This window comes from Biomphalaria glabrata, chromosome 1 (genome assembly GCF_947242115.1).
Source record: "Biomphalaria glabrata chromosome 1, xgBioGlab47.1, whole genome shotgun sequence".
Classification (NCBI taxonomy): Eukaryota; Metazoa; Mollusca; class Gastropoda; family Planorbidae; genus Biomphalaria; species Biomphalaria glabrata.
The window spans coordinates 80,167,022-80,239,110 of record NC_074711.1 but is presented as its reverse complement, the minus strand read 5'-3'; the positions used below and the strand labels follow the sequence as shown (position 1 = coordinate 80,239,110).

General features: G+C 34.1%; 2 protein-coding genes and 1 long non-coding RNA gene across 9 annotated transcripts in view; 1 reads left to right on the top strand and 2 right to left on the bottom strand.

Moving 5' to 3' along the window:
* The window catches only part of LOC106079749 (uncharacterized), a 24,039-nt gene extending 2,520 nt beyond the window's left edge, over window positions 1-21,519 (bottom strand). The window contains exons 1-22 of the mRNA XM_056017871.1: window positions 21,474-21,519; window positions 19,407-19,519; window positions 17,594-17,654; window positions 17,108-17,362; window positions 15,608-15,778; window positions 15,315-15,440; window positions 14,532-14,646; window positions 13,955-14,122; window positions 13,165-13,353; window positions 7,729-7,987; window positions 7,433-7,498; window positions 7,257-7,333; window positions 6,759-6,833; window positions 6,105-6,257; window positions 5,338-5,378; window positions 4,803-4,977; window positions 4,336-4,407; window positions 4,057-4,138; window positions 3,866-3,927; window positions 3,298-3,369; window positions 1,586-1,625; window positions 164-255 (exon numbers count right to left, since the gene is read on the bottom strand). Coding sequence (XP_055873846.1) covers window positions 164-255; window positions 1,586-1,625; window positions 3,298-3,369; window positions 3,866-3,927; window positions 4,057-4,138; window positions 4,336-4,407; window positions 4,803-4,977; window positions 5,338-5,378; window positions 6,105-6,257; window positions 6,759-6,833; window positions 7,257-7,333; window positions 7,433-7,498; window positions 7,729-7,987; window positions 13,165-13,353; window positions 13,955-14,122; window positions 14,532-14,646; window positions 15,315-15,440; window positions 15,608-15,778; window positions 17,108-17,362; window positions 17,594-17,654; window positions 19,407-19,519; window positions 21,474-21,485 — 2,476 coding nt within the window. The 5' untranslated portion in view covers window positions 21,486-21,519. The remainder of the gene's footprint in view (window positions 1-163; window positions 256-1,585; window positions 1,626-3,297; window positions 3,370-3,865; window positions 3,928-4,056; window positions 4,139-4,335; window positions 4,408-4,802; window positions 4,978-5,337; window positions 5,379-6,104; window positions 6,258-6,758; window positions 6,834-7,256; window positions 7,334-7,432; window positions 7,499-7,728; window positions 7,988-13,164; window positions 13,354-13,954; window positions 14,123-14,531; window positions 14,647-15,314; window positions 15,441-15,607; window positions 15,779-17,107; window positions 17,363-17,593; window positions 17,655-19,406; window positions 19,520-21,473) is intronic.
* On the bottom strand, window positions 10,881-12,693 carry LOC129924076 (uncharacterized). Its single transcript, XR_008775991.1, has 2 exons — window positions 12,369-12,693; window positions 10,881-11,033 (listed from the first exon to the last, which is right to left on the bottom strand). It is a non-coding gene; the product is annotated as an uncharacterized LOC129924076 (long non-coding RNA).
* Window positions 21,520-24,618: 3,099 nt separating the features above from the next.
* Window positions 24,619-70,856, top strand: LOC106053441 (glycoprotein-N-acetylgalactosamine 3-beta-galactosyltransferase 1-B-like). Of its 7 annotated transcripts, none has more exons than XM_056017815.1 (9): window positions 24,619-24,867; window positions 46,440-46,681; window positions 58,204-58,332; window positions 59,974-60,100; window positions 61,623-61,764; window positions 62,285-62,420; window positions 62,535-62,656; window positions 65,648-65,906; window positions 67,599-70,856. In XM_056017815.1, exons 3-9 carry the CDS (start codon window positions 58,225-58,227, stop codon window positions 67,734-67,736), a joined length of 1,032 nt encoding a protein of 343 aa, XP_055873790.1. In that variant the 5' UTR covers window positions 24,619-24,867; window positions 46,440-46,681; window positions 58,204-58,224; the 3' UTR covers window positions 67,737-70,856. The 7 variants fall into 7 exon arrangements, with proteins under 7 accessions (XP_055873790.1, XP_055873802.1, XP_055873809.1 ...); XM_056017809.1 differs by lacking the exon at window positions 24,619-24,867 and adding an exon at window positions 37,219-37,338; XM_056017819.1 differs by lacking the exon at window positions 24,619-24,867 and adding an exon at window positions 57,172-57,260 and having other exon boundaries at window positions 46,386-46,681.
* Window positions 70,857-72,089: the final 1,233 nt, after the last annotated feature.

The following is a 72,089-nucleotide window of genomic DNA, read 5'->3' as shown; positions in this document are numbered from 1 at the left end:
AAACTTCCCCCAGGACTGCCGGGGATGATAGCGAGCAGGGTTCGAAACCTGGGCGATCAATATGACATAACGGAGAGCATACCACATGACCAGGCTAGAAAATAGAGTTATATTATTAATGAAATGACTAATATTTTACAAATGTGTAAACTACACTGCTAACCTTTATCACCAATGATAGTCCTACTTAGATTGAGTTTGGTCAGGTAGATGCACTGGTTTAAAGCTCCTTGTTTCACAAAATCACTTGTAATACTACAAATAAAAATGAGATGAACAATGCAAACCTATAAATGAAAGTTGCTAGTCCGAAAATGTGACCTTAAGAGCCATGAACTAAACAATCATTCAGTAAGTGAATACTACAGTCAAGTCTCTTTACACTTAACATCAACAGTCAAAACTCTTTACACCTACCATTAACACAGTCAAGTCTCTTTACACTTAACATCAAGTCAAATCTCTTTAGACCTACCATTAACACAGTGAAGTCTCTTTAAACATAACATCAACATAGTCGTATTTTGTATTTGTATGTTGGGTTTTTGGACACAGTCAAGTCTCTTTACACATAACATTAACAGTCAAGTCTCTCTACAACTAACATCAACACAGTCAAGTCTCCTTACACCTAACATCAACACAGTCAAGTCTCTTTAACACCTAACATCAACACAGTCAAGTCTCTTAACACCTAACATCAACACAATCAAGTCTCTTAACACCTAACATCAACACAGTTAAGTCTCTTTACACTTAACATCAACACAGTCAAGTCTCTTTACATGTAACATCAACAGTCAAGTCTCTTTACACCTAACATCAACAGACTGTTAATTAGAAAAAAAAAAGTTTTTTTAAAACAAAAAAAAGCACATTTATAAAAAAAGAAGCCTGGTCAGCTTTATAAATCTTGTTAATATCACTAGAAGTTTTTTGAACTAAAAAAAAAGAAGGTATATATCAATTCTCACAACACTATGAAAAAAAAGCTAACCACTCATGCGGTCTGCAGTTCTACTAATTGTACTATTCATTTTTCACTTCTATCAAATCTGTAATTTTTTTTTAACTCCTAAGGTTTAAAAGTTTCACCTCTAACAGTACCAAAGTCAATATTTGTCTGTTCAGTAAATACTAATAAAAGCTATGTCTTCAATTCCAAAGATGAAGGATGAGTGCAGTGTTTCATATGACTACCCTAAATTTGCTGCGACCAGCATTTTTTCCACATCTGATGCAGTTAAAACCACTGTCAACCAGGGGTCTATTTTAATTTTCTTTACGTCTTCTGCATCTGCCTTCTACAAGGGATTTTCTATGGACTCCAAATGTGCGTCACAACGCCTTTTTGAGAACTCTTCAACTGTCTCAGAGGCCATCTGCTGCAAGCTACTTTCCTCTATGCCAGTGAGGGCAAAACGACGCATGAGTTGATCTCTATAGCTCTTACGGGGGCATTTCTGTTACACCATACTTTAAGCTCTCAAAAAAAAAAAAAAAAAGATCGCTTTTGGCATGGGAGATAAGTGTCTGACCCAGCCCAGCTAAGGAATGGTAATTACAAACAATGAAAAAAATTTACCTTGTAGCTGAAAGACTGAGTTCATTTAAATGTTTGAAATCTGAAGAGAAACAAAAATGTGAGAACATGAATTGATCAATATGAAGATTATTTCTACAGCTGAAGGTCATGGGTTCAATTAATTGTACAACGTTTAAATCTATGTGTATTAACTACTTCTGGTATTAACTCTTTGGCTCCGCAACAACGCTCAGGACGTTGATTTTAAAAAAGGGGAAAAAAGTCTGACCAATGCTGGGGGCATCGGCTATTTCAAATTTATTTTTTTCGTTTCCATTTCTCCAATTCTTGTTTTTTATTGCTTAATTTTTTATCTAGAATAGTTTCCCTTTGCTAAACATCCGGAATTTCCTTCATTTAACGTGTTTTTATTTTGTACGAAGTTTGTAAAGAGATGACATTTATTTTTTCTGTGTGCGTGTTTTTTAACATGGAGCTTCAACCAAGGCCATATAAACTTTGTAGATCTAAATATTTCTTTAATAAAGAAGTATAAGAATTCAGATGACAGTGGTTTTGTTTCATCTGATGGTGATATTGATAAATCTAATTATATAGATCTAGATCTAGTAAATTAATTTATAGGTCTAGACCTAGGCCTAGGTCTAGTAATGATGAAGTTTATCAGCTGATGAAGCAGCTCCACCCCCAGCTAATGTTCAATGTAGATCTAGAACTAGTTTAGCTGTCTCTACATTATCTAGATCTAAATCTAATCAGATAGATGTAGATCTCTAGACTCTAGATCTATCATCTAGGCACCTAACAGAACAATTTCAGATTTGTTCCACCAAGAAATTGGGTTGTCAACCTAGACTTAGTCAGCATTGCATCTATTGAGATGGAATGTTTTTTTCATTGACAATCACATTGCTGATAGTCTTGTTAGCAAAATAAATAGCTATGCTGACCATAGGATTAAATGGAACACCCCTGCTAGAATAAGATCCATTTTCAGAGAATGGAGACCTATAACTATAAAGAAAGACAGAGTATGTAAACACTTTGGGTCAGGGAGAATGGTTTATGTTTGCGCTGGATGGGAGTCGAACCCACACATTCATATTGACTGTTTCCATGAATATCACAACTAGAAGGAATATTTATATACTAAGTACATGAAGAACTTTAGAAGAAAATACTATAAATATATATATGCTGTACAGTTGGACTAGTTTTAGGGTAAAAGTGTTTTGTTCCAAGAGTGTTGCTTTTTTTTATTGGCTTTTTCATAAAGTAGTGACATTGGATTATTAGTTCCAGTTTATTATTTTTTGCATCTATTGCTGTTTCTTCTGTGGTGTTCTGTAAACAAATGAATAAAAATGAGAAAAAAAGCTATTTCAATTCAATTTGAACAATAAATTTCTTTAAACATGCACTTGGATGGGTATTTTCAATGTCAGTTGGTGAGTTTTTCATTTTTTATTTTTATATTCAAAACCCAAAATTACAAAAACAACATAATTTGCAAACTAGAAAACATAAGAAATGGAAAGAGCATCCATTTCTCTTTAATTCTATATCAAGTGCTTATAAAAAAAAAAAAGTTATACAAGTTATATCGAAGCAAAGTAGCGCACTCTGAAATGGCGGAAAAATTAATTCCGTCCAAAAGTGGCAAATAATTCCGAATTAATTCCGGAGTTAAAGAAAGTCAATAGAATTTATATGTTCCAACTTTAAAAAAAAAACAACACATAGGGACTTACTAACAATAATAGCAGCTCCTGCATTGGAGACAAGAGTTCGATCAAGATATAACACTTCTAAGTTGACCAACTCTGCAAATTTTTTTTTCAAGAAATATTTGAAACAAAGAAATACATGTAATATAGTAAATATTTTAAAATAGTTAAAAATAAATTTAATTTAAAAATTGGACTAAAAAGCACAATTCTATTCAAAGTGAATAAGGTATCTGTCCATTGATGTTAAGGGCTCAACAAATTATGCAATGTTCTTGTGAGATGAGGCTTGCATTCACTTAATTCTCACTAATTGTAACTAATATCTGTAACATTCTTAGCTATAAATATACAGTCTATGTCCACAAAAAGCAACAAATAAACTTTACTAAATCTACTTTTAAAGGCCTTTATTGTAGTCTCCAAAAATTTACTTAAGGCAGGAAGTCCAAGTTTTTAAAAACTTTTTTATATTAGTTTAGCTTTATAACATTTATATATTTCGTCGTTAATTATACAAATACTTAAAATTACAATACTGTTTCATTTAAAGAATATATATTTCTACTAGTGACATTACAAAAGCACCCACTTGTTAGATTCTGCATTCCTTCATCAGAAATTTTTGTATTGGTCAGTAGAAGTTTCTTCAAACTGTAAAAAGTGAAAAGAGATTTTTCTATTCACTACAAAGTGGGACAAATGTAAGTTTAATTTACACACATCTGTAGTGCAAGTTCTATTGTGAAAGTTTCAAACAATCATCTACAAAATGTTCCTTACCTGGTCATTTGACCGATATAGAGCATACTGGGATCCCCAATATTGATGTAGTTGGTCAGGTCCAATGACGTGAGTTGAAAGCCTAAAAATGTAAACAAGTTGTGAGCGTTTGGCAATGGCCTACTTTTTAAACATTTAACCAGAAGTAAACTTTCTTTAATATGTACAAATTTTTATTAATTTTATGTAAAATAGAATTCAAACGAATGAACAAATGTTTTTATTGCATGCAGTATTCAGAGATTAACAAAAGCTCTGAAAGAATGCTCCAATACTTGCCTGAGATATATGAAATACCAGCATCACTTGTGGTACTTCTGCATGGCAAATACAAAGCTGTCAACTTCATATCTGATCAAGATAACAAAACGTAGCGTTAAACATACAATATCTTTTTAAAATGAATGTTTGAAGAGATTAGTAAATAGGATTGCAAAAAAAAAAAAAAAAAAAAAAAAAAAAAAAGAAAGAATTTCTTTGCTAAAAGCTTTGTAACTATTAAATTTTATTGAAAAACTGATTTGATATTAACATTAAAAAAATAATTCTCAAAAATTAGGAAAATATTAAAACTCAACTCACTAAAATGGTTTTAATCTTTAACAAAAAAAAAAAAAAAGATTTTGTCATGTAGAAAATGAGATTAAAAGCAACTTCCTCGTACACTTTTGGATAGAAGTAATGAAGAGGAGAAAGAAATGTGATGTTTATATTTGTTCCTATACTTCTTTAGTAACTAAGTTTACCTTTCAAGTAAGCCAAAGCTCTATCACCATTTACATCCTGGGTTCCAGTCAGGCTAAGGTGGCTGAGGCGCGGCAACCGTGTGAGGCACAAGATACAATCTGTCACAATGTTGGTCTCTGATATGTCCAGGTTTTCAAGGCTGGTCACAGCTTCAAGCCCTGCCAGACTGGAAATCTAAGGCCAAGATATCCAGAGAACAATTTTAAAAGAAATGATTCAATGTTTAGAATTGAAACAAAGAAAAATATAAAAATTCTTTTTCTAAAAACACAGACAATCTGTTAATTTATTCATTGTGTAAAGCAAGCATAATTTTGCATGAGTGACCCCAAAAAATGTCTTTACTTCATATTAATTATAAATAGATACCAGTAATTTTTTTTTTAATTGATGTTTGCAGTGGTCAATTATGGTACTGAAAATTAAATTTTATAAACACACCAAAAAGTGAAGGAACAAGAAGCTCTAGTGTAATTATTTGAAACTCCAGTAAGATTGAAGAAAACATGACCAATAAAAACATGGACAACTCACCCTAGTATTCTTCAAGTAAAGAGATTTTAACATCTTCATTTCTGAAACAAAACCCAAAATAATAGTCAATGATTAGGACAATCAAAACAGTGCTTGATGGGAAAGAACTGAGCTTGTTCAGGAAAAAGTCACACATTTAAGTAGTCTAGATAAATGTGCTACAGGAGGAGTTAATTTTTTAACTCTTGCCAGATGCTGACTGAAAAGTACTTGCATGTCAGTCATCATGTTTGACTTTAAGGCTGTTGATAACTACAAGAACTCTGCCTTCCATTTATTTGGCAATAAAAGTAAAAAGAGATAATGCCCTTTGAAAAAAAAAAAACTACCAATGTAGCCAAGTGCACAAACCTCCTGTCAAGTCTAAGGATGAAATGGTAACTAATGATGAGATCTAATGCCTCTTTTTTTCAAAATAAATGCACAAACTCAATATAAAGATTTGTAATAAATAGATTACTGAATCAACAAAATGTATAAGCCCCCCCACCCCAGGTGATATAATTCAAAGCCATGTGATAAAAGTATGGCCTTCTCCATATCACTCATTGCCTTGAGCTAAATATCTCTCAGAAGTAATATAAATAGATTTGTCTGGCTCCAAAGTCCAAGGGACTCAAAAGTTGAATTTAATTTAAACATCATGAGGAATAGACAGTGGGTTTTAAAGAATGATCCTATTACTATTACAAGGAAGAAATGTCATATGGTGTTATGAAGTAGTGTAGATGATATCAGTTCAACCTAATGGCATTAAATAAGCTTACTCTGCAGAGATGGAAATATTTCATGAGTAATAGATGTCCGTCCAAGGTCCAGGTGTGCTAGCTGTACAGCAGTCTCAGATTCAGAAAACTGAATGATGCCAGGATCAGTCACACCAGTTCCTTCTAAATTTAAAGTCTGGAGTTGCTTCAATTCTACAAAAGTAAAACAATAACATTAGAATTGATTCATAAAATAAAAAAAGAAGCAAAAAAAGGATCATGTTAATTTATCATTTTATGTACATTGTGGTCGCCTGAAGAATCAGAAGGTGGAGACACTGAATTTTGAATTCAAGAATGATAGGTGGCAAGGTTCACTCACAACTAAGAGTAGATAGCATCAACTAGAGAAAGCAAGCATTGAACTAGTTATAGAACTCCTTGTCAACCTACTAGCATTGGAGATAAATGAAATTACTTTCACCTTTTTTTTAGATCTCAGAACATTTTATTTTTCTATAACTGTTTTAGATATTTTTTCTTTTTCTTCTTTTAAAAGCTAGTTCATATAGTTTACATCTTTTTTCTAATGGTCTGTAAGTATTTTTTTTTTCTTTGTTAATAAAAAGATTAAAACAAATTATTAATCCATTTTTAAAGAACTCTTGAGTTAATTAATTAAAAATAGAATATTCAGACTATACAATGTCTTACCTTGTATGAAAGCGAAGCAAGAATTTGTTATCTGACTACATCCACTTAAGTTTAATACTTTCAGAGATTTCATTCCTAGACCAAAGAGAAAATGCTCTTTTAATATAGTTTCAATCAAAATGTACACTAACTGACATTGAAGAAAAGCTTTATAATAATAATAAAGTTTGTCTTCGAGTCCGAAGAACAATGAGGAATGCAGTATTTCCAGTGGCTACACAGCTTTATAACAATTTAGTTTTTTTGTCAGCTCGACTGACTTCATAAGACCCAAAATATTTTAAACATTAGAAATGGAAATCGCTAAACAGAAACAGAAACCTCTTGCAGTACATTTGTATTACAACAAATATGTATAAGAAAGCATACCGGAAAACATCAAGAAGAAAAAAAAATAAGAACTAAGATTTTTAATTTGTTTAAATAAATAGGAAAGAGGTTTGAACCACGTTGTTTTTCTTCACCATTTTCATTACAAATGAAACAAAAAAAAACAACCTTTAATAGCAATAAGTCCACTGTCTGTGATGAGTGTACAAGAATTAAGACTGAGAGTGTGAAGATTGACGAAAATTCTGAGGAAGTAGAAAAACAACAACATTTTAATCAACACCAAAGAAATTAGGGAATATAGACAATAAAGAATTGGAACTAGATCTCAAATGTGGACCTACCTGGCAGCATATAATAATTCATTGGTAGTGTAGGGATAGAAATCTAAAGTCAGCTTTAGGAGATAGCTAGGGACAAGAAAATTAAAACATATACACATTAAACTTTCACAAGTTGTAATAACAGTCAGAATGTCAATTACATTTTTAAAACTTATTCTAATCCTATACTGCTAATTTGAAGATTGAATTATAGTAACTCCAGATAAAACAAATTAGATTTTAGTCTCACTCTTACAAAAAAAAAAAAATTAATTTGAAGTCACACATTTTTAAAAAACTTTTTATCTTTTAAATACCTTGGTAACATATGTAAGATCTTGGGTTTTAAGAGCCCTTCCTTCTTCAGGTAAGCTAAAAACTTTTGGAGTATCTCTTCTGAAAGACCCGATATGGAGTAGATGGGATTACGAGGGTCAGTGAACCTGCGGGATAACACAGACATGGACATATCCTGGAGACTGCGGACAGTAAAGAAATGCTCGGTGAAAGAGCTCCTCTGTAATGATTGGCTTGTACTGGGTTGGTTTTGAGCTGACCTGTTTTCTGCTGCTTCAGCTGTACAGAAGTAAAAAGTAAAACAATGGTGCTCTAAGAATAAAGTAAAACAATAGGTGCTCTAAGAATAAAGTAAAACAATAGGTGCTCTAAGAATAAAGTAAAACAGTAGGTATTCTAATAATAAAGTAAAACAATAGGTGCTCTAAGAATAAAGTAAAACAATAGGTGCTCTAAGAATAAAGTAAAACAATAGGTGCTCTAAGAATAAAAGTTTTGCAGTACACATACACAAGCATATATATATATATGATACAAAACAAGTTTTTGAAGCAATATTAAAATAAATGAGAAGATGTTTAGCTTAGTGTGTTACAGCTTACATTAATTTTTTTTCATTCTTAAAATTTTTTATGAGCATATTCTTGTGTTGACAATACCCTTTAGTTTCTCTAGTTCAGATGTTCATCAAGAATGTTATTTTTAGCTTAGCATATAACTCTGGGAGAACAGCACAAGACCATGGCAAGAAGACTTGAGAGCCTCATGATGACAGTCTAAGTGCAATCAACTTTTTTTTAAATTTAACTTTTTTTTCAAACACTAGTAAGATTGTTTTGTTTTTTTAATGCCTTGTTTATTCTTTTCCTTAGTAGTTTTGACTTAATAATTAACTGCTACCAAGCAAATCCTACAAGAATATTATTTATATATATATTTTTACAATGTTTTTAATCATCACAAAGTAAAGATGCAATCAAAAGCTGATTTAATCTATTTCTCTGTATTTTTACTTACTTAAAACTATATCAGGACACATAAGAAACATTTACACTTAAAGACCAACTGAAGAGGTTTTGGGGTCAGACGCGGAAACCGGTGTTATACTTTTTTTTAGATTCATAATGCTTAAAAAAATATACATACGAAATTTTAGACATATATTCTTTGTAATTATTTAGATATAAGCAATTTAATGTGAGTTTTAGGGACTATTAAATTTCACAATCTCGAAGCCATTCGAGATCAGTATTTCCCAGACAACCAAGGTCGATGACGTAGTTTAAGGGAAATTAGGTCAAATTTTTCAATTATGGCTTAGCGTATTTCCCTATTCCTTTTTACAGGAATGCTAGTTTCTAAAAACAAAGGCGACTAAAACACGCCAATTTATAAAAAGTGGATGTTAGAGTTGGGGAAATTAGGTCAAATCACGCAATTTATGGCTTTGCATGTTAGATCTACTGTTTGTCGGCTTATTCTTGATCTAGTCAAGCGAACAGCGTTTCACCCCACGCAGTACCGCGAGCCTCAGTTCACATGTTTCGTTTTAGTCAAGTTACGCAATTTATGGATTATGTTACTGCTTCAGGCTTATTCTAGTTCTAGATCTACTGCCTTTGATCAAGAGCAGAGTTCTTTTCTCAGATCATTAATGATGTACGAAGTAGACCTAAATTTAGATCTAAATCCAATTAGATGAAGTCTAGATCTAGTAGTAGCCTAGTATTGGATATTTAGAGATAAGACCTATCTATTTAGACTGATCCGATCGAGGTGCTGGGCCTAGATCTAGAAAAACAAAGTTTAAAATTATATACTCTATCTATACACTTAGTGATTATTAACCTATAGTCGTCCCTAAATAGGCCCAATATGGGAAAAAAACAATTATTACAATGTGAATGTTGAGCTCATTCAATGTAGTTATTGTAGTATACGATTATTTTTAGTTTGAATCTAGAGTCACAACCCCGTACAACACTAGGCAAATAGCTTTAACTTAAACCTTAACTTAGACTTAAAAGTAGTCTTAAAAAAAGTACTAGATCTAAATTTCTAAAAACTAATCTATAAGGCAAAAATTAGACCTAGATCTACCAATTCTATAATATTATTAATATACGAAATATGGATTTTATTACACTCTTATTTAAATATATTCGTACCGTATATTCGGGCCTATATACTTACATAATTCTATAAATATATATCTAAAAATTTAAGAGTTTTCATTTATCTCACGCTTGACTCATTTGTTGATTGGAATAGAATCATTAGATTATTGGATAGTTAAGTTAGCAAGTTAATCTGTAACTGTAGGTAACAAAGTTTTAAATTGTGTTTAGACTATAAATGAAAGAGATTATCCTACTGGAGAAGGAGTTGTCGTTTTTTTCTTTTCTCTGGGAAGTCAGGGAAGTGGAAAATAAATTATAGTATCAATATAATGTTAAGTAATGCATATAGGCTACTGTTGATGTAATTATGCAACTCATTTTATTAAATTTTAGTAACCCAATTATTGCCAGTTAATCACTGAATATATATATTTTTTTTATTGTTATTAAAAAATGCAGAGCTATTCATAATTTAAAGTGTTTAATAAATAAGGCTGGCAGTCGAGTCGAAAGATTAATGAGAAATGCAGTATTTTCCATGGCTACGCAGCCCCAGCTGCTAACTAGATATTTTGCCGCGTCCAGCGAAGACATAACCATATTCAGCTGGTGGTCAATTTAAATGTTCTTTACGACGTCTACGTCTTCCCTCATCAGTGGATTTTCTTTTGGCCTCTAATATGTATTCCACGTTGCAATTTCTAATAAATAGCATCATTCGAAGAATGAGATCCAACTTATTTTAAAAAAATGTAACCCCTTTACAGATCAAGTCATCATTGCAATGGACATTCAGATCTGCATTAACATAAAAATGATCAAAATTTGAATAGGTTTCGAAACGCAGAAAGTTGTGTGGTTTGCATTCCGAACTGTCTTCTCTGTGGTCTCAGGTTCAAACATTGACCACTGCCATTAACTAACATCCTGCTGGAGTTTTGGGCTATGACTTAATAATATTAAATCCTGATTCGAAACTTTGTCTAAACCTAGCAAGTGAAAAGGAACATACTAAAATAATGTTGTGTGTATAATGAAGAACTCTATTAAAATGTGATTTTGTATTTACATTTATTGGTATTTATTATATAAAATAAAATTGTAGAATGTTTCTGTGATTTGTTTCACAGGGAATATTGTATTTCCAAAATGATGAAAGATCCATCTAGTAAACTTGTCTGTATGCCACATGTCATATATGTTTTCTGTAAAATAGATTTAAAAAAATTTATTTATTAACATTTATACTTAATTATGTATACATATATAGAACTAGTGGTTATATATATATATATATTATATATGTTATACTGATTATCTGATCTAACATCAACATCTAACTCTTATTGTTCTTAATAATAATAAATTACTCTACTCTAGGTCTAGGCAATCTAATATATATAAGACCAGGGCCGGTCTTAAGCCACTGCAACCTATGCGGTCGCAGTGGGCCCTGCATAGGCTTCATGCTAATTCTAGGTGTAATAGTTAAATTGCAATATATATATATATATATATATATCGGTATATATAAAACCTGGAAATCTCATAAAAATCTCCTGAAAAATAGACAAAATTGTGGGTGTCATTCATTCCGAAAACGCTAATCCTACGCGCGATAAACGAAATAAGACATTGTCAGCTTTCATGTACTAAAATGTAATAATCAGGCAAATTTTCACTTTAATCAGAAGTTTCCATACTTTATTTACTTTAATAGAGTGACTGGCATTTTAATATGCCATAGGTTGCAAAGTTTGTAAAGTAAAGTTAATTTGATTGTAATCTTGTACTTAGTAAAGATTTGATAAAATTCAAAGTCGAATTTTTTTAAAATACGAAATCTTAATTTTCACTTATTATCCTTATTCCCACCCAGACTAGGCCCCGCGCAATCAGTTTCACATAGGGCCCCGCAATCGTTAGGACCGGCCCTGTTTAAGTTTAAGACTTAAAGAAATGTCACATGTGTTTAGTAAAAATCTGTATTTTATATTACCAATATAAATGATGACTTATTATTTTTTTAGATCTAAAGTTTAGCCTTATTAATAAGTATAGTAAGGGCTAGTAAAGAGTATAAATATATTCTATATAGATTTAGCTTAGGCTTTAGGTTTAGTCCTTGACTATTATAATATTATATTTATATCTATGAATAATCTTTATGCTATTGCTAGGACACTACTCACTAGGTCTTACTATTACAAACTATTACCAAAAAATGTTGGCGACTGGGCTTAGACTTAACATAGAGTAGAGGCTAGTCTAGATTACTCTAGATCTACTTAATTAGTTAAATCTACTAGTTTATAAACTATTACTAGTACTACTAGTAGTATTACTACAATTAGTACAATAATACAAGTCAAGTATTTATAAACTCTAGATCTACTAGCACTAGTGAGTGACTAGTAAAAGTGTTAGAAGGCCTAGCTAGAATTAGACTTAGAGATATAGAAAATAATATAGATAGATCTAACCATTTAGTTTTGTTATAACTATTAGACTTAGTATAGTCTAGTCTAAGTATAGTATACCTAGACCTAGATGATCTACTAGTACTTGATGATACTAGAGACTACTAACTACTACCAGAGTAGACTAGGTCTAGAGTCTAGATCTGAGTAGTAGATCTAATTCTAGTGACTAGTCCGGTACCGACAAGTCCTATTATTATAATCTATCTATAATTATATTAATTAAATAGTCTGCTCTAGAATATATTTTGAAAAGTAGAAGAGTTCTCTTCATGGCATTTTGGTGCATCCCATGATAAGTATCATTTAAAATTGTTGGACAGCTAGATTTAGATAAGTTTATCATCTGAATCGCTATCAATAACGTATGCAGCCATGTCTATTTTTATTTACATTTTCTCAGTCCATTACAATACGTCACTTCCGGTTTCGGCCATTGAAGCTGATTTTCAAATCTCGTTATTTTTTACACTTTCAAATTACTTTTTCTAATATAAATACGCTTTTCTAAAATCTCAAATTTTTAGGAACTAACTTTGATGCTATCTACTATCTAAATCAATCGCTATCTCAATTTCGAAAAAAACCTCTTCAGTTGGTCTTTAAGATAACTGTTTGCAACTGATTTATATAGAAAAGCGATGATTTCTAAACAAGAATTTAGAAATTTGTTTATTTTCTAATACAGTACATAACATACAGGTTAGCTTAGCACAATACAGTACGTTAGCGCTAATCTTAAAATGTTCTACTTGTTTTATTCAAATATTGCACACTGAAATCAACCAAAACTTCTTGGGCTTTCAATGTCTGAAATGATTAAAACTTTCAAGATGATATACTTATGCATAACTACCTGCCATTTCAGGAGCCCTTCTGTTTAAATGTCTATTATCATCACCAGGTACACCCTCGGGCACCAGACGATTACCGAAACCTTCAAACCTGTGGTTTCCAACTATTGGGTGGACTCCACCAACAGGGTGTGCAGCTACACCCCGGAACTGGTCAAGAATATTGAGCTGCCCTTCATTGTCATCCAAACCTATAGTTAGAAAAAAAAATGCTTCCTGACTGAATTATTCCTTTTCAAAATTGTTTTGTAAGAATCTTTTTTATTTCATTTATTTATTTTTATTTCAACCCTGTAATACATGCTCTATTAAATGAAGCAATAATAAAGCCTATGAAGTTCAATGTTATTAATTCTTATAAATCATGGATCAAATCATTGCTTCTTTTTTTTTTACCTGGATAATGACACACAAAAAAATCGGAAAACCCACAATTATAGGAGTTAAGTGGACAATAGTTAATTTTTTTATTTTTTTTTAATCTTGTGCCTTCTAAAGTGACTTACATGTAGTCAAACCTTGTTAAAATTAATTTCTCAGTGAGATATTGACTAGATTTTGGCAGTAAAGTTAAATATAACCTTAACAAAGGATGTACATCTGTTTTGTTTCTTCTTCTACATATTTGAAACTTAATATTTTCATGGTTTGAATCAGACCATTAGTTCTGTCCAATCAAGGTCTGTTTGATTTAGTTGTTGCACATAGGTATGTTTTCTAATGCCTTCACACTGTTCCTCAGTTCAAACTGATATTTAATAATCACATATATATTTCAAATATTTTCCTTACCAACGTCCATTGGCTCATCCCTGTTTGGCCTCAACACTCTGCCCCAGTTAAAAGGAGGAGGCCTATCAACCACCTGTTCCTCTTCTGCTTCTTCTTCCTCCCTTTCATCACCCAGTTGGGCAAGGGCCCTCATAATGATGGGGGACTGCATCGTGGATGGGTCTGGAGCTGTGGAAAAGTACATAGCAACATTACCTACAGAGTTTTAGTGAATAACATCACTCACTACCTAGAAAAGGGACAGTGAGAAACAGCACTAACTCAACAATACTACACTAGACATTAGACCTCATTGATGAGCATTAATCACAATTTGTTAAAAGACTACAGCAATAGAACAAACACACACATTTTGCATACAAAATATTTAAATAAAGTTTTTACCCTTCATCAAGCTATTTCGCAGTAACAAAAATGCAATACTATCAACAGACAAATTTTTTTCCATATACACACATATATGAAAATCTACTGTTAAAAAAATATATATATAAAACAAAAGTGCTGTTAATAATGTCTTAAGAGGAAAGCTGTTAGCAACCCACTAACTATTCCAAATAATCACAAAGTAACCTACGAGTAGCTTGATCTGCATCTTTCTTTTTCAGTACCAGAGAACCAGAAGGCACGAGTCCTAATGCTTTCAAAGTGTGCCTCATCTCGTCTCGTGAGTATTCCTTTCTCGGAAATGGCTAAGAAAAAATGAACCTAACTTAAAATTAATTAACTATAATGCCTTAAAAACTTAGCATAGAAAATTAAAATTATTATGTTAATTATCATTTTAAAAAAAATTAAAATTAAACGTGAGTAAGGCTAAGAAAAATGAACCTAGCTTAATCAACTATAATACTTTAAAAATATGAAAAAAAAAAAAAGAAAATTGATCACACACCAACAAAAAGAATAAACTGACAACAGATTTTCAAATGGGAAAGTTTTTTTTAAGAGAAAGAGTGATGGAAGGGGAGGATTATTACCTAATTGCACTGAGTGACACCAAAACTACTGACACCCCTGCATAGTTCATGAACAAATTACAGAAACAGCCAAACAGAGCTCGCCAAGAGAAGCATGAGAGACTTCTGTTTAGAGTTCTTTTATCTCTTCACAGGCTTTTGAATCATGAAAATATGTACAGTAACACAAGACGTAGGAAATGAAGCCAAATACAACATACCTACCTAAATAATACTGGCTGGTATTATACCATGGGACTGCTATGGCTTGTAAGAGAGCTCTAGAATTATGTGGACATTTTATATTACCTGACATATCTTAGGACAAAAAGAATGCACCTCAAAGTTTTTATTTTTAGTTAAAAAAAATAAAGACTTAATCACAGTTAGTAAATATTTACCTGAATAAATCCACAGTAAGCAACGATTGCAGTATTCAGCTGAGCACAGACACTCTCCCAAACATTGTACAAAGTGGATTGAACAGAAAATGACTGCCTGAACATTTGACCAGAAGGTAGTCGAACCTGAAAACCAAAGGCCAGGCAAACATAATATAGATAAATACTTTAAGTTTTAAAAAAAATCACTTTAGCATTTATTTAACAAATAATGTTGATATACAAGTTCTACAGGTTGTTTTAAGGGCTATGGCATCACTTAAACTGAAATGTACAACAATAAAATGAATTACTTGAATGCTTGTTGTAGTGTTCTGGTCCTCCTGACCATCTGCAGGCTCTCTAACTGCTGTGTTGAGCTGTGGGACTTCAGAAGCAGAGGATGGAGTATCTAGTTTGGACTGCTTAATTAACTTCACTTTCTCCCTGTCTTCTTGAATTTCTTTGAGTATTCTCTCACGTTCCTGGATCAAAGTAATTAGTCACTCATTAATTTTCAACCCTAGTAACAGGGAGGTGATAAGGCACTTTGCGTCAATCCAACGGGTCTGTATTTGAATCCCGGAGGAGTATAGGTTTAATAATTTAAGTTTATTTACATCTAGTTGTAAAAGAATAAATGTGGTTGGTGTTGATACAGGTCATTTTGGGTTGTAGCTAAACTAAACTGTTGTGGTTACTTAGGACAGAACTACAGAAAAATTAAACTTGTTTTAAAACAAAAATGAACTTTTTTAATCCAATGTAGATTCAAGTAGAAACACAATGAAATAACAAATATTCAACTACTTAGACAAATCTCTTCAGTCAGTTCAAAACTACAATAAACACACATTCTCACTGTAAACTTATTGGAAAAACTGATTTTTCATCATTTTCCCCACCTTTTAGAAACTCTGCTATAGTCTTACTTATAACAATAGGGCTTTTCTTCGAGTCTAAAGATTGATGAGGAAAACAGTATTTTGTGAGGCTATGCAGTCCCAGCTGCGACCTACATATTATGCTACATTAAGTGCAGACATAACAATTGTCTGGAGGAGGTCAGAGGTTCTCCTTTCACCCTCAATGTCTGTCATTGGCGGTGGATTTTATTTTGGTCTCAAATGTGTATCTTGCAAACTTTGTAAGAAACCTCCAGCTGTCTTGTTCAGAAGCTGCCCACTGCCAGGTGCTCTCTTCAATGTCAGTTAAAGTAAGTCTTACTAATAGTTACATACATCAACCAATACAAACACACTTCATAAAGTTGGTCACTGTGCTGGCCACCAAAAACCCTTGATAACCTTTAGCCCCAGAAAGAGATTAAGGGGAACTTTTCATCTACACTATGGATGTCTGGCTCTCAAACACAACTTTTCTACTATAACATATATTCATGTCTCATACCCAGATTGTAAAATTATCCAAAATCAGAGAAAATCCCCAAAAAACAGTCACCCTAAAGGAAGTTAACGCAATAAGGTTAAAAAAAGATTTATTTATAAGTTAAAAAATAAAAAAGGGAACCGACTAAAAGGAAATTTATTTTCTTGAAAGTAAAGTTTATGTAGTGAAGAGTAAATGTATAACTAGATCTATCAAGTGTTGGTCAGTTCAGATCAAAGGTCAAAGGCGATCTGCTGGTCAGGATCAGCCTCAAGATGTAGGCCTTTTAATCTCCCTAGTCACAGATAAATCATCTTTCTACTCTTTTAGTCTCCCAAGTCACAGATAAATCCTCTTTCTTCCCTTTTAATCTCCCAAGTCACAAATTTCTTTAAACATTTATCAAATTAACAATTAATACTGACATTTTTCTTTCTCTTTTTCTCTTCACTGGCCAAACGCTTGGCCTCAAGCCGCTCTTTCTCCTGGAAGTTTAACTTGATCTGTTGCTGTTTCTCTGACAAGTGACACCTACTGACGATTGTGTCATCACTAGCATCCACCCCCATAGCCTCTGAAGATGACGACTCCATATTCGTGTCTGACGCAGGAGTTAATGCCGAAACATTGGTGGGAACAAAGGGGTTGCTACTTCCACCTCCAAGTTGATTGGGCATAGGCTGGACATTAAAAAATAAAAATAATTAAAGATACCTTAAAGGAAAGGAAAGAACAAATAAAGAAAAATTTAAACTTAAACAACTATACTAAGCACTTTTATAGTTTATATGTACATACAAAACAACAAAAACTTAAAATTGTATAAACCAAGACTAACATAAACAAATGATTTAATTTTTCTATTTTTTTTTTGTAAACAGAGAAGAGGAAAAACTCCAAAACAAACTCACTTTGTTTAGAACTAATGATTTCTGTGTCACTGCAACATTACCAGGTTTGCCGGCTAAAATCCTGAAAAAAATGTTTTAAAATGTTCAATTTCAATTTATTTCTTTAAAAAAAAAATTTCTTGTGATAATAATTTTGTTAATAATCACTAAATTGTGAAAAATAACTTTTGAGCCAGAAGAAACCTAAAATATTATTATATAGCCAATTCAGTGTTTTTAATGGCATATCAAGTATTTAACTTTCTCTTTCTCTCTTTTTTTTTTTAAATAAAGATGCTAACATTATGATATCAAAGTCTGCATCATTGTCTATCTGCTGGAGCATCACTGGGATTAAAGCAGTTGGGCTAACACAAAAAGACATCAATTACAAAAACTAATGAACAACAGTGTGTATCATTTAGTTCCCCTTTCAGACCTTGTGGTCTATAGGCAGATGATGTAAAGGTCATCTGTTTCTGTGGCCTACGGTTAACAAGGGTGTCTTGTGGCCAACATAACGGCCAACCGCCTTTACTTTTCCCCTACAAACGTCAGGTACCCATTAGAGCTGGATGGACACAGAAGCTCCCAAAGATCCTGAAATTAAAAATCCCAGTTTTCACCAGGATTGCACCCAGGATCCCCGGTTTGGAAACCAAGTGCTTTAATGCTCAGACAATGCACCTCCTGTGTATATCATATGAATATATATTTAAAAAAAATGTGTTTGGGAACACCATTAAAAGAGAAAATTACACCATGATTTCAAAATGTCTAAAAAGCTTAAATTTAGTTTTTTTAAGAGAGTTGTTTTTTTTCAGCAATTCTTTAATTAATGCTTTGAAATATTTTGAATGATTTCAAATGTCTTTCTTGATGAAAAGCTTCATAATGATCTGTTCTGGCCTATTTCCATTGGCTCTCTTCATTTCAGTGCACTTTTTCATAAGTTGTAATTCTTGGAAGAGTAGGTGAAGGATACATTCTGCATTTTTTTTTGTTCAGCCAAGTTTTTTGGTCAGGATTCAACAAATTGATGTGGCATTAAGGTCAAGATGTTCTACTAACTTCTATGGATAGTTTTTCACTATCATCTTCACTGCTGGCTTCACTGCATATTTTTTTTAATGAAGCAGCAATGTTTCCTGAGCCATCCCCACAGCAAAGTAGATTAAACAACCGAACAACCCAAGTGACGAAGCTTCATTCCTTATAACATTTCAGTTTAATCTGGAAGTCCATAATAGATTTTGCATACACCATGAACTATTTCATTTCATATTGGTGTAAATGACTGTCAGCAAAATGTGAACTTCTTAGTGTTGGCATTCAGACTATACAAAACAAAAAGAGCATCATTACAAAAAAAAATTGCAATGAATTAAGTGTTTGTTAGGGGCAGTTTCACAATATGCGGTACTGTATGTGTGCATGTTTGTAATAATATTTACTGTATCAATGGTAAAATGTGTTTGCAAGTAAAAATGTTTTACATGTATGTTTTGAATATTCCTTCAGAAATGAAAATAATCTACTTCCTAGCCCAAACCTCCTGCATGACAATGGGGATGGGTATGAACCTGATACCATCGCGATGACAGAGTGAGTCAATAATTGTGTCAGAAGCACATATTTAATGGTTCAGGAAGATTATCAAAGTTAGGTGCAGAGTGTCATTTAATTTTCATTCACTAGTTGACAGTTCTTTAAAACACTGAAAATTGAGATACTAGTAAAAAAAAACATATTTACATTCATATATGATTTCAACAATCTTACACCAACATACTGATTTCAAGTTACATGACAAACTAAAGCTAGAGCTACTAACCAATCAATTGCACTCTGAACAGTAAGTTTGCCATTGGTAATAGCTTCTTGACAATCATTTATTTCAAACCCCATGGACATTAAGGTGACCACAATGTCATCCAAACTACCTGCCTGGATAGTACCAAATAAAAAATTTCTTTAGGAACATGTTAAAAAGTATTAACTTGTGATAAATGATCAACAAAATTTTGAGCAAAAATAGGTCTGTCAACTGAAAAATGTTCAAGATATTTTTCTTTATAAGTTCTTAGGTAATGGAGGGTCTTCATCAACATTTCTCATATGCTTAAGGCGTGAAATGCTGACAGGTATTCAATTTCTTATTTAAGGGACAAAAAAGTTATACATTTTCATTGTGGTTAGGGCTAGAATATATAGAAATCTATGAATTTGATGAATATTATTATTATAAAGTAAATATATGAAGGTATGGTAAAAAAAAATTATTTCTAAAGATCTAGATTCTACAATTATAGTGACTCTATAATTAATTAGTGACTCTATGTATATTATATATAAATATATATCTTATTATCTAGATCTAAATCCAGATCTTATTCTTAATACTAAAAAAAGTATTTCCCATGGATTTAAGCTGTCTTTAAAAGTTTTAGACTGTAATTTATATTAAATAATTTAATATTTGAATCTAGATCTAAAACTGCTCACTAATTTAAGTCTAGGCTAGTCTAGTATATTATTATTATCTGCACTGCATCTTTTCATCTCTCTCTATAACACTAGATCTAGTATAGTAGAAGATCTAGATTATACTAGATATATAGAGTCTAGACTCTAGCTCTACTTAATATAACACACATTCTGGATCTAGAGATCTAGTCATCTAGACTATTCTATACTCATCTAATCTAGAATATAGAATAATCTAGATTTTAGAATAATCTAGTTACTAGAATAATCTAGATGCTAGAATAATCTAGATTCTAGAATAATCTAGATTCTAGATCTAGTGAGTCTAGTATTGTCTAGTAGATCTAGAGACATTTTCTAAACTATAAAATAGATTCTAATTCTACTAATTCTAATTCTAGATTTAATTAGATCTAGAAATAAAGTTAGAATGATTCTAGTAATTCTAGAAATCAGAGTAGATCTAGAGTATACTAGATCTAGATCTTTATCTTGACTTCACTTCAGACTTGTCACTTGTAGGTACTTCGATTTTCTGGCCGAGGATCTGATTTAAAATAAATCTCAAAATTATGTTTGAAATGGATCAAAAAAGCCTATTTTTCACATGGACAATAGATCGATTTATTCTTTGGATTTAATTTATATTGTCAAAGTGTTATATTTATTGCATTATCATTCTTATGATAATATCTTCATGGCGATCAGGCATGCCCAGCATGGTGATAATACTGGACTGGTTTAAGTTGCCCCCCCCCCCCCCCCCCCATATTTTTTATTTTTAAAATTAAGCTTGAATACAGTCTAGATTTTTATGTAAAATTTAGTTCATAGTTGGGCTTGTACCTTAAATTACTCCTTAGCATTTAATTTAGAATAATAATCTAGATCTAATTATTTTTGTAAACTTTATCGCAATAATTTAATTTAATAAGTCTTCCTTTGCCTTTACTCCTAGTAAGACTTTACTAGCCTTTAGCCTTGGCAGTCATGAGACTGAGTGTCACTGAGTCATGGCAAATCATGTCTAATGTGAAATGATGGCAAATTAAATTTTAAATCATTTATCTATTAAATTTTAAATCCTAGCCCAGTCGTCCCAGTGGACTGAGTCTGAGTGCAGCTGAGCTAGCACTAATTATAAATTATTGTCATTGACTCTCTAGTGTCTCTAGACTCTAGACCTAAATTAGACTAAAATCTAAATGATAAATCATAAATGTAATTAGAATTTAGATCTAGATCTAGTCTTAGATCTATAGACCTAGACCCTCCTAGGCTAATATAGACTATACAAATATTAATTGGGATATGGTATTAATATTATAACATGCATTTTATATAGCTAGATATCTAGAGTTTATTTCGATGTGTTTGTTTACAATCTCCGCTAATATATATTTTTTTATGTTACCTCTGACGCCATTTTTGTTTTAAAGGGCTCTAACTCCTAATAAAAGGGAAGTAAAAGTAAGCAGTAAAAAAAACAAAACTAAAAAAAAAAAATTAAATGTTAAAATCTAGATCTAGAGTATTAAAGTTTATTAAAAGAAATTAGATCTAGATATATAGGGTCTATATATCGACAGTATAGACCTGACTACATAAATATATCTAGAATGGGCCTATGGATATGGATTCTAGATCAAGGATCATTTCTCTAAATTCTAAATAGATCTATGACTATGTAAATCTAAATCTAGGCCTGCATTGTTTTAAATTGATCTAAATGGATCTAGATATACCCAGATATGGCGCTATATTCTTTATCGAGACGTAATATTGCCACAGAAGGCGCAATTCCAACAATTAAATAATTACTATATTTTATGATCGACGTAAAGAAGACAATTATGGGGGACATCTTGAACAGACTGTTTCTAGTAAAAGTCTTCTTAGGATTTTTCTCTTTAAATTAAAAAAAAAGTCATATGAATCAATTTCTTATATATAGAATAGGACGAGCTTGACATTTTGATGCGTCGACTCGAGCAATGCAGATGCAGCTACACTACTACAGACAGTATAGTGTCTCAGCGATGTTTCTGATAATTCCGACTTCAAAGACAAAGCAAAAGAATCTTTGCAAGTTGTCTGTGATTGTAGGCCTACCTTTTTTTTTTTAAGTTAATGATGCACAAGTATAACTCACAAGTAGAGTATTAAAAATTTTATGGCTTAGCTAAACTTAGGTCTTCCCAGCTGCTCGGCACACAGGGACGCAAGCTCTCTCCACAGACATCTGTCATAGTCGACCAACGACTAAACAGAGTTTAAGTATCTGATTAATATGCATGAGTTAAAATGTAGCCAACGCGCCATCTGACATAGAAAAGAGCACCCGGCTGCATGCGGCCTCAGAACGAGACAGCTGGAGGTCACTCACAAAGGCCGCGGGATACACATTTGAGACCAAAAGAAAATCCCTGCCGAGGACAGACGCAGACAGCCAAAAGAAAATCTTAATCGATCACCGGCGGACAATGGTCACACTTGCCCTGTATGTGGCAAAATATGTAGGTCACAGCTGGGACTGATTAGTACACCGGGCAAGCATCGAGGTCAGCGGTGGACATATGGGCATCAGGGAAAATACCCGGTGTGCCGGTACCTAATGGGGTCGCCGAATAGGCCATTTTGAATGGTAATAAGTACCATAAATCATTGGCGTTCTAACATTTCGTAGAACTTTACACAACTTAATAATGATGTCACCTAGATCTATAGCCACGTACCATGCTACTGGTGCTGTACAATCCTCTAAAATCGTATATTCGGGTGAGTGTATAACGAGATGCTTAGCTTTTAAATTAGTCCCTAATTGACCATTATGATGGGTTAGTATTGTATGCAGTAATCCATAGATAGCGTGGCAAGTCAAATTCGCTTCAGACCTATAGGCCTATTATTGGGTTGGTTTGTCGCAAGATCCCCGCTACAAAACCTTTCACAACGCAGAGTTTTACGCGGCTATGGAAAGAGAAAGGTGTGGAGAAGAAAAATAATTGAGGGAGAAAAAAAAAATACTGTAAATCCTCTGCTAAGACTACAGACAGTAGCAGTAAAATAACTGATTTCCTCGTCAGTTTGGTTCAACCGAGTCAAGAACCTTGGTGAATCTCAATAGGATCTCGTTCACGAAGATACACTCACAATGCCGTTTCCCTACTCTGTGAGCATACCACGCTAGATGACGCACACCCCCCACCCCATTCAACTCATATTCACGATAAGACAGAAACCTTAAATTCCTCATGAATGTGAATATACACCTCCTGGTGACCTCCTAATACTAAGTGAGCCGGATGATATGGTAATGCCAGGGTCAAATTTGAACACCCAGCCCGCCCCTGGTCAAGGTTGCAGTTTATTGTATTAAAAAAAACAACGGTCTGCGGGCTTTTTCAGTGCACGGACCAAAGGTTTGGAACTCACTCCCCATTGATCTCAGACAGACAACATGCTACACCACTTTTAAGAAGAACATTAAGACCTACTTCTTTAAAACTTTTTTTTAGATTAGTTCTTGAATTAAAACTGTCGTGTTTGTGTTTGTAATGTTATTACAGCGCCTTGAGCCTACATTTTGTTTGTTTTATAAATAAAATTATTAGTATTATTAGAAAGTAGGCCACTGCATTTGGTCTCTTGTTTTTGTTCCTTGGCGTCGTACTATGAGAATAAGCAAAATATGCAATTACATTAATAAAATATGCGATTATTATACACATTTAGGTCTATTGTAGATGTTTCATGTGCACTAAAAAAAAGGTGTCTATGCTACAGATTTGACATTGACATTGGCGATGTTAGCGATCGCATTATCTAGAAGTTATATTGTAGGCCTAACTCAACATTGATGAGAACCATTTATTGTTTCATTGACAAGTCACATGCAGAGAATGTTGGGAAAAAATAATTAAAAATTGGGACTGGCACGAAATATTCATGTGTGTGTTTTAAAACAACTGAAGAACTTGAATGATACATTCGTAACTAAGTGACGGTATATGTGATGCTATCTACTTTGCTGATGATAGATGAGACGGGCTGCTCAAGTAATAATCTGATTTAATTTGGAAGAAAATGGTGAATTATGGAGGGAGTCATGTCTCCCGTGAACCCTCTCCGTAAGTTTCGCTCTAATTCCCCAAGCAAAAGCTCCACCACATACCTACTCCAAGACATAATTGTCCTTGTTAATTTAACATCCAACACGCTCCTTCCCCCCTGTCTCCCCTTCTCCTGTCGCTATATCAACTCTTTTCTAGCCTTTTCTTGGTGATAAGCCCCGCAGTTGACCATAAACGTGGGTGACATGACTATTTCAAGTCTTTGACCTGGTAGCTAAGTAGCTAGACTGACCAGGTAGCTAGACTGACCTGGTAGCTAAGTAGCTAGACTGACCTGGTAGCTAGACGATCCAGACCATGCACTTTCTCCTTCTTTACGATTACATTTCCATCGCGACACGATACCTGAAGTCTCTCTCTCTCTCTCTCCCCTCTCTCTCTCTTCCTCTCGTCTTGCTGAGTCTGCCATCAATAACTGGAACAAGTTTCGAGTCCAGATCATTCATCTCCACACTAGTATCTTTAAGATTAAGACTAAAATTATGTTTATTGCTGTTACGCTAATGAGGAAGTGAATAATGGCGTATATTGATTACATCATATCATTTTCTATGTTTGTAGACATCATAACTTTTCTTGTGTGCAGTGACTATATAGACTAAATAGCCAACTGATTGTACTGCATGGCATTGAATTTATGGAAACACATTCATCTTAGAATGCTACATTGATGTGGTGAGTTGGATTTAATCCACTAATTTTACCTAAAGTAGTCTTTACACATTTTTTTTTTTACAGTATCACGATGACAGGGTCGGAACTAGGCTGGAGGGTGAAGGGAAGGGAAGTGGAGCTAAGAAAAGCATTAGATACGTTTAGTGCAAAATGTATATTCTTAATAGAACTAGTCTAGATCTAGTATTCCGTCACTCAGTAGTAAATACAGCACGCTGTGTGAAAAAGCCGGAACAACTTTACAGTCGAGTAGATCTAGGTTTAGTTGTTACAACGAACCTTGAGATTCTTTTGTTTAGGTATCCGTGTCAGCTTGACATTTAGTCGTCCCCCCCCCACCCCCGTTTGATTGGATCGATACTTTTCATTACTTTTTTTTTTTCTGATTAAATAGACGTCAGTGTAGAAACAGAGATTTTCCAGTGAGTTTTTTCCAATGACTAAACATGCTGTAGTGTATCAGTTATGTGTATGACCTCGCGCCATGGAATGTTACCGGTTTCTCCCACGCTTAAAAGATGAAAATAACTGCATGCAGGTACGCGTTCTGTGAGTACTCGCGAACTGGCGGTCTATCTCTTGTTATAGAGTAGGGTTACGAGACATCCGGCAAAAGGAGGCCATGTCCTCTTTTTTAAGGTCATGTCCTCCGGCCGGCCGGCATTAGCCTAAAGTGTGAAAATGTCCGGCTTTTTGTTGTTTACTGCAATGGCATATAATGTACTAAGAAAATTGACAACTTCATGTTTTTTTTTTGTTTGAATACAAACATTCCTTTGTTAGATCAAAAAATGTTAAGTCTCAAGACGCGTGATCATTGTGTTGATTTGTATGGCCTGTTTATAATGTAGCATGGTAAATGCACGCGATAGTTACCAATAGATAGGGCCTATAGTATCTACCAATCAACATTGCGTGAGGGCTGTTGTCAAGTTTATGTTTAATTAGAATTTGCATTCAAGATGTCGACTAACGTTAGTGCTAATAGTAAAAGAGAGGAAGTACTTTCTCAGATCAAAGAAAGACTTTAAAAAATGGATGGCATCCTTTGAGGAATTCCAAAGCTTTCGCTGGCTGTTTCTAAATACATTCAAAGACACTACATTTGATGATGTATTGCCATACATTTAGTAGGCCTACCTATGAAAAGAGGTATTGATCTCAACGATGTTCAATTGTTTGAACTGTATTGTAAATTGAAATTAGGACAGAAAGTTGATTTTTAGCGGTCCCCGTAAGGGGAAAAAGCCGCTATTAGGTTTGTGCAAAATGTCCGTCTGTCCGTCTGTCCGTCTGTCACACTCAGATCTCGAAAACTAGAAGAGATATGAAAAATATTATTTCATCATTAAATGCGGGTTGAAAAGTTTAGGTGCAACGGCTACTTTTGGTTTTCTAAAAGCAAACCGTTTAATTTATAAAATTAATTATGCAAGCGATTTTTTCATAAAAATACACCAATTCTAAAACAATTACGTAAATGTAAGGGAGGCAATGTTACAATATGCTAACAAAGATGGACAATTTCTGTGTATTTTCAGTATCACTAAGTCAAATATATTTTAAAAATGTACAGGAAATGTTTACAACAAATATAAATAATAGTTAAATATGTTTTTTCTGGTCAACTAGCTGCTAAAATTAAAAGAAAACATTTCTGTTTGTTTATAAAGGCTAATAATGCATTTTGTATGTAAATATCACGCAAATTTTTTTAATGGACTTTTTATGCAGCGACTTTCGTGCAGTAGCGTAACGTCGCTACATAGATAGGTGCTAAACCAAGTCCTTAAACTTTTTTAAAAAAATCAGATTTTACTTATTTTTTGTTTAGTGCCCCCATCCGAATAAAAGAAGCTTATTTTTGTGCGTTTTGTCTGTTGGTCGGTCTGTCCGTCACGATTAGATAAAAAAAACTAGAACTCTAAAAGCTATTGAAAATCTGATTTACACTTTAATGTTCCTCCCGTAACATCTCAATAGTTTTAAGTATCTAAAAATTGATTGTTCCGGATTTTTTTTGTGCAAAACTAATCAACCCCAACAAATGTTTGTTTGCTCTTCTAATTTATATTACATTCAATTTCCATGCTTAAACGTTGCAAAAACACATTATCAATAATATTTAGTTCCGTTTTTTATGTAAATAGCATATTAATGCTAAATCAAAATCTCTATACTGACTTATATTTCATTAAGTGTAAAAATGTTCCGGATATTGTTTTATAAAACATGAATTATGCCTAATTATTGTTTGAAATCGCATAATTTACTAATATTACACTTATATTATTTGACAATGCGTCACTATAATTTGGTTATCAATATCAAATTGTTCCGTATTTTCATCTTTAAACAAATTTTAAAAATATCGACAATAGGTTGTTCAGGGCTTTAAAAAAAAGTAATTTACTAGAATTGATTACTGAAAATTACTTTTTAGACATTTAATTTTCTTGCTGAAACATAACATAGAAGTTTTGTAATCGATAAAGAATGTTCCGGATTTTGTTTCTTACAAATCGTCGCCAGAAATTTCCGAATTTATTTAAAAATCTACTAACGCCAAATAATTGGTTGAACTTCCTCTTCTAATTAATAAACAAATAATCTTCTCATTTACGAAAAAATGTTTTTACGGATTTTTATGAAAAATATTTTAACTCACTACTCTCTTACAGTACATTTAACTTTCTACCTAAAACATTAAAAAATCTAATTATCGTTAATGTTATGTTCCGATTTTTAAGGAAAACAGAATCCAAACACCAAAGTAAGGTATGCAAATCTCTCCACAATGCTGTAATACATCTAATTTTTATACGAGACCATCCAAAAAATTTAATTAACGGTAATTTAAATTTACGGCAAATGAATCTTTGAAACATTATTACTTTTGACCATCAAAATTAAATCACTTCTTGAATATTATTTGCGAATATGCAGATCCGACAGGGATCCGACTTCGGCGGGGGCCGCCTCTGAGTTTGTGTAACACAAACTCTCTTTGTAATCTTGTTTTTAAATAAGCTTCTTTGCCGTGCGCTTATAAACAATACTGTTGTAATGAAACTTATCTTCTTATTTTATATAATACAGACGTTACTTCAAAAAAGAAGATGATTACGTCCTACGCGTCATGCATTCAGTCATGCATATTAACCAATAACTTAAATTCTGTCAAGTCACTGGTTTTTCTGGCTAGCTCAGGCAACCCATTCCATGCTATAATAGCACTAGGAAAGAAGGAGTATTTGTACAAATTTGTCCTAGCATATGGGATGAGAAATGTGCCTTTATTTTTGTGTCTTTCTGAGTATTTTATTAAATTTTGTTTTTGTATTTGAAGATTATGGTTCAGTGTTTTATGTATAATTGCTACTTTACTTTTAAGTCTTCTATCCTGAAGGCTTTCTAAATTTAATGATTTTACAGGTGTTACTCTAGTCAAATGTGAATATTCGTTTGTTATGAATTTCACTGCTCTATTTTGTGTCTGTTCCAGTTTCTTAATGTTTTCTTGTTACCAAGAGCCCCTCAAAATGTTTGAAATTTTCTTTTGTATTCTTGGGCAATGGGCGTAATGCCTTAAGAGAGTTTAAAAAAGGAGAAATAAACTATGACTGGACTCAGAGAGAGGCTTCTTCTCACAAAATACAATTTAAAAAAAAATGTCCTGCATAGATTTTCACACGTATGTTAGCGCGAATGGTGAACTAATGTTAAAAGTCATTTCTTCTGAGAAAAATAGAAAATATAAACAAAAAAGTTGCATTACAGCCCATTATTTACTATATCAAATAAAGTTCATTAGAAAAAAAAAAATTTTTGTCCTCCTTTGTAAGGCTTAGTCCTCCTTTTTGTCCTCATTTGGCTCACAAATAGCCCATAGCGGAAGGATAAAATTTACGTTAAATTTGCTTTTTTTTTTTTCGAAATTGAGGTCACTATGAAAGAGTGCCTAGTATTCGGTGCCCATTTTTCCGCCTTGTCAAAAAGAGCCCAATTTAACTATGCCTAAAATTCCAGTGCCTAAACTTCCTAGATCCCTTTGTGGGACGTACGTGATACACGAGCCTGAGACTTTTTTTTTTTCGCCTTAAAGTAATGCTGCTTTTTTTTTTTTTTTAGGGGGGGGGGGTATACTGAAATGAATTGTACTTATAGATACACTGTCGAAATCGATAACAATTTAAAACAAATTTGATTCTTGATCTACTATTCGTACTGTTTGAGAACAAGATTACAAAGAGAGTTTGTGTTGTCACACAAACTCAGAGGCGGCCCCGTCAGAGTCGGATCCGCCTATTCGCAAGGAATATTCACGACGTAATTTTGTTTTGATTGTCAAAAGTAATAATGTTTCAAAGATTCATTTGGTGTTGTAAAAAAATGTTGTTTTTTTTTGTAAAAATTTTACATGTTTTGGTTGTTCCTTCAAAGTTAAAGATAATTTACTTCCTTATCCAAATCTCCTGCTGGACGACGGGGGATGGCAGCGAGCAGGATATGAAACCGGGACCGTCGAGATAATCAGTCCAGGCATAGCTGCTAACTTAATAACAAACTAATAGCCTATTACTGATAAAGAGATATATTACACAGTACGGCTTGACAACTACCGGATATGCAAAACCGGTCCTAACAATTGCGGGGCCTTATGCAAAACTGATTGCGCATAGCCTAGTCTGGGTGGGAATAAGGATAATAAGTGAAAATTAAGATTTATTATTAGAAAAAAATTCGACTTTGCTTTTTTTTATCGCATGTAAGATTGGCGTTTTCCGTAATAAATGACATTCACAAATGACAATTTTGTCAATTTTTCAGGAGATTTTTATGAGTTTTCAGGAGATTTTAATAAATGAAGAACATTTCCAGGAATTTTTCGTATATATTTTGCAATTTAATAATTAAACATAGAATTAGCGCGGGGCCTATGAAAGCGCAGGGCCTATGAAAGCGCGGGGCCTATGAAAGCGCGGGGCCCACTGCAACCACAAAGGTTGCAAGTGGACTAAGACCAGCCTGCGCGAGCGATTTTAGATAATCCTTTGGTATTGATTTGTAATCGAAAAAAAAAAAAAGAAGATAAGAACACGCATTGAGCTTGTTCTTCGACAACAGAGCTATTGGCATTTTCATTTAAATGGAACTAGAATGAGGAAGTAGATCTACCTAAATTAATTTTCTGATTTGGCACTCTTAAGATCTGTATCCACTAGATCTAGATCTAAAATATAAATTTTGGAATAATGTAGATATAATTTAGATAAGATTTATGTAAAAAAAAGGCCCAGATAATCTATTAATAGACTGAATGCAATATTAAATTTAAAAATAGTAGATTAGTTTTAGTATTTTATAACATTGCAATATTGATCTAGACATTTGGAAATAAAAATCTACACTTTAAGTCTAGAAATTGAAATTATAGATCTTAACATAGTCTAAATAATGGCTGCCTGGTCGTGCGGTTTCGCGCTGGACTGTCGTTTGGATTTATCGATCCTCCCCTAGGTTCAAACCCTGCCCACTCCCATCCCCCGTCGTCTTGCCGGAGGTTTGGACTTCAGCTCATCCGAAACATGTAAAACAACAAACATTCTAATCTAAACCAAGAAATTCTAGATCTATAATCTACAATGATTTTAATTAGAATATACATCTAAATCTAGTTTAAAAAATCTAGCTCTAGTTTAAACAAAATCTAGATCTAGTGTAAAAAATCAGATTTGATCTAAATCTAGCTATTATGTCTTTTTAAAATACAAGTGAGATTACAAGGTTTAATAAACATTACAATACCGAGTTGTTTTAGCAATTCATTTGAATAATTTATTCCATATGACGCCAAAGGAAAAAATCCACTACGTCACACGACCTAGTTAGACTCAAAAATGTCATCAATACGAGCAGGTTGTCGAGGGTTCATAGACATTGGTGCACCGAGTGAGTTCTTTTAGCATTTCATTTAAAGAATTAACTCCCTATGACATCAAAGGAAAAAAAATCCACTTCGTCACACTGCCTATTGATACTAAAAATGTCTTTATCAATACGAGCATGCTATCGAGGGTTCATGAACATTGGTGCACCGAGTTATTTTAGCATTTCATTTAAAGAATAAACTACATATTATGTCAAAGGAAAAAAAATCAGACTAAATATGTTTGTATGTATGTTTGTATGTATGTATGTATGTATGTATGTATGTATGTATGTATGTATGTATGTATGTATGTATGTATGTATGTATGTATGTATGTATGTATATATATATATATGTATAAATATATATAAGTATTAAAGACGCTTTTTTGTGCGTTTTGTCTGTCATTCAGTCTGTCCGTAAGGTTGATATAACAAAAAAGACTATAAGCTATTGAACATCTGATTAAAATTTGATTTCCCTTCCGAAACATCGCCATAGTTTTAAGCTGCTATAATAGATTGTTCATGATGTTTATATATATATAGTGAGAGAAAATAAGAATTCAAGATAAATCAAATACCGTTAATTAAATTTTTTGGAATGGTCTCTTATGAAAATTAAATGTACCATAGCCTTGTGGAGAGATTTTCAAACCATAATTTGGTGTTAGGAAGTTGTTTTCCTTAAAATATCGGAACATAATATTATCGATAATTAGATTTTTCTAACGTTTTAGCTAGAAAATTAAATGTAGTGTAAGAAAGAAGTGCGATTTTACATAAATAAAGTTAAAAATATTTTCATAAAAATTCGGAACAACCAATTTTCGTAAATGAGAAGAAGATTATCTGTTTGATTTATTAGAAGAGGGATTTCAAACAGTTATTTGGCATTAGTAGATTTTTCATATAAAATTCGGAACATTTTTGGCGACGATTTGTAAGAAAATTAAAGTAATGTAAAAAAAAATGTTTTACATAATTCGGATGTTCCTTCAGAGTTGAAGATAGTTTACTTCCTAGTCCAAACCTCCCGAAGGACGACGGGGGATGGGAGCGGGCAGGGTTTGAACCCTCGACGGTCGATAAATCCGAACGACAGTCCAGCGCGCAAACCGCACGACCAGGCAGCCATCGATTTCATTTTCAAATCAAAATCCGGAACATTCTTTACCGATTAAACAACTTTTGTTATGTTCCGGCAAGAAACTTATCTGTAAAATATAAGTCTAAAACGTGATTTTCAATAATCGTTTCTAGTAAATTACTTTCTTATTTTAAAATACTGAACAACCTATTGTCAATATTTTTGAAAATATTAAGTCATTTGACATAAATTTGTTTTAAGTTGAAAATACGGAACAATTTGATATCGATAAATAAACTATAGTGACGTATTCTTAAAGAATGTAAGTGTAATATTAGTCAATTATGCGATTTCAAACAATCATTTGACATTATTTATTTTTTATAAAACAATATCCGGAACAAATGTATAGTTAATGAAATATAATTCAGTACAGAGATTTTCATTTAGCATTTATATGCTATTTACATTAAAAAACCGGAACAACTCATTATTGATCATGTGTTTTTGAAACGTTTAAGCATGGAAATTAAATGTAATATAAGTTAGAAGAGCAAACAAACATTGGTTGGCAGAAACATCTGCAACAATCTATTTTAGTTACTTAAAACTTTTGAGATGTTTCGGAAGGAACATTAAAGGTTAAATCAGATTTTCAATAACTTTTAGAGTTGTTGTTTTTGTTATCTAAAAGTGACAGACAGACCGACCGGCAAACAGAACGTACAAAAATCAGCGTCTTTTATTCTGATGTGGGCACTAAACAAAAAATAAATAAGATCTGATTATTAAAAATTTTTTGAGGAAATTGATATGTACGATGTGTTGTCGCTACTTGCTACGCTACTGCACGAAAGTCGCTGCATAAAATCTCCATTTTAAAAAATGTGCGTGATATTTACATACAAAGTGCATTCTTAGCCTTTATAAACAAACATAAATGTTTTCTTTTAATTTTAACAGCTAGTTAAACAGAAAAAAACATCTTTAACTTATATTTATATTTGTTGTAAACATTTCTTGTACAATTTATAAATATATTCGACTTAGTGGTACACATAAAAAGCTATGTCACTTTGTTAACACATTGTAACATTACCTCCCTTACATTTATGTAATTGTTTTAGAATTGGTTTATTTTTTATGAAAAATCGCTTGCATAATTAATTCTATAAATTAAACGGTTTGCTTTTAGAAAACCAAAAGTAGCCGTTACACCTAAACTTTTCAATCTGCATCGCATGGTGAAAAAATATTTTTCATTTCTCTTCTAGTTTTCGAGATCTGAGTGTGACAGACGGACATTTTGCACAAACCTAACAGCGGCTTTCCCCTTTCGGGGGCCGCTAATAAAACATCTTATAAGGCATGGGGGATACGACAACGATGCGAATAGGAAAGAAAAAGGAATCGTGTACAAAAATAGTTTTAAATCAAAGAACGCTTTAGGTCACAGTGTCCAGCTCAGTCTTAATGAATTTTTATATTTAAGAAAAAAATTTCCCACGCAGGCGGCCACAACCCTCGCGGCGGCCCTGCTTGTGTCATGGGTCACATCACCAGTAACAATATATATATATATATATATATATATATATATATATATATATAATATATATATATATATATATTTCACATTTAAAGACAACTCCTCTTGTATGAAGCTGAGTATCACCTTTAGTAAAATCATTCAATTTAGAAACACTTCAGGATAGAAGACTTTAAAGTAAAGTAGCATTTAAAAAAAAACAACAATACCAAAACCATAATCTTCAAATACAAAAACAAAACCCAATAAAATACTCAGAAAGACACAAAGATAAAGACACATACCATATGCTAAGAGAAATTTATACCAGTACTCTTTCTTTCCTATTTCTATTAGAGCATGAAATGGGTTGCCCGAGTCAGCCAGAAAACTCAATGACTTATCTTTTAAAATACAAACGTTACTTAAAAAAAAAAAAGAAGATGATTACGTTCTACGCGTCATGCATCTAGTCCTGCATGTTAACCAATGACTTAAATTCTGCCAAGTCAAATCTCAAATATAGCATAGCACTAGGGCTCTACGTCTACTGTAAATCTTTGCTATGACTCAAAAGTTTATTGACAAATGATTAAATCTACTTGTTAGACCTACTTATGTTAGAAAGCTATTTTTTTTTTTAAATTGCGTAATTTTATATTTTCGGTGTTTATTTTCATTTTGCGATCTCATTCGGGGCCATCAAATTCACTTAACCTTAGACCTCCAATTACCTTTGACCAGCCCTGGGGGTGGGGTGTGTGTGTGTGTGTGTGTGATTTTTTTTGCCTACGACACTTAACTGAAGTTGTTGCTTGCAGTAATCATGTCTTTAGAAACATTTTCAAGAAGGCTCCCAACAGAATTATTTTAATGACATTAAAGTTGTAATTAAACAAAAAAAAAACACAGCTGGTGCTTCAAGTCTAAACATAAACCCTAATTAAAAAGACGCCCTAACCTATATATTTATGTCCGGGAGGAGAGATTTATAATAACACTCAGGCGTGCATTCTGGTAGAACACGTGGTTGTCAACAATTGTGTGGTTGTCAGCCATTTGTTTCGTTTTCCTTGAAGGACTAGCAACCGACTGCTCGAGGTCACGTGACGTGACCTAACCACGTGAAGCTAAGACCCTATGCGTTTCATTTACGTCACTGACCTTCTCTTGGGGAAGGGTGTTGTATGGAGCACAAATAGTTTTTCTTTTTAAATACGAAGTTAAGGCATTTTTACCGTCGAGTATGCAAAATAGTCTGCACTTAAAAAACAAATTACATTAAAAAACAAAAACAAAACCTTGCTTAATTTTCTGAGTGTGGAGGGGAACGATAACAGATTAACAGTAGCATTCTCCATACACTGTAGGCATAGTCAGTGGAGTCATTAGGGTCGGTGTCACCCGGTGTGGTGTCACCCGCCATCAACTTTTCCCAATAGAAACTATTATTAATTCTTTTTGTTGAACTAATACAGTCAGCTGATAACTTATTTTTTTTTTTGCACAAACACAAAATGAGTAGAAATTCTATTAAAAAATCCCATTGTTTTCGATATTTTAAAAATAGCTTTTGCATATTTTTACAATGTATTTTTATTAACATGATCTAAATATGTTTCCTTTGTTAGACTTAAAGACGGGAAACGGTATAATATTACGCTGTGTTATTCAAACTTTGTCAGCCACCTTAAGGAGGAAATGTACTTTCCCTCTACCTTAGTCATGGGGTCGGCAACCTTTTGAGTTAGGAGAGACAAAAATTACAATTTACAAAATTTCAACGCCTTTAAAGAGCCACACGATTTTTTTCTTCCAAACAATAAATAATACTTGTATTAATAAAGTTTTGCTTATAAAAAAAAACGAATCTATTTATTCAAAAGAGAAAATATCAATTTATCTTTATATAAATATTGTTTTACACAAAAAATATATAATATATAATATATATATATATATATATATATATATATATATATATATATATATATATATATATATATATATATATACACATATATATATATATATATGGTATTATTGGATAATTACTTACTTAAGTATAAAATTTAAACAATTAAACGTTTACACACAACACTAACCTGTATTTTGATAACAAACAATTAAGCAAAACAAATTCAGTGATAACTATGGCTTTGCATGGTTTTAGAAAGTTTGGGTAAAATTTGGCTCATAGCTTCACGACTCTAAATTTTCATTTGTTAGTTGGCATCTTACTTTACTTTTAATTGTTTGCTCGCACGAATATGCCGATCCGACGATAATCAGCCTTCCATATGCCATCTTTTTCACCTGACTGTAGCAATCTGGAAGACTATTCCATGCGTCGAATATAAGTGCCTCATCTCGCTGACCACTTTTGTTGCGTTACATACATTTCTGGATCTCCAACTCTTCCAACTTGATTTTCAACTCTGTACATTTTCCACTACACAAAGTTTTACTTAATAATGCGATCAATTGCATGTCTAGAAATCCAGAATCCATTTCAGATGGGTCTAATGTACTATTAGTGTTGAGAAGATTTTTTTTTATAAATGCTACAGTCGTTTTATTAGTTTTAAATTGCTCAAATAAATTCATTTTTAATTTTTCTTTCTGTGTTGAAGTACCTCGAGTCAACAGTTGCATTGGTTTTATCGCAACATTGCTTTACAAATTGAAAATGAAGTGATTGACCGCTCTGAATAATGTCTGCAAAAAGATTCTTTTTTCTTCAAAACAAACGAATTCTTCTTCCAAAACATAGACTGGGTATCCCTTTCCCTGCAGTTTTAGATTCAGTTCATTTGATTTCTCTGTTACACCATAGAGTAAAATGCTTGCAACCATTTGTCGTTCTCTAATTCAGGGTGATTAATGCCTTTAGCATTTAGGAATGTATTTAATTCATTCAAGCACAAAGCAAAACGTTTCAACACCTTACCTTTGGAAAGCCATCGCACTTTATTGTAAAGAAGGAGGTCAGAATACTGAGTCTCCATTTCGTTAAGAATTTTTTAAACTGACGATGATAGAGTGCTTTTGACAAGATACTGTTAAAAATCTTGATTAACAAATTCATGACCTGAACTATTTCGGCCGGAGATGTTTGGACACAAAGCGCTACTTGGTGTATTATGTAGTGAAACGTAAGAATTTCTTGGTTTATATTTTGCACCAAAGAATTGTAGTTACTCCTTTAATTTTTCATGTCCTTCTTCTGGCTCAATTAGTTGCTATTGAAACGATTTTATTTAGATTACAGTGGCTTCAAAGTATTTTTGCATGCCATTAGCTGTATCTTCTCTCTAGTTTGTCACGAGAGCGGTAGAAATCCTAGAAGTTTTGCTTTTGGATCTTGGGAAGACATTTTTGTGACAAAAAGTCTAACTTGTGCCGTGTCTTTTATGTGGCAAGACTCATCTATAGCAAGTTATAAGGCAGAAGAAAGTTGAATATCTTCCACCTGCAAATACTTACCTTTCAAGACATGGGGGCGGGTAGCCCTGAAAAGCGTGTACAAATGTTCGAGAGATAGAATCGAATCAGAACGATTTTTAAATGTTTTTTTTTTCGATAAAATAAATAATATTTGCGCATGGAACTAAAGAGCCGCAGCTGAACATCCAAAGAGCCGCATGTGGCTCACGTGCCGCAGGTTGCCGACCCCTGGTCATTGTGACATAATGGGAAGTTTTGTATTTTTTAGCTTTTGTAAAGACAGGAGTGATTCCCCTTAAGAAATTTATATAAGGGCATGTAATGTGTATTTAGTTGCAACTTGCTCCTGAGTTACCAGCTTGACCACTGGACCTGTGTTGTGAACTGTATATATATATTTTTTCTGTTGGTTTTTGGTCGTGTGTCTTGTGGTACTCGTGAGAAGTGTGCCCTTCTCTAGAGATCTTTGGGCTGAGTATATCTTTAGTCATTATTGTATTTTGTATATTATGATTAATTAGTTGAATTAGCTTCAAATGATTTTCAGGAAGTATATTGTAACCCTGATGTTATACATCCTGGGGGTGGGGTACTCAAGAAAGTGACATATTTTTCTAGACTTGTCTCTGATGTATTCAATTTTTTTTTTGAACCACCAGATAGGCTTTCCCGAACGGATGACCATAAGTGGGATTCCATGAAGCTGTTAAGGCTTCCACGCGATGTTGATTCTTGGAAATATATCTAGTGTAGATCTGACTGGAAGTAACGCTGAACTCAACTACTTCAGTAACACCGGCGAAAGGCCGAAACAATCAAATATGTAGTCGACGCTGATGTTGTTCTACACATATATTTAATAATCAAGAAGGGAATCGTCCGATGTCAGCTATGTCCGTATATCTATTGTACTGCTCTACAAGAAGCGTCTTCTTTTAGCGTCACTTAGAGCGTTCTTGTTTTTTAACCAACTTTACGTCATCGTCGCTAAGTAAAACTTTACCCTATTCCCGAAACAAATAACTAATTCCTAATCATGTCATAACAAAGCTTATAGGTTTCCCTGAAACTTATAGTTCATCAAGACCTTATTTTGGCTAAAAGTGGCTGTATTGGCCCGAATAAAATTGTCAATTATTAAGAGTGACAAAAAAGCAACAACTAAAACAAATTAATTCCACTTATCTTATTCATGGTGAACCAGTAACACAAACTAAAAACGCAAAATACCTAGGTGTTATAATAAATGAAAAACTGTCATGGAATCCCCATATTGATGAAACTATAAAAAAAAATCAAACAAAGCATTAGGATTTATTAAAAGAAATTTCTATAAATCAAATAAGAACATAAAACTAAAATGTTATTTAACCTTGGTTAGGCTAATAATAGAATATGCATCCTCCGTTTGGGACCCCTCAACTCAAGAAAATATTAAAAAACTGGAACAGACATCCAACAGAGCAGTGAGATTCATAACAAACGAATATTCACATTTGACTAGAATAACACCTTTAGTAAAATCACTAAAATTAGAAAGCCTTCAGGATAAAAGACTAAAAAGTAAAGTAGCAATCATACATAAAACACTGAACTATAATCTCCAAATACAAAAACAAAATCTAATAAAATACTCTGAAAGACACAAAGATAAAGGCACATTCCTCGTTCCATATGCTAGGACAAATTTGTACAAATGCTCCTTCTTCCCTAGTGCTATTAGAGCATAAAATGAGTTGCCTGAGCTAGCCAGGAAAACCAGTGACTTGGCAGAATTTAAGTCATTGGTTAACAAACATGACTAAATGCATGACGCGTAGGACGTAATCATCTTCTTTTTTTGAAGTAACGTCTGTATTATATAAGAAGCCTGTGACCCTAGAGTGGCCAAAGTGGTCGTGTCTTGTCCTCAGGCCTGTGACCTTTAGTTATTTTTTTCCCGAATGAGACATTTTGTATTTATTTGTAATATATGACTTGTGCGGTGTGCCATAGGCCTACTATTTTTGAATGTGTAACTTTTGTTTATTTTTGTTGAGAAGGCATGTGAGTTGATGGTCATTTATTTACACGTTTATTTTCCTCTTCATGACAATAAACTATTTGTATATATGTTTTACCTGAGACTTTGTTAAGTCTTATTTCGCATACATTAGTTAAATTGTATACCTAGAGGTTATACTTAATAACATAGGAAGTATAAGTAGGGACCAGTATTTCACTGGACGAACATGCCAGCACACTTCAAACACTGATCGGTTGATCTTTATTACCTAATACAAGCTATAAGTCTGATGGGAGCTCGTTATTAACACTAAAGTCTCACGGGGACTGTTATTGGCGATACATCTCATAGACTACCTTTAGCTATACCAGCTAGTATGTAATATCTAATTGATCATATTTGTGCATGAGTACTCTTTGTATGATCTATATGTAACTATGTAACAGTCATCTATTTGTCTTGGGGAGCGCTTAAAGATCCTTCAGTGATGTCCAAGGCGAAGCCCCGGGCACCAAGCATTTTTTTTAGCATTTCTAAGCACCAGAAACTCATTCTCTCTTAGCTTGTTCAATTTCTGCTAGTAAAAAAGATTGTAGGTCAAATAAAATTAAATTATAAAGAGGTGAAAGGGCCGTATCTAAAATACGACAGACGTTCTCGGCAAATGAGCAATGTTTCTCAAACTTTTATCGTTGGCGCCTCCCTCCCACTAAACATAGTCTTTCAAAAATAGTGTTATGTAGATAATTTTAAACTGTTTTATTTAAGCGAAAAAGTTTTTTTTTTCTGGAGATAGTATTTGAGAGGCACCAAAAACTGTCTGGTTCCCTATCCATCCAGCAATGTGGTTTGTTGAGTGCCGTTAACTCTTACAAGCGTTTTCCTTCGTTCTCAGCTTGTGTCGTCTTCAATGCATTTTTCTTCCCGCGGTAAGAAGAGCCCATGTCAGTGTTAAATTATAGGATGGTCCGATAATGAAGTATTTTCTTGGAATCTGAGCGCCCTATTTATACTTGTTAAAAAATGTCTCAATTTAAATCCAATAAAGAAGGGGGCAGCATTGGCCAATACTGTTATAAAAGGGATGTTCGAGGTGCATATAGCGCACGTATGTCTTACGATCATCTTCAGTAAGAAGCCTTGCCGCGAACTTGTCGTTTTTGTCCCAAAAAAGGAGTCAACATAACGATGTTTAACACAAGAGAGAATTTCGACCATTCTGACCATTCAAAAAGAATCACGTCAGAAGAGACGTTTTGAAATGTCTTCTTTCAAAAAATTTTTAATCGATATTTTTTTTGCAGACGCCTAACACAAAAAACGGTATACATTTTATCTTACACCAGTGATGCACAACCTAATTCGACCTAATTTGTCCTAGCATATGAAATGAGGAATGTGCCTTTTTATTTTATAACATAGCCTGCTTAGCGGGAGGTACCTAAAGCACCACTTGCGCCTTTTTAATTCAATTGTTTGTGTAAAGAAATCTTTGTCACTGTAAACACATGCTATTCACTTTAAGGCCACACCATGTGGAGGAGAGATAAAGACAAAGAAAGAGGTGGAGAGTAAGAAGTAATGGAAGACAAGAGAGTCAAACAAAAATTAACTGGTTCCTCTACCACCAAACCAAAAGTCACCTTCGCCTGCATTTGGGGCTCAACCCCCTCCCTCACCCACGAGCGTAACCAAGGGAGTTTGAGGATAAAACCCTCCTTCAATAAAGAGAGAGAGAGAACAACAACTAGTCCCAAAATTCAATGAGCGTAGGAATATTCAAACTACCTAATTTCGGGGGTGAAGGCTCAACCCTCAATGAATAAAAACAACAATTAAAGCAAAGCTACTATTTGAGCGCAGCAATGAGAGTTTCCTACGAACTGCTGGGCTCCGTTATTAATGTGCATTAAAATGGAGATTTGATATTTGACTGGCAATTTTTTTTTTTTGTTGTTGTTATAACAGGATATTGCGCAAAAGACATCTCAGAAAATGAATTTCTGAATTTTCAAATAAATTTTAAAAAAAACAACAACCCAACACTGGGTGAGTTCACAGCGCTCTCACTGGTCCCATGCCCTCTGTCAGGGTTATGTTAAAGCCTTAGCTCGTCTGCCCGGGCCCCTGGCATTCAACAGGCACCTTGGTGCTCTCAATAAATGACTCACTGTTAACAATGTAATTGTTTAATGATGTGAATATAAGTTATGATGACAAACTGATGGAGTAATGACATTGAATCTAAAACATTCGAATATTGTGGCTATAGTAATCAAACAATAATTTCGCACCTTGCTATCACACGCCACACAATAGTACGTTCAACGCTGGCACACTGCTGATAACAAACTCCAATGTAATCTTGATAATTCCATAGCTAACTCCCCTAAACAGGGGAACACAGAAGAATCTCAAAACAAGTTACATCAGCATAATAACACAACCACTCCATAAGCTTACAAGCAGCAAGGCAACAAAGAAAGTGCGTTCAAAAATTGTACACATTGGTGCTATAATACCATAACCTACGCACGACATCCTCTAGCTGGCAAAGGAAGGGATATTTTAGTCATTCCATTTATTCCAAAAACAACTTTTTGGGAAAAAAAAGAAAAAAGGAGTCCCTAATAAATTAAACGTACTGGCTGTTAACACAATAAGTAAACTTATACAGGCCTCTATTTACCTCAACCCCCCCCCCCCCCCAAAAAAAAAAAATCCATTCAACAATTTTTTAAGGACCATTTCAAGATCTCAAACCAAGGTCATTTACGTAGCCGATTTATTTTCATGCTCGCTTGCACCAACTAATGAACCAATAGGTACGTAGTTATAAAAATAGATCTATGGATTAACTTTCCAAGAATTAGAACAAGCGAGTCGTACTAAGAAACGGAAATAAACTGGGACAAGTGGCAACATGCATTAAAGGGGGGGACGTATGGTCGATATAACTAGTGCATGTAAAGAAGACATAGTTGACAGCACATTGAGACGCGGAAGGGGTTTGACGATTTAGAACGATTGGTCTCGGTTTGATTGAGGGGAGTGGGTGCTCAATAAGAACGCTCTACACTACATCAGGTTTGCCAACTCAAAACACAAAAAGGCCATTTAAAAAAAAAAAAGAACAGATTGGATTAAATGAATTCACCATAGTGAACTTTAAGGATTAGATATAGGTCAAGCTTAAAATCATTTTACTTTTCACCAACCCATTTTATATTTATAGATGTCAAACTGAAAAAAAAAAGTAAAAAATAAAAGAAAAAGGGAAAAAAAAATTAACAGCGTTTCAATAAAAGTAGGAAATCAAGGTCAATGTCCAGCAGTCCTTTGGCCACACAAAACATCCAGATCTTAGATCTTTACAGAGGAGAGCGCTTGAGTCAAACTTTGATGGATTAGGTTTTTTTGTAATTCTTTTTCAAGGTGTACAAATTCTTCTTACGGCCCGTGATACGAACGATTTAAAAAAAAAGTCTATAATACTCTTGTGTAGTATGTCTATTCGTCCGACGCCACATTCACTTTTGGTCGTCTTTTTACTTAAAAAGAAATCTGCCAACCATACAATATTTTCAAACAATACTTACAAGACGTGTGTCGTGTAAACTAAAACTAGCAATATTTAATTTGACCAAGTAGTTCAAATATAAATACAAAATAAAGCAGAGATTTCCCACTTCCAACAAAAAAGGACCAAAAAAAAACAAAAAACGGCAATACTTCGGTTACCAAATTTCATGAGCGTAGCCAGAGGGGTTTGAGGTTCAAACCTTGGGAGAGCGAACAGAGCTCCGCCAAATTCCCCAGCTGGCAAGAGTTGGAAAAAGGGTATCATTTCACGAACTTCAGAAAGAACCTATACTAGGGTACATTGTTAGTTTAAGGCGGACCCATGGGCGAATACATCGAGGGCCATCTCTGAGTTTATGTGAAACACAAACTCTCTTCGTAATTTTATTATTTCTATATATTTATGCCTACAAAGTCTTTATTTGTAAAAAAAAAAGTTTTTATTTTGATTGGTCCTGTTCTAGCTGTAAGTAGCTAATTTCTCTTTTCTCTCTTTTTTACGTATCCCGTAATGTCTAAGTTCACTGGCACCCTTCAGTCGTGAAACGACAATGGTTCATCTCATGGGACACTTTTTATTTACAAAGCTTAGACCAATATCAACTCACTCTGTCTGTCTGGTAAAAAAGTTTGTTCACGTTATTTCTCCCACACTCAGTCTCGTATCAAGCTGAAATTTTTGCACAATTATTTCTTTTACCTGACAACGCAAGAATCAATCAATAAATTAACCAGTTAGTTAATTAACTATTGGTAATTAATTATTTTGTTTGGTGATATAAGCTAAATTAGTCCCCTTTATAGGTAGTTTTCTGAGTCTTAGTGAACACAATATGAAATATTGGACAAGATTATTGAAACAATAGACATATACAGTCTTCCATGTTCATAAGCTTTCCACTAGTAGAGTGGTGAACTTGTTGGCTGAAGAGGCCCCCTTTTTTTTTATAACTGCTTTTTCTCCCCTCCTTTAAAAATAAATAAATACTAGATCTATTACAAATTTAATTACATGTCGGATCCAAACTAATTGATACAACTATGCTTTGTTTTTTTTTTTAAAGTATTTAAAAAATATTTTCTTGTTCATGTGACTGTCGAGCTCTATTCTGGAGAGATATCCCCCCCCCCTAACAAAAACAAGTAAAAAAAAAAGGCCTACTACAGTAAAATTGTGAAAAACAATAGATCTCAGACTCTATATTTTGGCTTTTACCGAGGCCCTGCTTCCATTTATTCTTTATCTTATCTTATCTTATATAATACAGACGTTACTTCAAAAAAAGAAGATGATTACGTCCTACGCGTCATGCATTTAGTCATGCATATTAACCAATGACTTAAATTCTGCCAAGTCACTGGTTTTCCTGGCTAGCTCAGGCAACCCATTCCATGCTCTAATAGCACTAGGGAAGAAGGAGTATTTGTACAAATTTGTCCTAGCATATGGGACGAGGAATGTGCCTTTATCTTTGTGTCTTTCAGAGTATTTTATTAAATTTTGTTTTTGTATTTGAAGATTATGGTTCAGTGTTTTATGTATATTGCTACTTTACTTTTGAGCCTTCTGTCCTGAAGGCTTTCTAAATTTAGTGATTTTACTAAAGGTGTTACTCTAGTCAAATGTGAATATTCGTTTGTTATGAATCGCACTGCTCTATTTTGTGTCTGTTCTAGTTTCTTAATGTTTTCTTGAGTTGAGGGGTCCCAAACAGAGGATGCATATTCTATTATTGGCCTAACCAAGGTTAAATAACATTTTAGTTTTATGTTCTTATTTGATTTATAGAAATTTCTTTTAATAAATCCTAATGCTTTGTTTGATTTTTTTGTAGTTTCATCAATATGTGGATTCCATGACAGTTTTTCATTTATTATAACACCTAGGTATTTTGCGTTTTTAGTCTGTGTTACTGGTTTGCCATGAATAAGATAAGTGGAATTAATTTGTTTTAGTTTTTTTGTTACTCTTAACAACTGACATTTTTCTGGGTGGAAAGACATGCTCCAATTTGATTCCCATTTCTGTAATTCATCTAATTCTCTTTGTAAAATATCTGTGTCTTGTGTTGTTTTTATTGTTCTATATATTATGCAATCATCTGCAAATAATCTGACTTTTGTTCCTGAAGTAATGCAATTTGGTAAATCATTTATGTAAATTAAAAATAGTAGTGGACCCAAGACTGTTCCTTGAGGTACACCTGAGTTTACTGTTATCGGTGTTGATTTAGAACCATTTATTATTACAGTTTGTTCTCTCCCTATCAGAAAGTCTTTAATCCACTGATGCAGTGGATCATTAATGCCGAAATATTTTAATTTTTTAAGCAAACTATGGTGGTGAACTTTGTCAAAAGCCTTAGAAAAATCTAGTAAGATAGCATCTATTTGTTCACTATTATCTAAACCTTTTGAAAAATCATCAATTAGTCCTATTAGTTGTGTTTCACATGATCTATATTTCCTAAAGCCATGTTGGTATGGTGTGAGGACATTATGTTTGTCTAAGTGGTTTATGATGTTGCTACATATTATGTGTTCTAGGATTTTACATGTGATGCTGGTAAGTGATACTGGTCTGTAGTTTCCTGGGTCAGATTTTTCTCCTTTTTTAAATAGGGGGGTGACATTAGCTTCTTTCCAGTCCTTTGGTACTCTGCCCTGGTTAAGTGAAGCCTGAAAGAGTATTTTGAACACTGGGGCTAGCTCATTACTTAGTTCTTTGAGTAATCTAGCTGGAATACCATCAGGTCCAGAAGCTTTATTTGGTTTGGTGTTGGCTAATAGTTTTTGAATTCCATTTTCTTGTACTACTATATCTTCTATGTTGTCTAATTGGTTCAGATTCAGTAATATGTCTTTGTCTCCTGGGGCTGAGAATGCTGATGCAAAGTATTTGTTTAGAATGTTTGCTTTAGTTTCATTATCATTATGTATTATGTTATGTTCATCTTTTAATGGCGCTACGCCTGTTGTTTCCATTTTCTTAGACTTAATGTATGACCATAGGTTTTTGTTGTTGTCTTTAGATATTACATTGTTTATGTATTCACTCTGCAGCTGTCTGCTTACTTTTTGGGTTAAGTGTTTAATTTTTATATACTTTTTGTAAACTCTTTCTGCATTAGTTTCTTTAAATTTTCTATATAGGTTTTCCTTCTGTTTACAAAGCTTCTTTAGTCTATTATTAAACCAGCATTTATTTATTTTGTTTGATGTGTATTTAGTTGGTATTTGATTTTCTATAATGCTTTTAAGATGGTTTTTAATGAAATTCCAGAGGTCATCGACTGGTTGGTTAATGTCTTTTTCTAATAAGAATGTTTGTTGAAAGTTTAATGCAGCTTGGTGTAGTTGTGTTAGGTTACATTTATTCCAGAGTAAGATTTTTCTTTTGGGTTTTGTATTGGCTACTGCTTTTATCTGACTGTGTATTTTTATGATCTCATGGTCTGATAGACCAGGGATAATATAATCAACTACTAATCCAGGTCTGTTGGTTAAGAAGAGATCTAATGTGTTGTTTAATCTAGTTGGCTTTTTAATGATTTGATCTAAACTTAGGTTGTGTAAAGTTTCTATGAAAAGCTCATTTATGTCCTTAAGGTTTTGGTGTTTATCTATGGTTAGTGTTTTCCAATTTATATCAGGTAGGTTGAAATCACCCATAATCCAAAAAACTGCATTTTTATTTGTCTCTTTAAGTGTCGTAATCTGATTACATAGTTCCTGCATGTATTCTAAACTAGAATTTGGTGGTCTGTAAATGCTGCCTATTATTAGGGATGTTGAGGTGGTATTAATTTTACAAAATGTTGATTCTATATTTTTTGAGTTAGGTAAGGTAATTTCTACTGCTATAAGAGTGTTTTTTTATTGCTAAAAGAACTCCTCCATGATTATCAGCCCTATCTTTTCTAAAAATTTCATAATTACTATTGAAAATTTCTGCATTATACATATATTCTTTGTATTACATTGGCCAGGGATGTGGTCGACATGAAACACGCAGACGGCCACGTTGTAATCGATTGACACGGACAAGACTACCCGCGGCCACAGCCATTCGCTCCGTTCGTTTTTCCAGGCTTGGCGGAACTGAATTGGTGTCTCGCTGTGTTCATCCGAACAGACGAGCCGTTAGTTACTAGCCAAGTGCAGAGTAGGGCACGTTATGAAGTAATTGTCAGCCTGGACTGGATTCCTATTTAATGTTTTCTAATTCAAGGTAGGCTACTTTTACTGCAGCATTACAGTATATTTTCTGTATATTTTCTGTATATTTTCTGTATATTTTCTGTATATTTTCTGTATATTTTCTGTATCTCGGTCACTCGACCTACACTTTAAATAAATAACAGTATGCAATAATATATATATCTGTTTGCTTAGATGCTCTCGTAATGTAGAACTCTATACTCTCTCTAGCGATTTAAGTATGTGTATGTTTTAAAGCTTATGTTTCTATGGCCGACGGTTAACGAGGGTGTCGTGTGGTCAGCACAACTTCGAACCGCCTTGACTTTCCCCTCGTTTAAACATGCTGTCCATCCTTCTAAAAATAGCACTTAGGTTGTTTAACATTTGTCAACACACACACACACACACACTCTATAACAAAGTGTTTTTTTTTGTAAAAAAAAAAAAAATTGCCATAAAAGTACTGGTCACATTTATTCTAAATTTATTTATTGGAGGTGTCGTGTTGGTTGAGTGGTTAAGTACTTGACTTTCTATTTAAAGGGGTCTTGAATCTCTGCGAAAAATGGCATTTTGAATTTCGTTTTTTTTAAAAATACGCCCATCAATCCACCCAGCTCTAATGGGTACATGATATCAGTTGGGGAAAAGTAAAGGCGGATGGTCCTTATGCTGGCCCAATTGACCGTCGGCCTCAGAAACAGATGACCTATCAGATCCGCCCTATAGATCGCAAGGTCTGAAAGGGATACTTTCCTTAACTGGAATTAAAAACGCATTTTTTCGTTACTTAAAGCTGAACTTGAACGTATTGTAGGCTCTTACGTAGACCTACTGCATTATTCTCACAATGTAGAATTACGATTAACGTGTAGATAGACCTACTGCACTATTCTCACAATGTAGAATTACGATTAACGTGTTGATAGACCTACTGCACTATTCTCACAATGTAGAATTACGATTAACGTGTCGTAGGCTGCTACATAGACCTACTGCACTATTCTCACAATGTAGAATTACGATTAACGTGTCGTAGGCTGCTACATAGACCTACTGCATTATTCTCACAATGTAGAATTACGATTAACGTGTCGTAGGCTGCTACATAGACCTACTGCACTATTCTCACAATGTAGAATTACGATTAACGTTTAAGCGAAAGCTAATAAATGTCAACAGCTCAGACGTACAGCTTTTCAAATGTCACTGCCAAAACTTTCCAAGTACATTAATGTTCCAGTTTGATCCTGCGTTTCTCAAACTGTCAGGCGAGTTCGCCCAATGGGGCATTTTGGGGGGGGGGGGGGGGAGGGACCCATTCTTTCTCTGAAGACAATGGATGCACCCAGTTTAGTTTCCTCTTAAGACGGGGCAGAATCTGGTGTGACTGATGAAGTCAATTCAGGAGCGGCAGTTCGCCACAGTTCGTGGATATGAATGCTTTCTTTTTCTTTCTCTTGACTAAGGCCGCTTCGTTTACTTTTGCTCTGGTCGAGGTTCATACCAGCACGCACAGTCTACCTTTATGCTGTCCGACCCTGTCCGCTATTTCCTCCCAAATACTTTTGTTTATGCCCGTAGTTTGTATGTTTCATTGGCAGAATCTCTGTAGGTTAGTCTTGGGAGGCCATGGGTCTAACTCCTTAGGCTAACTCAGCATCAGTAGCGTAGCCAGAGATTCGGGGGTGACCTCTTGAGGGGCCCTTGCATTTTGACATTCGATATCATGCCATGAGTTAGTGTACTTAATAAATATATATGTCTAAATTCCGATTGGAACAGTATACAAGTAAAATACCCCCCCCCCCCCCCCCAAAAAAAAAAAAAATTAAATTAAGTTTCTTTTAATGAATAAAACACTGTTGTTTATTGGCGAGATAATGCACAAATGGTTATGCTTGCCCTAGATATGGCAAAATATCATATCTTATCTTATCTTATATAATACAGACGTTACTTCAAAAAAGAAGATGATTACGTCCTACGCGTCATGCATTTAGTCATGCATATAAACCAATGAATTAAATTCAGCCAAGTCACTGGTTTTCCTGGCTAGCTCAGGCAACCCATTCCATGCTCTAATAGCACTAGGGAAGAAGGAGTGTTTGTACAAATTTGTCCTAGCATATGGGACGAGGAATGTGCCTTTATCTTTGTGTCTTTCAGAGTATTTTATTAAATTTTGTTTTTGTATTTGAAGATTATGGTTCAGTGTTTTAATGTATGATTGCTACTTTACTTTTGAGCCTTCTGTCCTGAAGGCTTTCTAAATTTAGTGATTTTACTAAAGGTGTTACTCTAGTCCAGTGATTCCCAAAGTGGTCTATATAGACCCCCAGGGGTCTACGACGACTTCCAGGGGGTCTACGAAAGTTTAAAAAGGAATTGGGGGTCTATAAGATGTAAATGGGTGTCTACGGTAGTGGATCTCGATTTAAGAAGGTCGTGACTTTAATTAAAATCGTAAAATTATGTAATTAACAATTATTTTTATACAAATAAAAATTATTTAAATTTTAATCCTATTGTTCGAGTGAAAAATTATTTTAATACCTCATTTAAATAGGTTAATTTAGTCTATAGGGAATGTGTATTTAACTTGGCCAAATGTAACTATGAAATTACACAGTGTTGATTTTTAAAAAAATGTGTCTTCTTGCCATGTCGAACTTATGTTGCGTATGTGTCTTTTATGTAACAAAGTTTTATTTAGACACCTTGAAACCACCTAAGTTGGAGGATATTTTGAGAGGATGCCAACCTGATAAAGTGGATGAAGATTTTAAAAGCTTTTGAAAAATCAATGATAAAGTTGAGAAAAGACCTACAGTGAACAAAACATTGCTTTGGTATAAAAAAAGAGAAGATGATGGTTTGCAAGTGTCTTAAAATATGTTTAACTTATTGCGAAATTCGGAAAACATCACAGAATAGGCGATAAAATGATTTTTTCATCCACTGAAGAAGTTTTAAGAACTATTTTGTCCACAAACCTACTTCTGATAGTATTACACAATTCCTCTAAGCAGCAAAACAGTTCAAAGGCCAATTGACGAAATAAGTTTCTAACACAAGTGGACGAGTCAAACTTGCCTGGTAATAAACATTTAGTATTGGCGAATGTTCGTTTTAGTATGGATCAAGAAATCCTCGAAAAAAAACTTCTTTTTGCGAAAACTGATTATCAATATTTAAAGTTTTGAAGGACTACTTTAAAGAAAAAAAGCACTTCCTTTTAACTATAATGTCAGTAGCACTGGGTGGAGCACCTTTCATGGTTGGGTTCTATTGTGAATAGTGAAAAAATGGTAGAGTTCTTAAATATCTTCAATTTGTTATTAACGCAGTTAACTGAAGCAACACGCCATTACGTGCTCAAATGTGTTGAGAAAATGACAAGGACTTTCATCAGTTTGTCCTTCACACTGAAGTTCGATGGCCATCGAAAAGCTTTATTTTAATATTTTTTTTCTTTTTCACTTTGTATCGGAGCTCTTGGATGTCAAAGATCTAATTTTAAATTGAAATTTAATCAGACTGAAATCAGACATTGCTTCAGACTTGTTTCATAAATTCAATGACGTTTACTTACATTTGGCCATAGGCGTACCCAGGAATTTTTTCGTTTTTTCGGATTTTTGTACCCCAACCCCCTTCATAGCTAAGCCATGCATGTGGTTAATTGTTATTACTTTTTCAGTCTTCACCTTAAATACGTTAGAAATCATTGAAAAAAGAAAGCACATTGGAAGTTCATAAATCAGAAAAAATACAATTCAGCAATATTAGCTAACCAGGGGGTCTACCGAATTCTGAAAAACATGACATGGGGTCTACGAGCCAAAAAAGTTTGGGAACCACTGCTCTAGTCAAATGTGAATATTCGTTTGTTATGAATCTCACTGCTCTATTTTGTGTCTGTTCCAGTTTTTTAATGTTTTCTTGAGTTGAGGGGTCCCAAACGGAGGATGCATATTCTATTATTGGCCTAACCAAGGTTAAATAACATTTTAGTTGTATGTTCTTATTTGATTTATAGAAATTTCTTTTAATAAATCCTAATGCTTTGTTTGATTTTTTGTAGTTTCATCAATATGTGGATTCCATGACAGTTTTTCATTTATTATAACACCTAGGTATTTTGCGTTTTTAGTCTGTGTTACTGGTTTGCCATGAATAAGATAAGTGGAATTAATTTGTTTTAGTTTTTTTTTTTGTTACTCTTAACAACTGACATTTTTCTGGGTGGAAAGACATGCTCCAAAATTGATTCCCATTTCTGTAATTCATCTAATTCTCGTTGTAAAATATCTGTGTCCTGTGTTGTTTTTATTGTTCTATATATTATGCAATCGTCTGCAAATAATCTGACTTTTGTTCCTGAAGTAATGCAATTTGGTAAATCATTTATGTAAATTAAAAATAGTAGTGGACCCAATACTGTTCCTTGTGGTACACCTGAGTTTACTGTTATCGGTGTTGATTTAGAGCCATTTATTATTACAGTTTGTTCTCTCCCTATCAGAAAATCTTTAATCCACTGATGCAGTGAACCATTAATGCCGAAATATTTTAATTTTTTAAGCAAACTATGGTGGTGTACTTTGTCAAAAGCCTTAGAAAAATCTAGTAAGGTCTAGTAATATGTAGGTCACAGCTAGAATTGTGTAGCCACGGGAAATACTGCACTCCTCATTAATCTTCGGACTCGAAGACAAGCCTTATTAGCGCCCCCGAAAGGGGAAAAGACGATATTAGTTTTGTGTGAAATGTCTGTCCGTCTGTCCGTCCGTCCCGTTTAGATCTCGTAAACTAGAAAAGATAGTGAAAATCCGACTTCACAATATTTTAGACCATTCAAAGTTCTGATTCAACGGCTACTTTATTCTTTTCTGAAAGCGAAAAATCTCATTTTTTAAATCACTTATGCAAGCAGTTTTTTCATAAAAATGCACCACTTTTACAACTATTAACTATTAAACACTCAAAAACATTTATGCAAACGATTTTGTCAAAAATTTTTGTTTTTATATTTGTACTGTTAAGTTATGTAAGTTCTGTTATACTAAGTACTATATTTACACACGAACAAATGTTTATTATTTTTTTAAAGAGAAAAAATCTATTTAGTATGCATTATAAGTTAGAGATAATTTTAAAGGAAATGTAATCATGTAAACAGCATTTTCTTATCTTTTTTATTTTATTACGCTTATATTAGCCTATTTCTTAAGCATTCGAATAAGAAATTGAGCCTTTTCAAAATAATTAGATCAATTTTGGTGGGAAGCGTGGTCGAGAGTCCAAGTGCGCTTGAACATGGCTTGGCTACCTAGAAGAGGGCTCGAGGTTCGACACCCGACTCGGGCAGAGTTGTGTTTACTGGTTGGACCAACTCCTAGATACCCCCCTCCCCCAATTGGTACACAAATGAGATAGGACCAAAAGCGCTCTGAGCATGCTATAAGCATGAAAGTAGCGCTATATAAAAGGTGAGCGGCTTCCGAACCGGGAAGACTGGGATTTTCAACTTCGGAATCTTTGGGCACCTCTGAGCCCACCTAGCTCTAATGGGTACCTGACATTAGTTGGGGAAAAGTAAAGGCGGTTGGTTGTTGTGCTGGCTACATGACACTCTCGTTAACCATAGGCCACAAAAACAGATGAACAAGGTCTGAAAGGGGAACTAGTTAGGCCAGGTTTACATCTAACTTTACATTCACTTTCACCTATCCTTTGATCTGCTGGACCGTTGGGGCATTACACAAGATCTGTCAACCTTCTTTCTCCATTCTTATCTTTCATTTGTCTTTTGATATAATTTCATTTGGATGTTCTTTCTGAAAATATGCCTGCCTGGGTGGACCACTTCAGGGGCCGATTTTGAGTTAGTGTTTCCACACAAACTGTCTTTGTAATGTTATTATTATTATTATTACTATTATTAAAGCACTAATGACAAATCTCAATTCATATCGCCTCACGTCGTCCATCTAGATCAATGCTGTCTAGCATTTTTGACTCCACGTGAATAGCAAGCTTACATGGCAGTGGCAAACGCCGCTATTTTGTAGGGCCGGCCTGCAACCTATGCGACCAAATCGGGCCCCACACTTTCATAGGACCCGAGCTAATTCTAGGTGTATAAATTATTATATTAAACCATATTATAACTTAAAACAGATTTAAAACTAATGAAGAATTACTTGAGGTCAACAATTGTCAAAGATAGATCAAAACATTTGGTAATTCTTGCTATTGAGCGTGATCTATGTAGGAAACAGAATTATTATGATATACTCTAGACTTTGCTACACGCAAGGCTCGTAAAGTAATTCTGTACGTAGTAAAGAATGAATAAAATGCATAGACGAATTTATTTTCTAATACAAACTCTTAAATTTCAATTATTATCCGCTTCGCTACCCAAAATTAGCCCCGCGAAATCCGTTTCGTATAGGGCCCCACAATTGTTAAATCCGGCCCTGCTATTTAGTGTTTGTAAAATGTTTGTTTGTAAAATGGTTTACATGTTTCGAATGTTCCTTCAGAGTTAACGATAGTTTACTTCCTAGTCCAAATCTCCCGCAGGACGAAGGGGGCTGGGACAGTCCAGCGCGCAAACCGCACGACCAGGCAGCCATCCGTAGCGAAGGGTGAAAAAATACTTGTTCCCCCCCCCCCCCCCTCTATTTTTCCTGAGCCGTGCTCTCTGTCGCCTCGATAGTTCCTACAGAGTAGATTACTTGTTACGTGAGGTAGAAATAAAAAAAAAGAGTGATCTTTCTTGGTTACAACGGTCCGACCCTGCTATTTTGTGAATAGTTGTTCTCCCTCTCCTCTTGTTTTTTCGACGGGTGACTATCAGCAGAAATAAGAGAATAAGAGAGTGATCTTTCCTTTACTTCTTGCTCGTCCAAACTGTAGAGCGAAGAAGAGAATTGTATTTAATTTTTTTAAAAAAAGGACATTCAATAAGAGGACCCCTCAAGTGGGGTGTCCAGGGGGGGGACTTTCAAATTTGAACCTCCTCCCCCACCCTAGCTACGCCACTGCTCAGCATAGAGGAAATTTTTAGGAATTCTTCCATCTGGCGGGTGACATTTCAAAGCGTCTTCGCTAACGCGATTCTAGAGTTTTAATGTTTTCTACACCAGAACGGTACAAATTTCTCCCGAGAATGATGGCATTGTTCTGGTAACATCTTAATGAAGCAGGGGCAACACTAGCCCGCTACAAGCTGGACTTGCTTAATGATAGGATGATCTTAGGTCGATGAAGCCCATTTCCAACATACCTGGTCTACTGCCTCTGATTTTTCTCACACTTCGGTGTCGCCCTATTACTTAGAAACCAATTTTTTTTTTAAGTTTTTTTTTCTTGGGGGGGGGGGGCGTTATTTTGCACAGCCGTCATCTTCTCAATGTGCCTTTGCCTAAGTTTAAAAAAAAAACAAGATTACAAAGAGAGTTTGTGTTACACAAACTCAGAGGCGGCCCCCGTCGAAGTCGGATCCCTGTCGGATCTGCATATTCGCAAATAATATTCAAGAGGTGATTTAATTTTGATGGTCAAAAGTAGGCCTAATAATGTTTCAAAGATTCAATTACCGTAAATTTAAATTAAAATTAAATAAAAAATAGTAGATTAGTTTTAGTATATTATAACATTGCAATATTGATCAAAACGTTTGGAAATGAAAATCTACACTTTTTTTTTTACACTTTAAGTTTAGAAATTGAAATTCTACATCTTAATCTAGTCTATTTTAGTCTAAACTAGATCTAGAAATTCTAGATCTAGACTCTAAAATAATTTTAATTAGAATATAAATCCAGATCTAGATATACACTAATAAAAATCTAGATCTAGTTTAAAAAATCTAGATTAGATCTAAATCAAGATATCATTCCTTTTTTAAACGCGTCACTTAACGAGGCTTAATAAGATAAGATAAGATAAACATTACTATACCGAGTTCTTTTTTCATTTCATTTGAAGAATTAATTCCATATAACGTCAGAGGAAAAAAAAACACTACGTCACACGGCCTAGCTAGACTAAAAATCGCATTCATCAATACGAGCCATTTATCGAGTGTTCATAGACTTTGGTGCACCGAGTGCGTTCTTTAAGCATTTCATTTAAAGAATTCATTCCATATGACGTCAAAGGAAAAAAAACAATACATCACACGGCCTAGCTAGAATAAAAATCGCCTTCATCATTACGAGCCATTTATCGAGTGTTCATAGACATTGGTGCACGAGTGCGTTCTTTTAGCATTTCTTTTAAAGAATTCAATCCATATGACGTCAAAGGAAAAAACCCCACTACGTCACACAGCCTAGCTAGACTGAAAATCACCTTCATCAATACGAGCCATTTATCGAGTGTTCATAGACATTGGTGCACCGAGTGCGTTCTTTTAGCATTTCATTTAAAGAATTCATTCCATATGACGTCAAAGGAAAAAAAACACTACGTCACACGACTTAGTTAGACTAAAATATGTTTTCATCAATAAGAGCAATTTTTCGAGGGTTAATAGACATTGGTGCACAGAGTGCGTTCTTTTAACATTACATTTAAAGAGTCCATTGATATGACGTCGTGGAAAAAAAATTCCATTACCTCACAATAGGGTAGTAGTATCGGTACCATAAAAAAAATGTCTTTATTTACACGAGATATTTAACGAGGGTTCATAGACATTGGTTCACTGAGTTCTAATAGAATTTATTTAAAGAGGATCAAAGCCGCATTGTTTTTGCGTTATGTCTGTCAGTCGGTCTGTCCGTCATCTTGATATAAAAAAGAACAACAACTAAAAGTTATAAAAAATTGATTAACCTTTATTTTACGTTTTAAAACATCGCAAAAATTTTTAGGTATGAACACAATTGAAAAGTTTATATATAGATTGTTCCGGATGTTTGTATAAATAGTAAAAGAAAAAGAGAATTTCAGATAAATGTAATACCGTTAATTAAATTTTTTGGATGGTCTCGTATAAAAATTAGATGTACTACAGCCATGTGGAGAGATTTTCATACCTTACTTTGGTGTTTGGATTCTGTTTTCCTTAAAAATCGGAACATAATATTAAAGATAATTAGATTTTTTAATGTTTTAGGTAGAAAGTTAAATGTACTGTAAGAGAGAAGTGAGTTAAAATATTTTTCATAAAAATCGGTAAAAACATTATTTCGTAAATGAGAAGATTATTTGTTTATTAATTAGAAGAGGGAGTTCAAACTATTATTTGGCGTTAGTAGATTTTAAAATAAATTCGGAAATTTATGGCGACGATTTGTAAGAAACAAAATTCGGAACATTCTTTATCGATTACAAAACTTCTATGTTATGTTTCAGCAAGAAAATTAAGTCTAAAAAGTAATTTTCAGTAATCAATTCTAGTAAATTACTTTTTTTTTTAAAGCCCTGAACAACCTACTGTCGATAGTTTAAAAATTTGTTTAAAGATGAAAATACGGAACAATTTGATATTGATAACCAAATTATAGTGACGCATTGTCAAATAATATAAGTGTAATATTAGTAAATTATGCGATTTCAAACAATTATTAGGCATAATTCATGTTTTATAAAATAATATCCGGAACATTTTTACACTTAATGAAATATAAGTCAGTATAGAGATTTTGGTTTAGCATTAATATGCTATTTACATAAAAAATGGAACAACATATTATTGATAATGTGTTTTTGCAACGTTTTAGCATGGAAATTGAATGTAATATAAGTTAGAAGAGCAAACAAACATTTGTTGGCGTTGATTAGTTTTGCACAAAAAAATCCGGAACAATCAATTTTAGATACCTAAAACTATTGAGATGTTACGGGAGAAACATTAAAGGGTAAATCAGATTTTCAATAGCTTTTAGAGTACTAGTTTTTTTAATCTAATCGTGACGGACAGACCGACAAACAGACAAAACGCACAAAAATAATCTTCTTTTATTCGGATGGGGGCACTAAACAAAAAATAAATAAAATCTGATTTTGAAAAAAAGTTTAAGGAATTGGTTTAGCACCTGATCATGTTGCGACGTTACGCTACTGCACGAAAATCGCTGTATAAAAAGTCCATTTAAAAAATGTGCGTGATACTTACATACAAAATGCATTATTAGCCTTTATAAACAAACAGAAATGTTTTCTTTTTATTTTAGCAGCTAGTTGACCAGAAAAAACGTCTTTAACTATTATTTATATTTGTTGTAAACATTTCCTGTACATTTTAAAAATATATTTGACTTAGTGATACTGAAAATACACAAAAATTGTGCATCTTTGTTAGCATATTGTAACATTGCCTCTCTTACATTTACGTAATTGTTTTAGAATTGGTGTATTTTTATGAAAAAATCGCTTGCATAATTAATTTTATAAATTAAACGGTTTGCTTTTAGAAAACCAAAAGTAGCCGTTGCACCTAAACGTTTCAAGCCGCATTTAATGATGAAATAATTTTTTTCATATCTCTTCTAGTTTTCGAGATCTGAGTGTGACAGACGGACAGACGGACATTTTGCACAAACCTAATAGCGGCTTTTTCCCCTTACGGAGGCCGCTAAAAAGTAAAAATTAGGCAATTGACTTTAATCATAGTAATGTGATTTTTTTTCTTTCACGTTCACACTCTTTCCCTTTTTTTTTTCTTCTATTGCCTTCTAAAAATTTTTTTTTGTTTTCATTTTGATCGCATATGAGATATTTCTCTCTCTTGATCCTGTCTTTATATTTTCCTACAATCTTTTTCGTATGTATCTATTTTCTTTTTCCTTCCCTCTATCTTCGTTGTCTATGTCTGTCTCTCGTGCTCTTTCTTGCGCATGCATATTACAAGTCAGAACTTCATGTAGGGCAGCGGTTCTCAACCTTTTAAGCTCGGCCACCCCTTTTTAGAATCCCCCACTCTGCCGCGACCCATCCACACACACAGCAATAGAAGAAAAGACAAAAATAATTCATATTTTCGATGGTATTAGGCGACCCCTGGCAAATCTTCAATCGACCCCCAAGGGGGTCGAGACCCACAAGTTGAGAACCCCTGATGTAGGGTCTATGTACGGAACCTGAAAGACGATGCTCAAAATTTCCCTGAACATTAATTTATTAAACTCTTGAATCAATAAAGCCTTATACATTCGGAAATTCCAGAACGCTATAGTTCTTTCAAAATGATGTTGGCTCTAGATCTAAGTCCAGTTCTCAAGCCAAATTTAAATTTATTCATTTTTTAATTTGAAAAAAAATATAACGGTCAAACAATTATTTTTTTCCCGTGCGGCGAACGAGCTAGTAATTTTCTGACATCAACTATAAAATTTATAGGAAAATTGTTAAAGCCGTGTTTGAGATCAGCGTTCTAGATTCTGGATCCAGAATCATTGAAGTTCTGACTTGATTAGAGGTATTATAATAAAGGAGGTATTCTTTTTAAAAAGTTTTTAAAATTTTTTTTTTTGTTACTACATAATGACAATATAGACATAATAGACTGATTTTTTGTTTGTTCAGGAACTGGCCAAGCTGGTTGTCATGGCAACCAGGCTCAAAGATATCCTATTGGGTGTGGTGATAGGTCTGTCAGTCACTGTGCTTTTCTTAGGGAAAGCTGTAATAGATGAGTCCATACTGGTCAGAGAGGTAAGCCCCCATGTTATTCAATGACACTGAGCAGCCCTATATAGGGCAATATGTCTCTGTTCGAACGCCCCAAAAATGTCCATATCAGTTTGATCTCAGGACTGGGGGGAAAAAAGGGGGGGGGGGTGGCTTAATTCAGTTTTACCTGTGGGGATTGCAGAAGTATTCATATGGGTTTAATAAGTTTTATCTCTAGAGGCTGCAAAAATATCCATATGAATCAGTTTTATCTCTAGAGGCTGCAAACATATCCATATGAATCAGTTTTATCTGTTTGGGCCACAGAAATATCCATATGGGTTTAATAAGTTTGATCTTATCTTGTAGATTACAGAAGTTACTTCAAAAATAAATAAAAATTAGTCGTAAGCCCTCTGGGGGTTTGCAGGGTGGGATTGCCCTTAAAATATTTCGGGTGACATCTCCTCTGTATTCCTGTTCTCAAGCCCATTTAACAGACAACAGAGTTACTGGAGTGTTAGTTGCAATGTAATCAGCGTCAAGGATCTATCCCACATCAAATCAACGTAGGCCAGTGTTTCTCGAACTGTTCCGCGGAACCCTACTCCCTAGTATTCTTCGAGACCTCAATAGGTGCTCCACGAACTATCGGAATAATGAACTAGTAGGCCACCACGTGAATTAATATCTCTAAAAAAAAAAATAAGCAAAGTGTTCCTCGAAATACTCAGAATGTGCGAAGTGTTCCGTTAAGGAAAAAAAGTTTGGGAAACACTGAGGTAGACCATTTTATAGGCGACATAATTTGTAGCAAAGAAAAGCCGCATTCAAGTTTTGTCTTGCGCAATCAATAGCAGTCTTTTCAGTTTATTTGAAAGCCAGGTAACACATTCAATGAGAGGAAATATCGCAGATGTGTGACCTGTTTGTTAGATACTTGATGTTTAATGAAAACAGTCTTACTCTAAAGGAAACCGGGACTATCTAGTTTATAGCATAAACAAACGCGATAGCTTCTCCGCGTACTATGATTTATAAAAGTATTGTAATAACTTAAGTGAGGCAACTCAACGAGGCACATATATCTTTATTTACACGACATCACAGGTACACAAAACATCTCCATCTTAGGCACAGTCTTTTCACTTCGGCTCTCAACTTGGGCGGAAATCGTTCTCCTCTCTTCCTAATGTTGACATCCTTTTTAGTCTAGTCTATCACAGTGCGCACCTTCTAGCTTAGATGTCGGTGCGCATGGCGGAGTTATAACAGTATTTTTTATCTTTATCTTATCTATTGCACACGTTGCTTTAAAAAAAAAGATAATTACGTCCTACGTATTTTGTATTCAATCGAGTCAGTCGTGTTAATAAATGATTTAAACTCTGCCAAGTCATTGGTTTTCCTGGCTGACAATTCATTCCATTCTCTAATGGCACCAGGGACGAACGCGCATCAATGTGGGGGATCCCATGATAACTTTTCTCTTAAATCAACATCAGAGTTCAACTGCAATCCCCCCATTAACTTCCTCCCCGCATAATATAGAAACCCATCAATTTTAATTTGAAATAGCTGTCGTGTCCGTGTGACGTGACAATAAATAATTATTGCAATCGTGGAAAAAAAAAAGAATCGATAAACTGGTCACCACCTGGTTACACTTTATCTTTTTGTCAGACAGAAGTTCACACTTTGACGTCAAGCTCGCCCTGGTACCAGCCTTATGGAGGGGTCAGGATGACCTTCCAACCCGAGGAGAACGAAAGCTCCGACTCTTTGAAGTACAGACCAGATGACGACTATCGTAAGTCTTGATGTACTGTTACGTTTCAGACTCTCTGAAAACTGCACCACACGACATAATGAACTTAAAGAGCCTCACAACTCGGGGATCCAAAGTAACAGTAACAGTTTAATTTCAAAATACATCACAAATACTGTACAGTTGACAACAACATTACACTGACAGTCCAAAAACCTAGCCCCTGCTCCGGACTGACTTCGCCTCGTATTGGTCACATTGCGAGGTCACGTGAAGTGTCTTTGACTCTTGACACAGTCGCTCTTATATAGGGTCCCATACAGGCCTTCTAGAATCGGATGGAACGTCGCTTGACCACATTTGCAGTGTCTTGCGTGCGTAATATTTACAACACGGGTCCTTGCCGAATGGGCTTGTACTGATTGACCGCTCGTCTAGCGCTGGCCTGGGTCGATTTGCGTAGTCTTAAACACACACAGCACTACACCCATCTGTGTCACCACCTGGTTTATATTAGTATTATCTAGAGCAGAGGAGAGTTAACAACAGATATTTTTTCAAATCACACTTTTTGTACGCATTTAGAAAAAGCACTCTTTTTTTTTTCTCTTTTGAAGATTTTCATTACAAATCAAAAAAAAAAAAAATATATATATATATATAGTTTAGTGCATTTTATATTATATATTTCAGACGTTACTTCAAAAAAAAGAAGATAATTACATCCTACGCAATTTCATGTGCCGATCTAGTCATGCATGTTAATCAACTCTGCCTAGTCGTTGGTTTTCCTGGCTGATTCGGGCAACCCATTCCATTCTGGGGTACAGAATGAAGGAATTGTTGACAAACTATGGCTTGTATAAGGTTTAAGATAATTATGGGCGCGGTGGTTGAGTGGCTAAGTGCTTGGCTTCCGAACCTGGGTTCGAAATTCGGTGAAGACTGGGATATTGAATATTGGGATTTTTAGGGTGCCCCTGAGTCCACCCAACTCTGATGGGTACCTGACTTTAATTGGGGATAGTAAAGACGGTTGGTCGTTGTGCTGGCCACATGACACCTTGCTCGTTAACCGTTGGCCATAGAAACAGATAACCTTAACATCATCTGCGTCATAGATCGCCAGGTCTGAAAGGGGAAACTTTAGTTCATTACTTAAGATAATTAGTTGTCACTTTTTGGCACTGCAGTGTTACACTTTTTTAAAACTCATTTCTTTGTAGCACGAAATAATTTGAATAAGGAGAATGCAGTAGACTTTCACGCTAAGACTTGCATTTTATGTAAAAACAAAGGGGCAACTAACTAGCGGTGATAAAGGAGATTTTTTTAGAAGATTAACTGAATGCACTGAAAAATTTGTTTAAACTATAGAGCTCCGTTGCTTCTTGTTTAGTTGGCAACCATGAAGGTCAATCAAGCGCCCTTGACATTGTTCAGTCATTCGTGACAGTATCAAATAGTGTTAACATTTTTGAACATAGCTTTCGATGTGTGAACTTATGCTTGGGCAAGTAAAGCCTTTTTTTTTTACAAGTCATTATTTTTTTTTCTAAATTAGAGGCCACTACGGTGGCCCAGCAGCTGGCCAAACAAGTCCGCGTCCTAGTATGGGTCATGACCAGCCCTAAAAATCTGGCTAACAAGGCATTGGCGATCAAACAAACCTGGGGAAAACGATGCAACATTATCCTCTACATCAGGTGACATTATCTCCCTTTTTTTACAAAGCTTATATTAACTCACTTTGTCTGTCTGCCAGTCCGTCTGTCTGGTAAAAAGTTTGTACACGTTATTTCTCCCACACCCATTCAAGGATCTAGCTGAAACTTGACTAAATTTGTTGGGTTTAGTCCCCTTAAATAATTGTTAAAGCTATTTCTCCCTCACGCATTCTTCGGCCAAGTTGATTCTTAAAACAATTATTTATTGTACCTAACTGTGACAAAACATAAACAAAAAATACTCAGTCTATTAATTATTAGCAATTAATTATTTTGTTTGATATCGAATAAAGGAAATAACTTGTACTTTATTGGTAGATATAGTTTTAAGGCCGGAGTTCTTCCCCTCTAGATAAGCTATTTTATTTACATAAGGTTTTTAAATATTTTGCTTGTTAACCTATACATTATCTCCATGTTTCAATTGGATACTATCGTCTCCATTTGACTATATCAGTTTAGTAAGAGCCTAGCCGTATATTGATCTAATTTCTTTCAGTTCTGTCAGTGACCCTGAGTTTCCTACGATCAGTTTGAATGTTCCAGAGGGCAGAGAGCATTTGACGGGCAAAACAATGGCCGCCTTCCGCTATATCCATGAACATTATTTGGACGAAGCTGATTGGTTCATGAAGGTAGTTTGAATTCAATGACCTGATCACGTGACTATGTCCATTGTTTGATTGCTTAACGATATATCTGACACTTTGACCGGGTCTAACATCTAGTTTTGCAATAATTACAACCAGGCTGATGACGACACCTACCTCATCGTGGAAAACCTCCGGTACTTTCTGTCTAACAAGAGAACTGACGACCCCATCTATTTCGGCCATTTATTTAAACTCAATGTCCGACAGGGCTATTACAGGTCAGTATATCCATGAAGACTTAATAAATAGTGCGTTGTAATTAGTTGCAAACATAAAAAAATAAAAAAAAATATACAAAATACTTAAAAAAAAAACAACAACAAAGCTTATATTTAGTGAAATTGCGTACATTATTTTGAATTGATCATGCAATTCATCTTTAATAGATCTAGACTATTCTAGACTAACAATAAAATCTGGGCGATTGACAATATTTGAATGTTTTTGTTTGGCACAATGCACAATACAGGGGTGAACTATCTCCATGAGCAAATGCCCTAATTGTGGCTGCAGTCGTACAAATGTTTGTACAAATTCAGATTTCCTATAGCCTCTAAGCCTACCTGGTTGTAGAAATACAATACGCTAAATTAGGCCAATCTAAACCCACTTTTGCAAGCTTGTTTTCAGTTTCAATGCATTATTAAAATATTATTTTGAGGGCTAGTAACAATAGATTCACGTCGTATGGCAATCAATTTTGTCGGGCTGCATGGTATGGCGATGTTCGTCCCTGGCTCAATATAAAACAAAATAAATTAATTACGACTGATCGATTCACTAATTGGTTAATTTGTTAATTGATTCATGTGTAATTATCGACAATGAATATTTATGCAAAGTTTCAACTTGAACCGAGAATAGGAAATGGGAGAAATCACGTCTAAAAGATTCCACCCAGACAGACATAAGCTTTGTTCTCGTAGATTATGCAAATAAAATCTTAGTGCGGAAACAAATTTATGATGGACTAAATATGTAATACTTAGACTGACGGCATCTCTGGAATGAAAGTTTACTACATACAACAAATGGCTCACTGACATTGACCTATAGTCTATTAATATGATCCAGATGTTTATCTAATTAAAATACATTACTCCATCCATGTTCTTCTGATCTTCTTGTATAGAGCCGTCTTCTACATACACTCCCTTTCTTTTATCTGCCCATTCAGTTAAAGAGTGCTAGACAGAATGACGCCTTTGGCAGCACTAAAACTCTATCGCAAAGGGAAGCATTCACTATAAAAAGGGAAGGTTTCCATGGACGAGTCGTTGACATTTATTGCTCTATCTGCAAGTCTAGCTTGTGTGCCGCACAATGACATGAATGGTTCTAATAGAATACACTACACCTTTTGTTGTTATTGATTGGGAGATCAAAATAGATTCGCATAGGCACACCTGGTAATGTCTTTGCTTATCCTCTTTGTGCTTTACCATATGCATACTATAGATTTTCACCTTTGATAATATAGATTTTCACCTTTGATAATATAGATTTTCCCCTTTGATAATATAGATTTTTACCTTTGATAATATAGATTTTCACTTTTGATAATATAGATTTTTACCTTTGATAATATAGATTTTCACTTTTGATAATAACATAATAGATTGTTATCCCATAGATAATATAGATTAAAAAAAAAAGATTTTTACCATAGATACCCGGTACTAGGGATTTTTACCATATATACTATAGATTTTTACCATAGATACTAGAGATTTTTACCATAGATACTAGAGATTTTTACCATTGATACTATAGATTTTTACCATAGATACTACATATTTTTACCATAGATACTATAGATTTTTACCATAGATACTAGAGATTTTTACCATAGATACTAGAGATTTTTACCTTTGATAATACAGATGTGGTTTACTCTAATTATGTAATATATGAATCCACTGTTCAGTTATGAGCCTCACTAATCAAATTCAGGCAAGGTTTGCAAGATTCTAAATAATCACTTATCATTCATAATATCTAAATAAAAAAGTAATATCTACGTAAAAAAGTAATACCTAAGTAAAAAGTAATCAAAGTAAAAAAAAAAGTAATACCTAAGTAAAAAAGTAATACCTAAGTAAAAAAGTAATACCTAAGTAAAAAAGTAATATCTAAGTAAAAAAGTAATATCTAAGTAAAAAAGTAATATCTAAGTAAAAAGTAATACCTAAGTAAAAAAGTAATATCTAAGTAAAAAGTAGAACAAAAATTCGACATTTCAAATAAGGAAATGGTTTGGCCATTTAGTTTTAAATTTAAACAACCGAATAGCTACTTAGACTACCAATAAAAACAGGTAACGGAACCTGATTGCTAAAACACTAGGCTAGGCAAGAGAAAAGCCCCTAAGGATCTACCATTTGGAAATTTATTTTCGGTAATAAACCAATAAAAAGAAAGATCTACAATGTTAGTCTCCAGAAGATATATTTTTTTTTGTGAAAATTAAACATGCGAGCAGAATATTGATAATATGTTAGTGTCATGTAAACCATTTGTCAATGAAACAAATTTCAGTGTTTGTCATAGTTCCTTAATCTCGTAGGCCCTTAAAGTTGTCGTAGATATAGATGGTGTTTGTTATTCACTCCTCAGTCATTGGATGAAAGCGTAGAGCTTACCAGAGAGCATCGAATGGATTTGTACTCATTCTAAGGAAAGATTACAAAATAAAAACAAATATGTTACACTTTGCAACAGAAGATCAACTCGACGGAGTTCAAACCTCCAACTGACAAATGTGTTGACAAACGCCAGCTAGAAGAGTTGTTTTCTGATAAACTCTTCTACTCCGTTGGAATTATAGTTTCGCAAATTTGATGTGTCACCAAGTAAATCGTTCTTTACGCAGAATTCAGTCACACAATTGGACATAAACATTTTAGACCACATTTGTTTATAGCATAGAAATGGCCTACTACGATTCTATTTCTTTACAAAATTTCTTTTACAATGGATTTTTTTTTCCAAAAACTCTACAACGTGACCATGTATAATGCGTTTATTTCAAAGATCTCCATCCTTAAATGGGCTTCTATCACGGATCTGATTCTCATAACCTTATATTAAAAACTATCTATCGTAAATACTACATACAAATGGATCCAAAGTAAAAGATAAGATAAAATACTTAAAAAAAACCCCAGTCTACTACGAAACATAATTAACTTTTATTTTTGTTTCCACAGCGGAGGTGGGGGCTATGTTATAAGTAAAGAGGCATTGCGCAGGTTTGGCACCAAGGCTGTCAACTCGACTTTGTGCAGGGAGGATGGAGGAGATGAGGATGTGGAGTTTGGTTTGTGCATGCAGAGACTGGGCGTCGCGACCTCCCGCTCCCTGGATGACATGGGGAGGACTGTCTTCCACCCTCATACGCCTTCCATGCATTTTTTGGGGACTTACCCCGAGTGGCACCACAAATACACAGCAGGCAAAGCTCAGAAGGTAGCCCTATCTATCTATCTATCTATCTATCTATCTAGCTATCTATCTATCTATCTATCTATCTATCTATCTATCTATCTATCTATCTATATATCTATCTATCTATCTACCTATCTATCTATCTATCTATCTATCTATCTATCTATCTATCTATCTATCTATCTATCTATCTATCTATCTATTTATCTATCTATCTAATCAATTCATCTATCTAATCTATCGAATCTATCTAATCTATCGAATCTATCTATCTATCTATCTAATCTATCATCTTTCTATCTATCTATCTATCTATCTATCTATCTATCTATCTATCTATCTATCTATCTGTCTATCTAATCTATCATCTTTCTATCTATCTATCTATCTATCTATCTATCTATCTATCTATCTATCTATCTATCTATCTATCTAATCTATCATCTTTCTATCTATCTATCTATCTATCTATCTATCTATCTATCTATCTATCTATCTATCTATCTATCTATCTATCTATCTATCTATCTAACTATCTATCTATCTATCTATCTATATATCTATCTATCTATCTATCTATGATCTATCTATCATCTATCTATCTGTAGGTCTGTCTGTCTGTCAGATGTATGCTTGTCTGTCTGAATGACTGCCTGCTTGTCTGTCTGCATGTCTTGTCTGTCTTAGTTCTGCTCTGATCAGGCCTAATTTCAACTTACGTTGTCTACGGGCAGAAAGAGCAAACCGTTTCTTATACTATTGTTGACTGTCCCAGACTGAATCGAATCCGTTTCGACGGGTGCTGGAAGCGACATGACCTCGACCTGTAATGTGACATACGGGCATGACCTTGCAGGGTCTTTGTGCAGCGCTTTTGCACTGGAGCCTCTCAAGCCCTTACTCAGACTGAGTTATGATGATAGTGGTGATCTGTCTGCTTTTTGTGAGTCTGCCTTTTAGTCTTTTTTTCTTTGATTCTACTAGTCTGCCCTTTGGAGCCTGGCCTGTTATGATTGTATGTATGTTTTGATGTACACTTAGGTCACTGCATGCTGTTTGATAGCTCTTTGATGTTACTAAATTCGTTACTGCTGGACAATTATGATCTTCTTCTGAGTTCTTAGTTATTATACTGGAGGGTTCAGATGACTAGTGGAAAATTTGGACTAGTAGTTCAGCCACATCAGGACTAAATTAGGCCTTTGGTATTTTAGGTACCATAAAACCAATTGTATGAATCTAAGGAAAAAATCTCACCTTTTTCTCACACCTTGTTCGTAAGGAATAACCAGGAGACTATCAACCTATTTTATCTAATATAAACTTACACTATATTCATTTCATTAACTCGTTCTCTCCTAATGGACGGTACCATCGTTGATTTTGACCTCATTTAATTAATTTAATGTTTAATTTTTTAAACTTGGCTTTGAATTATATAAAAAAAGCATGCATTTCCCTTTAATTCTATACCAAATACAACATTTTCTGAAAACCAACGACAAAGCTATTGAAGCCCAATCATAACAGGGGTAGTGAAATATTAATAAGCAAATGTAAAATTCCTTCAAAATGTGGAAAAATACTTACGGAGAAAAAGAGTTAAGACATGTCTTCATACATTCTGTAATATTGTGATTCTTCCCCTTGTGTTAATTGACTTTTAGACTATTATTTGATACAGCAATACTTTATATCTTATTCAACTTCTAGGGCTATGGAGTGAGTAAATATGCTGTGAGTTTTCACTACGTCCCACCTGATGAGATGCGAGTGTTGGACTTTTACCTGTACCACATGAGACCCTACGGCCATAACTCAGTGATATCCAACTGTAACAAGACATCCTAACTTTGTAACTAAGCTGTTACAAGACAGCATAAGTTTGTAACAAGATGAACAGCTTATCATATAAGTCCTTTGCTTTTTTTGTATTTTTTAACACATTAACAGGAGCAGTATTCTGCTAGTGCCTACTCTTGACCTTTGAATGACTAATTATAGCTTAGTACTACATAGTAAATCCTTATTTGTTGCTAACCTATATACAATTTTTAATAATTTATGAATGGGTGTGTGTAAGTCAGTGAACTATATAAACACGCTTGATCTTGTAGTCATTTTGTTTTTAAATTATACTTTTGAAGATTTACATCTATGTAACTATAAATGTTTTGGTATTTCTAGTGTAAAGAAAATAGAATTTGTTGATAAGTTATGTATTTTAAAAAGTTATATGATACTTTTTGTGTAATTTTAGCAATGCAAAATGAAATTCGGTTGTTTTGCTTGTAGCACAAAGTTAGTTTAGTTTAGTTTGCAACGGTGATCTTTCAATTCAGGTCCCTGACATTTTTTTTTACCTTAGTTCCCCATATTTCTTCATATTGCGTTCTCTTCTTTTTTGTTATTTAATACTGTAATAATGTCAATTGGATCTCAAGGTATTGTCAAAGTTTCCATCTGTAGTGTTCTATGCCTAACATTAAATCCAATAATAGAGCAATCAACGACCAACCTTCATAGCCATTTTATAGGCAGACAGGGAGGTAATGCTACTCTTTTGAATCTCCCGCGTGTTTTCATAGGGAAAGTAACGTTTGGAAGATACATTTTTCTAATGCTAGGTTTTTTCCCCCTAGCATCTTCTATTTCAATACTTTGATATTTTTGTTTGTAATATATTAAAAACCGTGGGCCACGGAAACACTTCGAATTTACCTGGGTATCTTATAGATATTTTTGTATACTATAAACACCTGGGATTATGCACACCACAGTAGATCAAAATAATTGTACTTATTAGTTGCATAGATTTTTGTTTGGATTGAATATTGCTCTTAGGTAGTACTACATAAACTATCTGTGTTTCTTTTTCTCTCCAACGCTTTTCGAGTTGGCAACAAGATAAGAACACGTGTCCTCCTGTTTGTTGGTTGCTTTGCACTAATCCATTTTGTTTCAAACTTTACTGTTCTTAGAAGTGGCCTGCCCAACGTAATCTGTCATTATGTTTGATTATTGACGTAATATACTTCATGATCCAGAGGCGGTGCCCTGGGCGAGTGTCATATTAGGGCCACGAATATTTGTATGATGGGCTGACTCAATGATGATGACAAGAGATTCTCTTTAGCGCGGGGGCACCCCTAAGGCAGGGGGTCTGGGTGGTTGCCCCACTCGCCACCCTCCAAGGCTGCCTCTGAATCATATCATGTATTGTATTCGTTCTTTATGCAATTCGTTTTACGGCATTAGTTTTTATGTAGTTGAGACGTCTGTCAATGTTGAGGATTATTTCCTGCTTCTGTTTTTGTTGATGAGCTTACAACGTTACTACAACAACCAAGTGACATGGGCAGCACCTCGGGCTAGAGCTTTGGTCGAATCACTTTGAAAGGGGGATAAAATATCGTATGTGTATGTGTGTGTGGCTGGGGGATGGGCTGGATAAAGCTTTTTAAGTTGAAGGGTCAGTTAGCTCAATAAAGTACCAAACAATATATGCGCAATGCGTTTGTAATTTTCCCTTCCGCTATACTCCTGACAACGTTCCGCCTTTGTATATACACTCAGGCCGGGGGAAGGGGGACAAATAGGACTCTGGGTCACTACAGATGCGGGGACCCCTTCAGGCTTTTTTAAAAAAGGCATCTTGTATTCTTATTTCAAGGTTTTTGTCATGAGTTGGCAGAGGGCCCCATACTTTAGTCTGGGTCCTGATACACTTCACTTAGTTTGTCTGCAGAGTCACTTGACCCGTATTGGAGCTTAAAGGCTCTACGCCTAACAGCAGAGTTTCTCGCCAAGGCTCTACGGGAGGACTGATCCTTCCAGTCTTGTTACCATTTGGAGTTCATCTCAGATACACTTCACTATAAACTGTTTTACTTTTTTATTTGTCTTTCTAATTTAGATGAGGTTGTACCTAAAACAAACTCTGTGATCTAATTTATTTAGTTGAGAACCACTTGTACATGTAAACAGCATTGTAGCTTCAGTTCGATGGAGCGTCCCGTTGTACATTAACCTGCATGGTGACCTATTTATTGATTTGTACCATTGTAACTCCACCTTGGGCTTCATTCTACAACCTGTCAATCAAACAGCATTACTGGACAAGACATTGATGTATTGAATGATGACAACATTCCCGTCTCATGACATACCTGTAGAAATGATGTCATGTTACATTGTAGGCAAGTTTCATTGCCAATATAGTTTCCTTTAGTTTTTTTAATTAATTTCATCGTATCAGTTTTCTTATTTAGCCCAGTTGCATTTGATTATGTGATACTAACTAGAATGTGTACATAATCAAGACCAGACATCCTTTGAACTGAATTAATATCCGTTTTATACATTTTGTGTTAACTCTTTCTCTCCTAACTGACGATACCAACGTTGATTCCACCAGAATGTGGTAAATAATTACGGAGAGAAAGAGTTAAGTTATTCACCATTATTGAAACGTGCATACACAAAAAAATGTTATGAAATGTCATATTTGTAAATACATTTCCTTCATTCAACGTTCGATGCCCGGTTCTGCCCTATTTATTTTTATTTTCATTATGCTATAAAATGTGTAACATTTTGATTTAAAAAAGGTTAAAGGGTCTAGTATCAATGTCACTATAATATCTTATAACATATATACAGGAAACCCTGCCACATTAAGGAGATATACAGGACGTTTTGACCACGTTTGGGTAACACATTGTATAAGACATGAAATAAATATTAGTGGTTACTAGACTAGAAGTTAGAAGAGTTTCACATGGACGCCAATTAGTGTGAAAAGATAGAATTGTTCATGTTTAGTATTGTTCATGTTTAGTATTATTCATGTTTAGTATTATGTTAATTGAGCACAAATCAATTCACTATTTTGATGTATGCCGATTGAACTGATTGAATATCTTGTTGTTTTGTTGATTGAAAATTAATAAAATGTTCTAGCCAACTCTGGTTCATTGTTGAGTCATTGAATGAATTATAATCCTGATGATTGCCCCCCCCCCCCCCACCCCGAGCTTGCTGTCGACGAAGTGTCTGAGGCAGCTGCCTGGTTTTATTTATCAACCGCAGAAAAGCGGGGTCATGTTCCAGTAGTCTCACAACGGAACTTACTTCCACTCCACGAACGGACATGCGCCTCGTTAACGTGATCGATCTCTCAAAATGTTTTCGAACAGCCATTAAAGGTAAACGTCAGAATGTTTAACTACCGGTATTAGCAATTAAATTACTACTTACGAGGCGGGGCTATTCGAATAATTATTAATATATTTAGCCTAAGTAGTGAAAAGGTATTTTAATAAAAAAAAAAGTGCTGTTTGAATAAACAATAATATATATATAGCCTAAGTAGTGAATAGGTACTTTAATTTAAAAAAGTTTTGACTGTTTCAGTTAAGTCACACAAAACATTAATATTATTGGCGATCTTCACGATGAAATTAGCAATGTCAAGGACGCTAAATTGACCTTCAGTGTTGTCAACTAAGATTTAAAAAAAATAGACCTTAAACGGAGGAGATTAGAAACTTTCATTCTACATTGTTAAAAAACGCCAAAAAATTATCATATAGCCTTTAAAAAAAAAACACAGATTATCTACACACATCTGTACACCAGAAACTCCAAAAAAAAAACAACACAAAAAACTAATGAAAAATCTTTAATAAGCAGTCTGTGAGAATTCAAGCCCAGAAATGTATAAAGAAATCGTGTAAGTATCCACCGTTCGTATATTTTTTATATTTTTTAAAATACCAAAATAGTTTGTAAGTAAGAATATCGTTTCTGTTTACAAAGCTTCTATCAACTCTGTGTGTAGGACTATCTAGTAAGAAATGTGTCTGCCTGCTTTAGCTATAAACAAGACACATCTTAGTAGACAGCAGCGTCGTTCAGTTACCTACCATATAAGGGAAATAGTCAACAAATATTTTAGCTAATCTTACATTCTTGAAGATTATCTACCTTTATTCGACATTTTTTGTTGATGTTTAGCTCGGAAAGTCTCTAATTACCGGTTTATATCAACTAGCGTTAACCCATTGTCTACGCCAGTTTATTTATCACAAATTCAGGATATACACAAAATTCCAATGTGTCCCTAAACCAAGTTTTGTAAGATTTCAAAATGTCCTGGCAAAAAGGTGAAGTGGATATGGTTGATTTAATTAAAGCCTACAT

What these genes read in the sequence shown, in the direction of transcription:
- LOC106053441 (XM_056017827.1), top strand. Translation starts at nt 58,225, where the DNA reads ATGGCAACCAGGCTCAAAGATATCCTATTGGGTGTGGTGATAGGTCTG. An exon ending in AGTCCATACTGGTCAGAGAG is followed by an intron (nt 58,333 to 59,973) that starts GTAAGCCCCCAT and finishes TCTTTTTGTCAG; the next exon opens with ACAGAAGTTCACACTTTGAC. An exon ending in GTCCGACAGGGCTATTACAG is followed by an intron (nt 62,657 to 65,647) that starts GTCAGTATATCC and finishes TTGTTTCCACAG; the next exon opens with CGGAGGTGGGGGCTATGTTA.